The sequence below is a fragment of the Papaver somniferum genome, chromosome 8 (genome assembly GCF_003573695.1).
Source record: "Papaver somniferum cultivar HN1 chromosome 8, ASM357369v1, whole genome shotgun sequence".
Lineage (NCBI taxonomy): Eukaryota > Viridiplantae > Streptophyta > Magnoliopsida > Ranunculales > Papaveraceae > Papaver > Papaver somniferum.
The window spans coordinates 127,099,839-127,171,927 of NC_039365.1; the positions used below are offsets into that span (position 1 = coordinate 127,099,839).

The 72,089-nt window shown below is 37.7% G+C and overlaps 3 protein-coding genes and 1 pseudogene across 5 annotated transcripts; 1 reads left to right on the forward strand and 3 right to left on the reverse strand.

Moving 5' to 3' along the window:
* The first annotated feature begins 2,459 nt into the window (after nucleotides 1-2,459).
* On the forward strand, nucleotides 2,460-13,687 carry LOC113306016 (annotated as a pseudogene).
* Nucleotides 13,688-15,707: 2,020 nt separating this feature from the next.
* On the reverse strand, nucleotides 15,708-16,966 carry LOC113306017. Its single transcript, XM_026555006.1, has one exon. The coding sequence runs from the start codon at nucleotides 16,964-16,966 to the stop codon at nucleotides 16,484-16,486; it is 483 nt and encodes a 160-aa protein (XP_026410791.1). The 3' UTR covers nucleotides 15,708-16,483.
* A 785-nt stretch (nucleotides 16,967-17,751) lies between these two features.
* LOC113302970 (proline-rich receptor-like protein kinase PERK8) lies at nucleotides 17,752-23,017 on the reverse strand. 3 transcript variants are annotated; one of them, XM_026551947.1, is made up of 10 exons: nucleotides 22,860-23,017; nucleotides 22,656-22,712; nucleotides 21,224-22,476; nucleotides 20,434-20,853; nucleotides 20,255-20,338; nucleotides 19,789-19,859; nucleotides 19,615-19,691; nucleotides 19,340-19,487; nucleotides 18,460-18,621; nucleotides 17,752-18,335 (listed from the first exon to the last, which is right to left on the reverse strand). In XM_026551947.1, exons 3-10 carry the CDS (start codon nucleotides 22,173-22,175, stop codon nucleotides 18,156-18,158), a joined length of 2,094 nt encoding a protein of 697 aa, XP_026407732.1. In that variant the 5' UTR covers nucleotides 22,176-22,476; nucleotides 22,656-22,712; nucleotides 22,860-23,017; the 3' UTR covers nucleotides 17,752-18,155. The 3 variants fall into 3 exon arrangements, with proteins under 3 accessions (XP_026407732.1, XP_026407733.1, XP_026407731.1); XM_026551948.1 differs by lacking the exon at nucleotides 22,656-22,712 and having other exon boundaries at nucleotides 22,860-23,013; XM_026551946.1 differs by having other exon boundaries at nucleotides 22,656-23,011.
* Nucleotides 23,018-34,397: 11,380 nt separating this feature from the next.
* Nucleotides 34,398-39,950, reverse strand: LOC113302971 (HD domain-containing protein 2-like). Its single transcript, XM_026551949.1, has 8 exons — nucleotides 39,537-39,950; nucleotides 38,254-38,378; nucleotides 37,375-37,412; nucleotides 36,046-36,156; nucleotides 35,857-35,936; nucleotides 35,300-35,336; nucleotides 34,843-34,884; nucleotides 34,398-34,739 (listed from the first exon to the last, which is right to left on the reverse strand). The coding sequence occupies exons 1-8, from the start codon at nucleotides 39,840-39,842 to the stop codon at nucleotides 34,657-34,659; spliced, it is 822 nt and encodes a 273-aa protein (XP_026407734.1). The 5' UTR covers nucleotides 39,843-39,950; the 3' UTR covers nucleotides 34,398-34,656.
* Nucleotides 39,951-72,089: the final 32,139 nt, after the last annotated feature.

The window sequence follows — 72,089 nt, forward strand, 5'->3', positions numbered from 1 at the left end:
TATTTGAATAGATAAATTTGTCTCCCGCATAAATACCTACATGTTTTGTTCCGTCTTTTGATAAATCAAGGTGCACATGAACCAATTGATAAACCGGACTTATATTCCTGAAGAACAGCCTAGTATTATCAATCACCTCACAATAATCTTAATTGTATGGTAGCGAAGCAAGATATTATGGAATCACAAACGATGAGACGAAGATGCTTGTGACTACTTTTAATCTTACCTATCGGAGATAAATCTCAAGCAAATCTTAGCAAAGATAATACTCAATCACGATAGTAGAAGTAAGATTAGAACGCGCAACTACAGAGAAAATAGTTGGATTTGGCTTCACAATCCCAATGAAGTCTTCAAGTCGTTAACGTACAGGGTTTCCTGAAAAAACTAAGGTTAAAGGAGAATCGAATCTAGTCGCAACTAGTATCATACAGGAGGTGTGGGGATTAGGTTTCCCGGTTGCTAGAGTTCTCCTTTATATAGTTTTTAAATCAGGGTTTGCAATCTAAGTTACCTTGGTAACAAAGCATTCAATATTCACCGTTAGATGAAAACCTGATTAGATTCAAGATAATATCTTTCAACCGTTATATCGAACTTAGCTTGTTATACACAAATGAAATGTACCTTCATTTAGGTTTAAGTAATCGTACTTAAACTAGTTAAAGAATTGTTCAATTGTTATATTCTCATAGAAGTATACAAGAACACAATTGAAGCAGAATGATTCACTCGAATCAATTCATGAACATTATAGCCACGGTTTGCAAAGAATGTATTCCTTATTATATAAATGTATTTGTTCATGTCACAACCGATTTTAAAACTTTAACCTCTCAAGTATGCAAACGGGTACGTATACTTAAGTAGACGGACCAAGTTTGGTTTTCCCCAGTATGTGAACGGGTACGCATACCTCCAAACCCAGCAGAATTTCCCGGACATGAACCTTACGCCAGTACGTGTACGGGTACGTGTACTTAGGTTCCCGGACTTCTCTAACCAACAGGTATGCATACGGGTATGCATACTATGGTTCCTGGACATGGATCACATATATGCAAGAGTGCATAACATGTTTATAATCCAATGTTGGTTAAGTGTTATAAACTCTATTTCAATCATTGAAACTTTCTTAGAGGATGACAATAACGGTTTTCACACTATTAGCATCGAAAAAATTCAAGCTATTGAAATAATCATAAAGAAACATTTCAAGTCTATACCAAATGATTGTGTCACACAAACCATGTGAGATGTTACTCGGCGATTTTCACATGATCATCTTTTGACTTTCGTCAAGAATATAAGATAAACTTGGTTGAAGCGAAAGCTTACCAACACATATTTCGAGAAATATGTAAGCGAGTAGAAATATGTGTTGGTTAACACATAAACTCAGCTCGAAATCTCAAATGTGCATAATCGAATACTATATAGTAATACGACTTATGTCTTAATATAGGAGATAAAGTAGAAATAGACTTTCCAAGTGATAGATGAGTTTTAGTCTCCACATACCTTTTATTGATGAAGTTCCACAAGCTCTCCTTGGTAGTTCTTCGTCTTCGAATGATGAACGTCGTGAAGTCTAATGCTCAACTACACAATCTATCCTAGTCCGAGACATCACTATAAGTAGACTAGAAATTAATACTTATAGTTTTGATCACTAACATTAACAAACAAGCTTGAGATAGCAACACTTGCGAGTTCGACCGAGCAGTGCTCTAACACCAACTAAACTTGTCAAGAATATGATGAACATAGCTAAAGCAAAAAGCTTCCAACACATATTTCTAGAAATAGATAAACGATATAAAGTCGGCTCAAAATATCAAATGTGTATAATGTAAAAGTCTATATAGCTATCTCATTAGAAGATAAAATAGAATACATTTCTAAGTGATAAATAAGTTTTAGTATCCACATACCTTATGTTGATGAAGTTCGTCCAAACTCCTCAGTAGATCTTCGTCTTCAATTGGTGAACGCCGTGAAGTCTAAAGCTCAACTACACATTCTATCCTAACCCGAGACATAGATATAAGTAGATTAGAAATCAAGTATATAGTTTTGATCAACTAAACTTGACAAACAAGCTTGATATAGCAACCCTTTCGAGTTCGACCGAGCAGTGCTCTAACAATTACGGTTATAAAGTGATTTTATAACTGGACTTGGCACTCTCTAATCACCGAGGACAAGTGAAGGATCAATCGGCAAGCTAACAATTATAAAGCATTGTTGCAGTTAAGATAACTGCCTACAGACAAATGGTTGTTCATAGGCTGTGCAAGTCAGTTTCACACGGAGGCACCACATTTCCGTAGAGAGTGAGTTTTAATCTTATTTAAATGATAGCGGGTGCGTTGAATTGTTGGGTATATATGTCGAAAAATATGCGAGAGTTAGTCGAGTAATCGGATTTGTTCGACTGTGAGGACGGGAGGCTGATGACGAACAGTTCTTGCCTAAACCAAGATGATGATCATCCAAATACTTCTCCAGTCACAAATGGAAGGTAGGGTTGGTCTAGGGAGGGAAGCCTAAATATATGAGATTATAATTTATCAGTTGCAGAAATGTGCAAACGAAGAGATTCTAAGATAGAGAGAAAGATTTCAGAGAACTTGTTTTTGTTCAGTGTTATGTTATTTAGAATAACCAATAGTAGGTTTACTTATAGTTCTGCAAAACCTTAATCTCTAGTCGGTGTGATTACGATAAAGAGAGAAAGGATCATCACCTTCTCCTAAATCTCAGAAATAGATCAGGATAGACAACCGGTCTCTATCATAATCTGACTCCTTATGATCGACTATTATCTTTCTTTGTGGGTAAGTTGATACCCACACGTTGTCTTATACCGCCAAACCAAAATCCTAAGTTTATCCCCCTCCCCATTTGTGACGTGACCAGCCTTTGTATGCGATGTGTTGCGTGACGTGCTTAGCATTCTTCTGAGCTGTCATAACTTTACATGTGCTTGCACGTGGAGTCCTTTTGGAGTCAGATGAAGAGCTCCAGAAGCCTTGTTATAGATGTGTGTATCATGTGGAGAGCACAATCTTGGCTGAGGGCTACGTGCACCGGGGCTTTCCTCATTCCAGTGTGAAGCTCCTTTTCCTAGTGTGATCATGTCTAGAATCTGATTTTTAGTGGTAGACTGGTAGATATCATAAAGACGTTGGAATTGTTTGTTAACTAACAATCAATCAGATGTAGTGTTTCCATTAATCTTTTACTTGAATTCCTGATTCTCGTAGCCAGATTTTTTTATAGGGCATACCCGTAAGTGCTGGAAGTGTTTTAGTAGTTTCAATAAAAAACTGTTCAGTCTGGGTTTGTGAATTAGCTGCATTCTGGACGGGGGTGAAATCTAGGATTCTAGATCTGTCTTTCTTTACTATTTCTAATTTTCTAGAAAAACTTTTTTCCGTTGGTTTGTTGTGCTACCTTTGCAGCTTGTTGGTTTAATAGTTTACGTAAGCTATTAGTAAGAGTGTTAATTACAGTTAATTTATATGAACAGGACCCTGATCTCGTGGTTGAAGCGATGTCTTCTGGCAGTTCCTCTCAGTCATCGAAGTCTTCATCCACATCATCGCAACCTGCTTCTGAACAAGTACGGGGTCGAAGCACAGGTAGACAAAATAAAGCTCTGGTTCTGTAATAGTAGGTTTATACCAAAAGAATAACACGTAGTTGCCGTGAATGTTTTTTCACATTATTATTCACAGCTTAACCTCTTATAGTGCTCAGTAATCTAATGAAGATGAATTCTGTGGTTTAGGGGCAAGTACTAGAACATCTGCCACATCTGGAACTTCCACTACACCAGCTGCTAATCCAAGTTCTCTGCGTTTGGATCGACCAACCATACAATTTGCCGCCAATGCTTGGGTAAAAAAAGATACTCATTCCTATAATTCTACCTACATTTTGTAGTTACTAGCTAGCAAGCTGGTTTGGAACTATAGTAATAACGTAGCTTTAATAGCCTTTATAGTATAAATTGTTGCTCATCCTTGTTTATATTCTTAGGTTTTGAATAAATAAAAATTATTCTTAGGTTTTGAAAAATACTGTAGTTGCCTTCCTGAAGTTCTGGAATTTTATAAATTGCCAAATTACCGTCATTAAACACTTCTATTTCCTGAGAAATTATGCTTCTACGTTTTAAGTGAATTCATACTGCTGGTAGTGGGCCTGCACTTTCTGGAAAAGAGAGTATTCCGATTTATGGCTAGATTATAGTCCTTATAATAACCATGTGTTACTTAACCTTTCCTTTCTGTGACACCTCACAACTAGGCTATAGAACACCTAGCTCCTTAAACTTAAGCCAATCTCAAGCTAACCTCAAGCACTGGAGTAAACCTTGATCTCATCTGAAACCAGGTTAGTGACATGTCACAACAAGACTATAGGACACCTAGCTACTCAAAACTTTATGCATTTGATCAAACCTTAATCTGATTTATAACTAATGCATCTTAACTTAAGCTAATCAAGGATTTACATAAACTGAACTTGTGTTGTGTAAATCATAAAATGCAAATACTGGAAACATGTGGCATCTGTAACTATGTTTCTGAGTCATGAAATTGAAGCCTTCTCCTTTTGACTTCAGAAAAATATTAATTTGCAAGAAGTAAAGTCGCAAATAGTTTTATCCTGCAAAATTCTCCAGAGTATTGGACAAACTCAACTTCACGATTTTGTTCAATATCTCGCTGCTTCTCAGAATATTTGTTTAACTGGGGCGAATCTCTACACCATATATTGTATTCTAGTTTTATTTGTGGTTGTGTTTAAATGTATTCTAGTCCTCTGGTAAGTAAGAAGTAAAAGTAAGTATCTGCTTACATTCTAGAAAGGGAATCGGTTGTGTAAACGAAGATTTCTCTGCCTTACCATTGTTTGAAACCATTATTTTTTACAATCTTCAGAATTGGATGTTGAATTTATCTATAGTTTATAAGAGAATTGTTTGAATCTAGCATACAATATCTGCCACTAACAAATTAGAAAGGCAATTATGAACTGATGTGATGACTGTTTTTGTTTGGATCCGTGTCTTTTCCCCCAGTATCTGTCCTTTTTAATTACTAACATCAGTTCAATATGCTTGATCTCCTACAGGTGTTTATCGTGGCAGTGCTTGCAATCATTCCTCTCACACCTAAAAATCTTTCAATTAGAGCATATCGACTGTCTTTTATGGGAACCACATGTTCCTCTTGTTTTCGTTGTACGTAGTCTACGGGGTAAACATCCTAACAGAAAATTTTAACATGTATACCAGTTTCAAGCTCTTCCTAATGTTAAATGTTGCCACTTAATGTCTTGTTTCAGAAACCTAGGGCATGGAATCTACAAGCTGTCCAACTGTGGTTGCAATCACTACTTGCAACCAAGGATTTCATCTACTTCATTTACTGCCTTACTTTTGTCACCTCCAACCTTAACATGAAATGTAAGTGTTCCCTCTTAGTATCATAAATGTTAACTTCTTTTTCTGAATTCACTTTGAATTCCTCGCTTTTACACCTGTTAAATGCAGTTGCTTTAATACCTGTGCTCTGCCGATCGCTTGAACATGTGGCGAAGTTCCTAAGGCGCAATTTCAGTCACTCTTACTTGTATAGGTAATTACTTGCAGGCCAAGACGAATTTCCATATGTCATGTGTTAGTTTTGGATCACACCAGTAGTACTGTCATATAGGCTGTAGTCATTTTATGAAAGTTGTTGATTTTTAGGCACTGGGAGTTGGGACCATCTTAGTAAAGTTGCAATTCATATCTTCGAGATCGTTTTAGTTTATATCTCCTAGATAGTTGCAATCTGTTTGATTAACGTCGATTCGAGCTTCTCACAACATAAAGTAGAATTAGAAGCAAATAAGTCAACTGCCTCGTCCTTTATTTTATTTTTGTTATTTTTATTTCATTTAATATTTACATTTCGTGGCGGCAAAACATGTGGTTTGTTCATCCTGGATCTTGGTGCTGGAGACTTTGTATCTGCCCCAATAGTCCTTCTACAGAGATAGATAGCCAGCGTCTCAATCCTTGCTTACTTTCTCCTTTTAATTTTTGTTTTAGGATTCTACATTGTCATAGTTTCATATTATGTGTCTGCGATATTGATAGCCAGATAGGCTTAGAAAGACTGGCTTTACTCAATGATGCGTCCCACTTGTCTGATAATGTGCAAACAAGAGTGCTTTTTCATGTCTAGTATTGAGTTGTTCAATAATTGCATCTCTAAACGTTAAACACTGTCTTCATCCTTGAGTTCTGAGTGGCGGACCTTTTGTTGCATGAGTAATGCTCGAATTATTGTTTTGATAGGTGATAATGTAATCAATCTACATCTATTACGTTGTTCACCTCAGTTTTTAGTCAAATCAGTTAATCTAAAGTAGATCAGAAATATTGTCTTTCACTTTCTTCAATCCTAACTAGAAGTGACAAAATTATCTTTGAAAGATACAAATGTGGCTAGTTGGTGGGTTATCTTACACCTTACTTTCTATATTCCTTTCTGTATCAACCTACTAAGCACGAATATTTTGTGTATTTCTTTCTGTATCAACTTACTAAGCATGAATATCTTGTATATTCCTTCCTGTCCCAACCTACTAAGCACAAATTGTTGTCATTTGTTTTTTCGATTGACCTTCAAGTTTTTTGTTTTTTTCTTCACGTCACCTATCTCCATATGCTTGTTTTGTCTTCTTTGGTTCCTTCTGGTGATAGTTTTTTCTGAGCAGGAAGTACTTGGATGAGGCTTGTCTCTGGGTGGAATCAAACACAACTACACTTGGTATACTGACATCTCATGCAGAGATCGGAGTTGGATTTCTTTTCATCGTTTCACTATTCTCGTGAGTTTCCTGATAATTTTGTCTTTCTTGTCTATTCAATCTCTTAAACATGAACCTAAATTTTGAAATTCTGTGGATTCAGGTGGCAACGCAACATTATACAGACCTTCATGTATTGGCAGGTTTGTTTCATTTCTTTTTGTGTTTGGTCAAATTGCTCCGTAGTTTGTTTGATCTCCTGTTTCTTAGTTTGCAATATAAAAATTTTAAAAAGGAGAAGAAAAAGTATCAAGATCAGCATGTGAGCGTTTAGGTACAATATTTCTTATTCTAGCCTGTATAACCACCACATGCGACATGCCTACGTGCACCGGGGCTTTCCTCATTCCAGTGTGAAGTGTTGGAAAACGATTAATAAAAAAATAATTTTTCAAAGTTTTAATAAAAAATTATAATTTATTGTTTTATTTTGTGAATGAAACTTTTTAGTCCCACATCGTGGAGTTTCCAATTTTTAGTAGTTTTAAGAAACTATATAAAGCTTTTAGTCCCACATCGGGGAGTTTTTCTTCTTAAGTTGTATTTGTCAATTATATAAAGAAATTCACTACTTTTGTAAAATCTATGGGAAAGGGGTTGCTCTATATTTTAGAGGGACCCCTAAGGGAAAATATTTTATAGCGGTTTTTAAGCATTCGCGATTTTCCTTAACGGTTTTTTCGGAGTTGCCAAGCTCAAGTTGAGCATCTACTACATATGCTAGTAGTAGGTGTATTAGGGTGTTTTATCCTGGAGATATCCGTCCTGTGAGGGCTATAGCATCACTCTTGAGTGTAGCCGGGCGCTAATGTCTTAAGGACAGCGTGTTGAACACGTGACTCACTCTATTTTCCAAAGTTTTGCCTTGTTGCTGTTGCGGAGATACGGGGAGCTTGTTCGTTTTCGTCAAAGCAATCACTTCCATTATAAAGGAGCTAAGTATCAATAACTTTTGCTTATTTGATTTTTCTTTGTTTTTGATTATTGCACCCAACAATCTTAAGACATTATCATTTGTAATAATCGAAAACGATTGATTGGTTTGTGAATCATGGATGTTAATTGTGGAGTGAAAAAACAAAAACGAATTTCTGGTCAGCTGTAGAGTTTCAATTTTATCTTTTAATCTAGAAGGAATTTCGATGAACCCTTTTGACACAACGTAGTAGACATCCTGATAGTTACCCGCGTAAAATTTCAGAATTTTTGGAGTTGTAAAAGTATTTTTTGATATTTTACAAAACAGAAAAACGTTTCTGAAAAATTCTGACGAGCAGAAAATTGTTGTTAACTAAATTAATTTTTGTGGGGTAACCATGAGTTTTTTGAAACGCTGATTCAAACGAAGTTTGTATATATAGATGTTATCTTCAAAACTCATATTTTACTTTCTGATTTGGAATTGTGATTTGTGAATAAAGGTGTCATCTCCGAGGGACATGGCTAATAGCCGCATGTGGTTGGAAACAAATCTTCCAAAGATGGCAAAGGTGAGAACATCGAACGCAACTCTAAGCATGGTCTTCATGATAAAGGTATATTTCGTAAACCTGAATCCGGAATTACTTTAGTTAAGGGTGAGTGTTATGTTTGTAAAATTCTGGCCACGCGGCAGTAAATTGTAGACAACATAAAAACCTTAATAAGTAGAAAGTTAATGCTAATTTAGTTGAAACAAACTAGAACGAGTTTGGTGGCATGATGTCGGAAGTTATTTTAATAACCAATGTGAGAGACCAGTAGGTGGACTCTGGAGCCACCAAGAATGTTTGTTGAAACAGAGACCTGTTCACCTCCTATCATAGGATAGGGGATGTCGAGAAACTCTTATTGAGTAACTCATATGCAATAGAGGTTGCATAAAAGGAAAAGGTCGAGCAGAAGCTCATATCTGTAATATTCTCACATTGAATGAAGTTTTCATGTTCCGAGCATATGCGAAAATCTTGTATCTTGTTCTGTTGTAGATGGAAAAATATTTAAGATCTTAATTGAATCTGGAAAACTTGTTGTAACTAGGCAGTGATTTTTTAAGCAAGAGTTATAGGACTTTGGGTCTATATAAGCTTAACGGAAAAACTGATGATGTGAACGTAGTTGATTCTTGTGATATCTTTGTGTGATTGATTGTTTTACGTGGTAGACTTGGAACCGTAAACTTATAAGTCAATGCTTAACTGGCTAGCATAGGCTTCGTACCCAAATTTAGTTTGGATTTTGAACACAAAAGTGAAATCTGTGAAGAATCAAAATATGCTATAAAATCTTTTAGCACAAATGTTCAGAGTAATTCTAAGCCTTTAGAATTAATTCAGTTAGGCCTAGTTGACATGAGTTCAACCCAAAACCACTGTGGTAAAAGATGGTTATAACTTCCGTAGATGATTGTACGAGGTACTATCTTGTATACTTGCTTAGGATAAGGATGACGCCTTAGAAGCCTTAAGATGTATAAACTTGAAGTTGGAAACCAATTAGAAGCCTTGAACATAACAACCGTATCCTTAAGGAGATGATAATTTCCATGTTGATTAGTTCAGGATTACCTGCGGCCTTGTGGGGGGAGGCAGTCCTCTTAACTAGTATATCCTGAATAAAGTACCCTTTTAAGAATCAGATGAAACTCCATATGGTTTATGGAACGGTAGATGACCTTCTTATGAATGTGTCAAAGTGTGGGGGCGTTTGACTAAGATTGTAATTCCTCTTCCTAAAAGAACTAGATTGAAACCAAAAATGTTGATTGTGTTTTCGTATAGGGTATATTGAGTATACTTCTACAAATAGATTTTTGGTTGTGTGTTCTGATTTTTTCTGACATTGGTGTGAATATTATTACGGAATCTAGGGATGCTGAGTTCTTTGAACATGTTTATTCTAAACCTGTACCTCATTAGAGATGTGTTGTTGATCCCCTAGATTTATCTTCAAATAGTCAGAACTTATTTTAAAGGAAGATGAAGTTGATGTTGAGCCTAAGAGAAGTAAAATAATTAGACTTGAGACTTCTTATGAAACCGACTTCATAACATGCCTAGCTTAGTCTGAGCCACAGACTTGTAAAGAAGCCTTAATATCTACTGAAACCCCATTCTGGTAAGAAGCTTCATTTAGTGAAATGGACTCAGTCCGTTGGAACCAGACTTGGGAGCTTGCTAGTTTACCTCCAGGTTGTAAGACCATGGGATGTAAATGAGTCTTTAAGAGGAAACGATAGGTAGATGAAACTGTGGAAAAATATTAAGCTAAGTTGGTAGCTAAAGGCTATAAACTAAAAGAAGGTGTAGATTTCCTTGATTCTAATTCAATTGTGACGGAAATTACTTCCGTTGAGATACTAATTGTTATTGCTGCCATAAAGAACGTAGAGATACATCAGATGGATGTTAAGACAGCTTTTTCTAAAACCGTGAATTAGGTAAAGAAATTTACATAGATCAACCTGAAGACTTTGTAGTGAAAGGTTGTGAATACAAAGTTTGTAATTTGAAAAATCTTTGTATGGTTTTCAAATAAGCACGTAAACAGTGACATGGAAAATTTAATCATGTGATAATGGATAGTGGATTTAAATTAATGAATCTGACAAGTATGTCTACAAGTAACTTGTTAAGGATGTCTGTGTAATTGTATGCTTGTATGTTGATGATATGCTTGATACAAACATAGATGTGATCAATTCCACTAAAAACATGCACTGAATGAGAACATTGACTTGAAAGACTTGGGCCCTTTTGATGTAATCTTAGGGATGAGGATTAGAAGATAATCAAACATTTATAAGTCTTAGTCGTTCTCATTATGTTGAGTTGTGCTTAAGAGATACAATCAGTCTGATTGTAAACCTGCTTGTACTTCGTACGATTATTCTTGTAGTCTCAAGAAAAATAAGGGTAGTGGAGTATCTTAACTTGAATACTCAAAAGTTATAGGATGTCTGATGAATTTAATGAACTGTAAGAGTCCAGACATTGCCTATATTGTGAGTAAGTTAAGTGGATATAATTGTAGTCCAGAGCAAGAGAATTCAGATGCACTGAGTAGAGTATTATGGTACCTAAAATACTCTTTTGATTTATGAAAGGTATCTTGTTGTCCTTGGGACTTTATGATGCAAACTGGATAGTTGACTCAGAGGAGTCTAAGTCTACGAGTGGATATGGTTTCACTCTAACATGTGGGTTTGTTGTTGGAAGATTTCCAAACAAACATATCGCTCAATTCATTATGGAATCTGAGAGTATTGCGTTAGATAAAGCATGAGAGGGGGCCGAGTGCCTAAGATGATTTTTAGAAGACATTCCTCTTTGGCATAGGCCTGTGCCAGCTATATCTATACATTGTGTTAGCCAAGCTATAATAGTTAAAGCTAAGAAATAACTAATCTCAATCGGCGTTATTTCCATTGATTGGATAAAGTCCAAGGAGAATATCGCGCAATCTTTGACGAAAGGTTTGTACAAAGAGATAGTTAAAAATGCATCGAGGGGGTTGGGGCTTAAGCTCATATATTAAACTTGCCATGAAGGATACTCAACCTTGCTGACTGGAGATCCCATGATCAAGGTTTCGAATGAGACAACTAATTTGTGGTGGGTAAAGGTAAACACTATCAGAGATTTTCATTCTCTGTCCCTTCCCTATGGTGTAGACGTGATAGTGTGACTGCATGTGGAGGATGACTTTTTAATAAGTCTTAATGAGTTCTATAGTTTCAATTTAAGATTGAAGTGGGGTGTAGCAGTAACACTCTTTATGGAAACTCACCTATCTGAATGAGGAAGTGGGTCGCTTCCTGTGAGAATATGAGCTGATTCTCTAGAGCATTCTGAGAAACAGGATACGTCCAGGGCCAAAACGGACAAAACGGCACGAGCTTGGCAGCAATCTTGGAGATATCACCCGTGGTTGTTATCACGAATTACATCAAATGCTAGCAGTTCAAGACATAGTTCACTGTCTCTAGCAAGTAATTCTGGTAATATCTCACTAAGCAAAGGTTCAAGACCTCATGGACACCTCTGCCTAAAATGGTATTTCCTGCGTTTTTTATGTGATTTTCATTTTGATGGTTTTTGGTATTACTGGAACTTAGGACCTAAAGGTCACTAAGGGTTCACTAGTTCATGCTTTTTCACTTTGGTGAAAGATACCTATAGTCTCACCATGTGAGAATTAAATGAAAGCTCTCAATACTATTATGATTTATGCAATCCATAGTATGACCCTGGGGTCAACACACTTTTGTGTGAGGGAGAGGACGTAGAAATGACTAGTATGATTTCAACACTTGCACGATCAGTCTGTTTGGATCGTGAGGTTGGGATGTTATTTACCAAGATCTATCTGTGTTTTCATGTTTTATTGAGTTTTCATTCATGTGGGGGATTGTTGGAAAACGATTAAAAAAAATAATTTTTTAAAGTTTTAATAAAAAATTATAATTTATTGTTTTATTTTGTGAATGAAACTTTTTAGTCCCACATCGTGGAGTTTCCAATTTTTAGTAGTTTTAAGAAACTATATAAAGCTTTTAGTCCCACATCGGGGAGTTTTTCTTCTTAAGTTGTATTTGTCAATTATATAAAGAAATTCACTACTTTTGTAAAATCTATGGGAAAGGGGTTGCTCTATATTTTAGAGGGACCCCTAAGGGAAAATATTTTATAGCGGTTTTTAAGCATTCGCGATTTTCCTTAACGGTTTTTTCGGAGTTGTCAAGCTCAAGTTGAGCATCTACTACATATGCTAGTAGTAGGTGTATTAGGGTGTTTTATCCTGGAGATATCCGTCCTGTGAGGGCTATAGCATCACTCTTGAGTGTAGCCGGGCGCTAATGTCTTAAGGACAGCGTGTTGAACACGTGACTCACTCTATTTTCCAAAGTTTTGCCTTGTTGCTGTTGCGGAGATACGGGGAGCTTGTTCGTTTCGTCAAAGCAATCACTTCCATTATAAAGGAGCTAAGTATCAATAACTTTTGCTTATTTGATTTTTCTTTGTTTTTGATTATTGCACCCAACATGAATCTCCTTTCCCTAGTGTGATCATGTCTAGAATCTGATTTTTAGTAGTAGACTGGTAGATATCAGAAAGAAGTTGGAATTGTCTGTTAACTAGAATCAGCAGTAGCGTTTCCATTAAGCTTTTCTTATCCGCCCTGAGTAACTTGTTTTCCACCTTTCGCTTCAGTAGTTTTTGTACTCTAATACGTTAAGTAGTTTCACTAACAACAAGCCTCTTTTCCTACTTGAAAAACACCCATGCAGGTATTGAAGTTCATGTACCGTGCACCTGTAACCTCTGGGTATCATCAAAGTGCATGGGCTAAGATCGGTCGGACTATTAATCCTCTGGTCAATCGCTACGTCCCATTCTTGAACACTCCATCTCTGCTGCTCAGAGATGGTGTGGTTGAGGTAATAGAGCTCAAAATCCTTAGAGTTATGAGTTTTTCTCACCATTGTTACAAATAAATAAATATAAGGTTTTCTGGTTGTTTGGTTTTCAGGTTGTATGATCGTTCGATATTTGATACCACCATATAAGATTTCAAAAGTTGCATTAGAAATGATCAAGAATGAGGATATTACATACTTTTACAGTGACACATAATACAAAGGAGAAAAGAAGATAGATTATATTATAGATGGCAGGATAGGAAAATACAAAGGAACGAAGAAAAGAGGTTTCGTTAGAGATAACAGATAAGACATCACTAACATTCTTACATGACAGCTATACAATCAATACTAGCCACACAATATAGGCTACATGTTAGGTAATGACTGGACAACAATAACATTGAGCTTGACTGAAACTCTAGACACATCTGATGTGTCTAACAAATAAGATATCCTTTATTCTATTCTGATGTGATGTTTAATTTGAATTACAACATTTTTTCGGTTCGGTAATTCAGAAGATTTTCCTTTTTTATCTACTATTAGGGTTGTCCATGATTTGATTTTAAATCCAGACAGTACCTGGGTCCAAACCGACAAAAAACCCAGGTAAACAGAAATCGGAAAATCCAAAAATCGAGAAACCCAAAAACCGAAAAATCCATTCTAGGTCGTTGGTTTTGGTTCGACGTTACAAAAGAACCAAAAACCCAAAAAGACCAACCAAACATAAAAATCCAAGAACTAGTACCAAAAAAACCAAGAAGGTAAATAAAAACCATATACTCATAAATAAAGAAAGTCTAATTAAAAATTAAAGTTAATATTTAATCATACTCCCTCCTACGAAGCTATATAGACGGAGAAACCAAATCTCTTAGATTAAGAGAAACTATATAGATTTTATAAATAATCATCCTCTTTCTTGTTTTACACGTTACTTTTGCTTAAACTAGAAGTATTAAACTGACTTTATTTATAAATAGGGGCTCATTTGAAAAAAGTCCTCAAAGAAGTAGAACTATGCATATATAGATGAACAACCAAAACTAGTTCTCTGCCTATATAACTTGGACGGAGGGAGTATAACAAGAAGAATCCGTTGACAATATATTATTTTTATTGGTTACATGGTTTGCTTTAGTTGTTCTTTTTAATAGGGTTTTTTTGTTTATTAGTTCCTCTGTTTCTGGAAATGAAGTACTATCACTTTTCATTTAAGCCTAAAAGTAGGTGAAATTGAAAAAATGATACTAACTCTTTTCCAAAAAAGGGGGGAGTATAATAAATTGAGCTTCATAATTAAATTTTGAATTCTACTTAAAAATTAATGCTATAATAGAAATCGAAAAAAAAAACGAAAAAAGCAACCGACGGGACGATTTTGGTTTTGGTTTCTAATATTAGAAACCGGGTATCATTTGATTTTTGTTTTCTATAAGAGCAAGTACTATGGGACAGACTCTAAAACAGTTTATTCCTTTCAAAACGAAAAAAAGTCTAGCTGAAGGAATGTAAAATCAACCATGAAATAGAGGGATAATGAACAATACAACAAACTGTTTCCCCCTTTTTTTTCTAAAAAAAACAATTTTGATATCCTAAAGGAAAATTTATTTGTCTTTAGTTTTTCTTTTTAGTTTCATAAGGCAGACTGTTTGCCTTGTGTTTTTTTTTTTCATTTTAGTTTCAGAAGACATGCTATTTGCCGTTTTTCTTATTTTAGTTACATAAGGCAAATTATTTGAGGGTTTTTTTTTTTCATTTTAGTTTCATTAGGCAAACTGTTTGTTGTGTAATGAAGATTACTCACTCCTTTAAACAGACCTCATATTTTTCCTGATGGGTAGAATGGGAGGAAATCAATGGTTGATATAGGCGCCACATAGTGGTGTAAGATTGTGATCTATAAACCCGGTGTCCCCATAGCACTGTCGGCTAGAATAAATGAGATAAACCTCATGAGAAGCCAAGTATTCAAAGTAACTAAACAAATTAAGTTGTTAAGTTGCCGCTAGTTTTAGCATGAACCAAGTCTCCATGAATAGAAACTAAAAGGACTTTTTACAAAAATAGGCCTGTTTTTTTGATGCTTTTCAAATCTAGGCCACTTTTTTTATTTATTGCTAGACTAGGCAAGTTTTGACCCAAAGTGATGGATGGAAAGTTAGCACCGTTAGGTGTAACTAAAAAGACCTAAAAGTCATTTGTATCACTGATTTAATGTTATATCATTGATTTAACTCAGTTCCTCCTTTGAAGTCCTTTGAATCGATGATTTGAGTCCGTGTCACTGATTTAAATCGGGGAACGGTTTCAGTTCAACCCATGTATGTACTGTAATCACGACCATTTCCCTGTCATCATTCTCAGAAGCAAAGAGAACCCATCATTCTCAGTTCAACTCATCTATGTGTGTATATAATCCATCAAAAGCAGTATCTAATTGACGGCAAAGCTATCTCAGTTTAGGCTGAAACAAGAGTTGTGCGGTTCATGCATTTTAACAAGCACCTCGTGTGCGTTTTGCTGCTGCTTCAGAGATAAACTCCCTCTTGATTTCTAAGACCATATTATATCTCTTTCCCTGCAATATGATTCAATTCCACCAATACCTCCCATTTCCAATCATTCGAACCTATAAAATACACATTAATCTCTTCACCATTTGTTCTCCCAGCTACACCTAGCAACATCACTGCTAACACCTGCTCCCTGCAATTCCATCTCAGACTCATAGCACCATTTGTTCTCCCAGCTACACCTAGCAACACCACCTGCTACTACTTGTACATTGCAGCACTTCAACTGCTTCAGTTCTTTCGACCATCCCAGCACGATAATCTCTGTCTTCCTACTCAATTCAATAACACAAGACAACTATTCTCCACAGACTTTCCTGTAACAACAAAAGCCAATTCTTGCTTGTTCCATTTTCTTAGATCTGACATTCTCTGACGCAACACACAAACCCATTTACCACCAGTTGTGACTTCTCTGCAGCACAACTCCAACATCAACCAGCCTTTTAATATCAATTCCTGCAGCTGCAATATACCTGCAATTTTAGCTGAAATCAGTGATGCACACAGCAGCAACTCCTGCAGCACTGCATCAACAACTCCACCTGCTCATCCCTTCAGCCATCAAACTTACCCACCAATTCACTATAAACTGCACTCATTCAATTAACACAGTACCTCAACCACTCTGCAGTTCCACAAGTGCCTCCAGCTCCTCTGCAACAACCATTCTCTCTCTCAAATTGCAATACTGCACAACCTCTGCAAATTCCATTCTTTCCAAATCTGGTTGCAATCTTCTTGAGTCGTCTCTTCGACCCCAAAAGCTTCCAAATGCAAACTCTCCTTGCTGAGAGAATTCAGTTAAAGCCTTCTCAACTTCCTGCATAACCCATCCACAGTCATTGTAACTGTTTGAAGCAATTCTGGGAATTCTATCCTTTTCATCGGAAAATCGATCGTTTTCAATCACCATAATCTTCTTCTCATTCTTCTTCTTATTTTTTTTCTTGCGTAATCTCTTACGAACAAGCCTTTTAGACTTCTTAACCAGTTTCTTAGGTAGTCTAAGCAAGACGAAAACGATAAACTGTAAAATCAAACAAGGACAACAAAAACAAATGACAATCCCGTCGGCAGCCAACAAATTCAAATCTTCCATGAAAGAAGCGTTTGTTTGTTTTTTTTTCCAAAGAATCAATGGAAGAGAGAAATGGTGATGTCGAAAATGGAAGAAGAATAATGGGAAGCAATTCGTTGTTTAAGGAATAATATTCTTTCTCTTCTTGAGAGGATTTAGTAAGGGTGAAGCAACAAGGAATATGTTGTCGAAAGAGTAATGAAATGATGTGACTTGGATGGATTGGGTTACTTAATGCTGAAAACTGGTTTAACTTCTGATTGTAGTCATCAAAAATGTGTCAAGACTCAAGAGGCGCTATTTCTAACACCAAAGAATATCAGAATGCTAATGCAAATGGAGCCTGGAGGATCTCAAGGGGATGAAAATTCTGAAGGAAGAAGTTTTTATTAGTCCAGTTATGGAGACTGCGACTGCAAGATTACTTGCATTTTATTTCTTTCAAGTTTTTTGCATGTCTTTCAAGGAAGAACTTGACTTCCTTGTGAAAAATCAAGAGGATGATTAGTTAATTCCATATCAGTCACAGGCACGCACAAAATTGCAGGAGAAACTAATCCTAAAACATTTATATACTTTGCTATAAGGATAAAATAGAGCCATAGTATTTGACAATTCCGCGATATCTAAACCACTGGAAGTACCTCATGTTGTGTCAGTTAATTACACTTTGATCATCCGATCTGCCGGGTGATTTGTTTCTTTTATAAAGTTTGAATTGAAGAAAGTATGGCATGTTGCCATGTTCGGTGGGCTCATACTGGGAATCAAGATAACTTAAAGGACAGCTGTGGCGGCCAAAAAAATAAATAAACAAAAAGAATAACCATTTATTAAGAAGAACTCTGCAAAAAATATTGATAGCAAAGAAAATTTGCATAATAAAAATATATAAAAAAGGAGGGGGGAAAGAAAAATTATGTGGCAGTGGAGAGAAGTAGAGAACATGGTAACGTGATCTTACTCAGAGTTTCATACCCAGGGACCAGGTTTCCTAACCTATAAACAGATCTACAAATATTTGAGTCCTACTTGCAGCGTAACATGTACAACTAAATCGACAGATATACCATGGGTAACTTTTGTTTTTAAGAAATGGAGATTTACCTTCCGGTAATCCTACATCTCAGTTTGTTCCTTCAAAGATCTAGAAAGACCAGTCTCTCCGTCCCTCCCTCCCTCTCTATGATGATTGCCAATGACTGTACTATCAAGTATAGCTACCTCGACTAAAAAAATCAGTACTGTAATCCTGACCGCCAAATGCCATCCTTTGAAACAACCTGATCTCAGCAGACTGCTGTCTTGAATCAAACACCTCACTTTCGCCTGCCCTCATTCCATTGTTTATATCTGAATCATCATCTATACATTCTAAAGCCCTCACCACCTGAGACATAATTTTCCAGAATAAAGAAAATCATATTCTACCTCCTTCCTAGACTTTCCAAAAAAAAAGGGTTCAAAGAAAATGGGAGAATTGGGTCAGACAGGCAAGTTAAAGAGCTGAATACCTGACCCATACTAGGTCTCTTCGTAGCTGAATGCCGCGCACACGTTGCAGCTGCTTCAACCATCCGGAACATCTCAGTTGGTACATAGTTTCCTTTGAGCTTTGGGTCCACCAATCCATCAAAGTCTCTTTTGTCAAGTGCATCACTAAGTAATGGCCGAGCCTGCAGAAACAGGATCATTCTAATTAAGTGTATAGTCAGTAGAAACCTATTGTTTTGTGGGTTTCACAATTACTTCAAGCTCATATCTTGGCCTCGGAAATTGAACCACTTTGCAGAACAAAAAGGAGATGAAGCCAGTTTTATGACACTATGTCAAGAAGTAACACCAGGGAAATAATGGTAGCTTTAGTGACCAAAAGATCAATCATATTTGAAAGCAAATCAAACCTTGACAGAGATGAGGAACCAGCCAAATGGAAGAGAACGCAAAGCTATGGACATAGTACAATATCCGTGATCACAACTAACTCTAAAGGGGAAGATATCCACAAATCTGAAGTTCACTCTTACCAGATGAACCAGAGTTCTACACTAACTTCTGTCACCCTTTCACATCATCACATATACTCCTAATGACATTAGGCGACAAAGATTACACACTTTTTACACTTCAAAACTCCACGGAGAGAGAGCTTTCATGCCAATGTTTCCTTTATAACTTAGTTGCCCAGATACACTGCTCTGGTTTTCGCTTAAACTATCTTTTTGTAGAAAGAGAGAAGCAACATTGCTTGCACTATATAGCCTTTAATCCTCTGGATAATCAAAGTATACGTTGTTTTCACCTTTTTTACTAGATTAGAATCTAGAAAAGTATGTCCAGTAAACAAGTAAGAAGTATGGAACAACTTGCATTAAAGTGATAAAAAAAGCTTACCCATTCAACCAGGCTCTCATCTCCTAAAGGTTGAGATGCGTCCACAGGCTTGCGCCCGGAAATTAATTCTAGCAGCACAACCCCGAATGAGTACACATCAGACTTTTCAGTCAACTTCCCACTAGATGCGTATTCAGGAGCCAGGTATCTGAAAATTAGACAACAAACTTCTTCAGGTCTAGTTTGTATGGTCTATTAATTGATTTTCTTCCGATAACGTCCCTTGCGACCTAGTTTCTCTAGAGGATAGTGAGGTTAAGTAAAGGAGATTGTACCCAAAGGTTCCCATTACACGAGTGGAAACATGTGTATTTGCATCCAATGCCAACCTTGCAAGCCCAAAATCTGAAACCTGTAAAATGAGAAGGGCCCAAATGAAAGTAAGAAAGTAAACCACTGCAACAAGGAAAGATATACAAAAAAAAGGAGTTGAAACAAGGTGCGCATACCAAAGCATCAAAATTATTATCTAATAGAATGTTCGATGACTTGATATCCCTGTGTATTATCCGAGGATGACCTTAAAAAAACACAAATAGAGACAATTATCCATTAGTAAAAGAAGACAAAAGAAAACACCAGTATGAGTAGGAAATTTCACTTTGTCAATAAATTCCTAATCATGAAATTGTGTGTCCACTAGTTAATAAAGCTGTAGGAACTGTTTTTGGTAGTTTTCAAATATTTTTCTCCATAATGATAGTGTTCAATGCAGCACAACATATATTTCATATCTACTACCATAAACATTTTTTGCTTGAAAATATAATCAAATTACCAATTTCACTGATTACATTCCTTCGAACCCATAAGAATTATATTCAGATGTTTAACCAGGTTTAACTTCAGAAGCAAAGAGGCGAAGATGTTAGACATCCTTGCTTCGGAACCTACAAAGACAGGAAAGGTACTCACAATATTCGTGCAGGTAAGCTATTCCACGAGCTGCACCAGTGGCAACTCTAAGTCGAGTTGCCCAATCCATCGCTGTATTTTCCCCTACAAAATACAAGGATGAAAGGATTTAACAATTCCTAGCTTAGTAATCAACGTGGGACTTCTCCCTTATGTCCTTTCATGAAAGCACATCTTACCATGGAGATGAAAATATAGGGTATTGTTTGGAACAAAGTCGTAAATAAGCAGTCTTTGATTATCAGATATGCAATACCCTACAAGTGAAACCAAATGACGATGATGTACACGACTAATCGTCTCAACTTCAGCTCTGAATTCACGTTCTCCCTGCGAACCACCAATCTTTAATTGTTTTATAGCCACTTCTCTTCCATCAGCCAAATTTCCTTTGTAGACACAACCGAAACCGCCTTCTCCCAAAAGATTGCGATCTGAAAACCCATCTGTAACTTCCAACAGTTCTTCATATGTGAACAATGCCCTTGAGTTGCTTAATCCACCATGATCTGGTGGTGAATGTGCAAAATCACTAGCTGCACCACTTGGTCCACTTCCTATTAGAGGAACTGGAGACTGGGATTTAAACAAAGATAGATCTGAAAAGCAAATTAATGACTTGTTAATACAATCTCAATTGCTTTTGAGTTAGAAAGTATATATTTGATATGGTATTGCAGGTGACAAGCTCATTGGAGAGCATGATCACAAACTTGCATACTGTCTTTAAATACAGGTCCAATCAACAGTGAAAATTTTCACAATGTACTATCATTTTGACCTAATTCTTATCAAATATTATTGTGAATAATAGTTATCAACCTTTAGTGGCAAACTGAACCGAATGCCAAGTCCACCTAAGAAGGATTTTTAAATGTGAGTGCTTCATAAAATGGATGTTTACAATGGCAATAAGTTACGAAATAAATCCATGATCCGGTAAGAAAGGAAGTACTTTTAATGCATTACCCGACCGTGGGGAAGAATCGAAAGGAGAAGGCAAAACGTAGCCACCATGATATCCAGCATTTCTTTTCTTTCGTCTCCTCCAATACAGGAAAGCTAAGGAAAGGAGAACAACCGCTACAATGCATACTGTGACAGTGATAGCTATTATGGTAGTTGAATTACTTCCCTTATTACCTGCAGAAGCTTGTGGCGGTGAATCAGGAACTTTAGGACTTGGATTTGGATTTGGGAGTAATCCACCGCCTGTAGAATTTGAAGAAGGAGCAGGAGGAGATGGAGTAGGACGTGTTGGTTGTGAAAGTGGTGGAGGTGCTTTTGGAGGGGAATTTGTGGGGGGTGGAGATGCAGGATCAGATGGGGGAGGTGGACTATTCGTAGGAGGAGGAGGTGGTGAATTATCAGATGCTGGAGGTGAATTTCCAGGTGGATTAGCTGATGGCGGCGGAAAACTAGGGGGGGGAGAGGAAACATCAGGTGGTGGTGGAGAAGGGGAAATTGTTTGAGGGGGAGGTGTGGAGGGAGGTGGTGTGGAGGGAGGGTAAGGAGGAACTGTGGGAGGTGAACTTTCAGTGGGAGGTGGTGGTGATAGTACTGGAGGAGGTGGTGAGGGCACAACTGGAGGGGAAGATGGTGGAGGAGTGAGAACAGGTGGAGAAGTTGGAGGCAATGGATCGGGAGGTGGTGGTGATGTTGATGGTGGTGGAGGTGACAATGGTATGGGTGGAGGCGACAAGGGTAAAGGTGGAGGTGCACCAGGAATGGGTGGAGATGCACCAGGAATGGGAGTAGGAGGCAATTGAGGTGGTGGCGCTGAAGGTGTGGATGGAGTTGAAGGGGCTGGTGGATCAGATGTTGCATTTGGTTGAACTGTAGTGGGTGGTGGTGAATTTGTAGTAGGATCTGTAGGAGGAGGTGATGAAATAGGTGGAACCAAAGCAGGAGAAGAAGCCATTTTCAAGAACAAAGATATTAATTTGAAAGATTATACAAATCAATTGAGAAGAACTCCTGATAATATCTTCATCTTGAAAAATCTAGTCACAATCTTTCTCCTACATCTCAAGCTAAACACTTTCAGAACTTAGTACAATTACTCCAATATACTTCCATTAAAACTGCAAATCAACTCAAAATCACTTTTAGATACCAAATTAAACCTAGAAACTTCCAAGTCAACCAAGTTAGACCACCCAGAGATTCCAAATCTCCAACTCAATAACCACCAGCAGAGTTTCCAATTAGTAACCCTAGAACTGAAACAAAACCAGTAACAAAAATTGATTTCAACAATCCCCAAAAATAAAAGACCAATCTCAAAACCCCAGAACTTGAATAATGAACTCAAATCAACAATGTGAACAAAATAAAAATAAACAATTAAATTAGTGAAAATAAAACAAAATTAAAATGCCGAAATTTCCAGGAAGATTACCTAATAATAATACTAAAACCGAATGTAGGATTCTTCACTTTTCCAGAGGAAGCAATTCTGGTCGTCGAAACAATATTAAAGAGTTGAAGAAGAATACTCAGTACGAAATAAAGGAATAAGTCTAATTTGTACTCCCTAAAACGACGTGAGAAGGACTTGCGAATACGTTTCTTTATTAGAGTTCTAGTGAGTTATGAAACTAACCATATAAATCAACAACTGGATACTGCAAATCAAATCGATCCTCGTATGTGGTTCCCGAGTAAAGAGGGTAAACAGCTCCGCCACCGGCTTGACTCGAACCAATTTTTTACTCTTTTCACTCTGATTTCATTTGACTTTTTGATCTGTTCTGGTTAAAGGTTCCAAAACGACCGTTTTGCACGGTCATGGCCGTTTATATCACGCCGTCTATTCACCGAATCTAATCGATGTGGAGATATTTATTTACATTATACCCGGGTCTCGTGTGAACTCTCTCAAAGTCCCACACAAGTGACACAACCCAACAACAGTTTGTGGTGTACTTTTCTTTTCTTTTTTTGTTATTTGTTGCTGTTGGGAACGTGCTATTCCTTGAGATTTAAGTTTGTCAACCCCCATCCCCATATGGAACACAATAATTACAATAGCGTGAGTTTTTTTTTTTTTTTTTTTTTTTTTTTTTTGCTTCAAACAGTAGCGTGAGTGTGCTCTTCCACTTACCTTTATAACTTAAAAATTTACAAGGCTAGTTTGTGACGTATATCGAAAACAAAAATGGATCATTACGGAATAAAATCGAAAATCCTTTATTCAACTCTTTTTCTTAATTGTTAATTTTCCTGATTAATTATTGTTAATTCGGATAATTAATGGATATTTAATTTTGTTCACCTAGAAATCATTTAATGTTAAGTCATCAGAAAATAAAAAAAGAATGATTTTTTAGTAAAAACATAAACGGAGAATTGATGGATGATCATGCACTCGCAGATCGATTCCGGGTTCATGTTCTTCATTCACGAAGAACACCAAGAATCGGTGTATAAGACTTAGTACATAGACCGATTGTTCTTGATAAACAACAACATAAAATCGACATATGTTTTTTATTTTGAAGACCGATTGATCATAATCGGTTGACACAATCTTCAACAAGTGTCGATTGTAAAAATAAATAAATAATAATAATAATATCAACCAAAGCTTTGTTACAATGAAAGGAAAGTGGTGGGTGTGTTCATATCATTGAACAACTTTTAGCCGAGTCCGAAAAGAGTCAGCAAGCCAGCAACTCAAACAAGAAGAATAAGCATAACCTTAATGTGCAAGCCTGTAAGAAGAAAGTGAGCCATGGTCATTACACTGCCGCTATAAAGGTTTGATCTTCCAATGGTATAGCCCCGGACAATGCAGACACTTTACAAGAGCTTATCCATAAACATCCAAATGCTCCATCACCATCAATCCCCCCTGAGCCAGTTGAAGATGTTGCTTTTTCTGTTGATTCTAAAGCTGTCCTTGATGCTTTGAAGAGCTTTCCTAAAGGCACAGCATGCGACAGATGGGCTTAAGGCTCAACATCTCTTAGATGCTTTGAGTGGTGCTGCTGCTGCTGTGAGTGACGAATTTTTAACATTCATTACTGGCGTGGTAAATTTATTGTTGGATGGACAATGTCCATCTGCTTTAGGGGAGTACATTGCAAGTGCTCCCTTAACTCCTCTTCTCAAGCATGGAGGTGGGCTTAGGCCTATTGTTGTTGGTACAATATGGCGTAGATTATGTTCAAAGCTCGCTGCTAAATCATTTTGCAAGGACATGCCTTTATATCTAGGGGACCATCAGTTCGGGGTTGGGGTTTCATGTGGAGCAGAAGGTATCCTTCACACTGCAAACAGACTCTTGGAGATGAAAGGTGCTCAAAATACAATGTATATGCTTCTAATTGACTTCTCTAATGCTTTCAATATGGTTGAAGACCCACGTTAATTCAGGAATTTAGACTTAGATGTCATAGCATCTCCAGATGGGTGGAGTTTTGTTATGCTTCACCATCAAGACTCTACTATAATGAGGTTGTTCTTTCATCTGCTCTTGGGGTACAACAAGGGGATCCATTGGGTCCTCTATTATTTTCCTTGGTTCTTCACCCTCTAGTGAACATGATTTCAAGCCAGTGCAAACTAGATTTCCATGCATGGTACCTTGATGATGGTACTATTGCTGGTGACAGCATGGAAGTAGCTAAGGCACCCTCAATAATTCAGGCTGAAGACAGCATCCGTGGTCTACATCTTAATGTTAACAAGACTGAATTATTTTGGCCCTATGTTGATCCTAGAAGTCAACCTGATGGAGTTTTTCCGGCCAATATTAGTAGACCTACTCGTGGTGTAAAGCTGTTGGGAGGGCCGGTGAGTCTTAATCTGCAGTTTTGCAGTGATCTAGTGAAGACTAAAATTGATAAAACCTTACAACTCATGGAGTCGGTTAAGCAATTATGTGACCCGCAAAGTGAGTTATTACTATTACGAAGTTGCACAGGTGTTTCGAAGCTATATTTTAACCTGGGAACTACCAAACCTGATGCTCTTCAACAAATTATCTCTTGTTATGATCATCTCTTGGTACAGTTTCTGAGGCATATTGTTACAGCAGATGGTGCAAGGTTTGGGCTCCTCCAACAACGTATTGTTATGTTGCCAATGAAGGATGGGGGTTTGGGTGTTCACTCGATGGAAGATACGAGCAAATATTGTTTTCTTGTTTCTTGTTTTCAAACAAGAAATCTGGAGGATGTCATCCTTAATCTTCCACCTGAATCTGAACCAAGCGTTATTTTACAGCATGCTTTGTCACAGTTCATGCAGGTATGTGGTCTGTCTTCTTTCGATATCAATACTATTACCACTTGTCCTATGAAATCTTTGGCAATACAATATTTTGAGGTTGTTAAGAAAGACATGCCTTACAAATTTGTTATGTCGGAACGTGATAATATACTTTGGCAAAGCAACAGGCTTGGCCATGCTTCAGACTATCTCAAAGCTATACCAATATGTGGGCTTAACAGACACTTGGACCTCAACAGTTCAGGGAAGTTGTTTGTTACATACTTGGTATACCTATTTTTAACAATAGTGTGGTTTGTGCTTGTTGTAAAAGGAACATGGATGTCTATGGTGATCATGCAATTCATTGCGCAAGTGAGGTGGGCATAAAGTTTAGACATGATTTTGTTAGGGATGTTATCTCTGATATTTGTCACAATGTCGGAGTTGCAGCTAGAAAATAGGTAAATCTTGGGCTCTTAACTGACGACGCCAAGGCTTTAAAGCCCGCTGACATTCTTATCTATAATTGGGTTAACGGTCAAGATGTTTGTGTTTGATGCTACGGGTGTTTCACCTTTTTCTAGTAACAGTGGTCGGGCTTTCGTTCCGGGTGTCGCCATTTCTAATGTTATTGCACGCAAGAGGTCCAAATATTTGGATAAGTGTTCTGCTCATGGGTATGGTTTTGGTGTCCTTGATTTCTCCACTTTAGGCGAAATTGGTGAAGATATGGTGATTCTCTTGAAGAGATTGAGAAATTGCATAGCTAGTTATGACTTAAACTACAAAATAGGGAATTCTCTTTTTTATAGATTAGGTATTTCCATTCAAAAAGGTGTAGGGGGACAATTTATTGCTAGGTTGCCCTCCATCGACATTGTACCTATTTTATGATTTTTTAATAATATGCCCCTAGTGGCTCCCTTTTTTTTAATAATAATAATAATTTTTTGCATAAAAACACGTCCACAATTGATGGATATCCCCCGTGTACTGAGTGTAAAAACTAAAACTCAAGAGTTTTTCTGTATTTTTTTTTTCGAGAATCGGTTTACATAAATGCCTTTATCGACCGATTGTAAATCTGGGGACTTCTTTGATTGTTTTGCTCAAAACTTCTTCGTCCGATGTCGGAATGACCTCATTTTTTTTTGCGTTCAACTCGTATTTTCATGTTCTATGATATAGAGATAAAAAATTTTGGGTTTGTGAAAAAAAATGGTTTATGAATCGATTGATATAGGCATTAACGTATACCATTTGTTGTTGATGTTCATCAAATACGAAAAACATCAACCTAGAATCAGTTGATGTGGAGTGTACCTTATGCATTGATTCTGGACGATGTTCTTCGTGTTTGATGAACGTAAACAACAATTGGTATAAGTTAACGCCTATATCACCGATCTGGCTGAGTTTCCGAAAACTTTGATGAGGAAATTACAGAGTTTCATAGTTAAATCATTGATGAATCCCTCTTAAAAGGAACAAATTAAAGGGATTTAACTAAATCACTTGAATTGCTTGTCACTGAAAATTTTGTTTTAAAAAATAAATATACTCCCTCCGTCCCACTATTAGTTAACCTATTTACTCTTAGATTTTGTCACATAATAGATGACCTATATCACTAAACAAGGAGATATTTCTAAAATTATCATTTTAATTGATTATAAGAAATATGCATAATTTGATAGGCATGTTTAAATTCGTTACATAGGTGTTTTAAAATGCTTTTCAATGGTATGAAGTTTGTGAACATCCGTGGTGTAGTTCGAGAGATAAATCATTTCAAATTTCACTAGTTATTATCCATAAGTGTATAATTGTAATAAGTACTTAAAAGTACTATTTTCCCTTCCCTGCCTTAAGAATTGTGCAAACTTGAACTAAATCATCTAATAATGGGAAGGAGGGAGTAATAATAATTGAATTGGTCTTTGGGATTAGATTTAAGTTTTTGATTGTCATGGAAATTGAAAAAAAAAAATTGATTAAAGATTGTTGATTCAGTATTGCAACGGGACAAAGGTCGGAGTTGGTGATGCTGATGCGGTTCATGATACAAAAGGTTGGTAGACCTGCGTTGATTTCTTTCCACAAAAAAGTGTTAAGACAAAGGACGTATTTTGTACATATAATACAATACTCTAAATTATATGCAGTTCATGCCCGTTGTTGGGTACAGAGTTCAAGAATTCAAAACTTAAATGACATATACTTTTTTGTTACAGATGCAAACTTAGATATGCAAAATTTAAAATTTAAAATTTAAAATTGAGGAAGATATAAAACAATACCTGCTAGTATACCGAAGAAACACAGTTTAGAAACAACATCACGGTACTAATAGAGAGAGCAAATATGCTAAAATAGTAGAGAAAACATACACATTTAGTACCATGGTCCAACGCAACAATTTTTTTTTATCAAGTTTAAGAGTTTTAAAACCAAACAAGCACTTAATGATACATAAATGAGTAATACATATATGTATGACAACAAAATGGATTCAAAAGCACTACTGCAAACACCCAAGACCAGACCCATCGTACACAAACCAACGATTTTTCAGTTGGTATCAGAGCAAAGTTCCGATTTATTTGGATTGTGAGTTTTGGACTTGCTAGTTTTCGGACGCCGTGTATTTGTTTTTAAAGATAAATAATTACCATGTTTTTGTTTCCATCATCTGATTATTTATTTTTGGCTTTAATTACTTGAATATTTTACAATATTTATTGTGAGAATATTTGTTTTATCGATTTTCAATTGTTTTGGGGTTGGGGAAAGATGGAAGTGCGGGGGTACCAAATACACCACCAACTTTTTCATTTGGAAACTTGTATGGACAAAACCTAATACAATTGCAAGTAGACTAACTTAATGATCCTTGAAATCTATAGAGTTTAAATCTCTACCTCTTCCTGATCAGTATGTATAAGACAATAAGTCTGTGAACCTGATTGCTAAGAAGAGTACTTGGACGATCCCAAAGATCAATATCCAAGATCAATCTAGTCATATCCAAATAATCCAAACAGAATTCTGCCAAGTAATTAAGCTTGTTATCTATATTTCAAGATACGAATTCTACAAGAACGAGTCTCGTAATCGATCACAATTAGATGGACGTATCTACTTAGATTGAATACTTACAAATTGCGTAAATCCAATTATAAAGATAAAGAAATATAATGCGGAAAAGGAAAAACACAAGACACCAGTAAATTTTTTAACGAGGAAACTGCAACTGCAGAAAGACCCCAAGACCTCTTCTAGATTTGAACACCGAGTTGTATTAACCAACTACATATACTAGCCTACTATCAGACTTAACACTGGAATGTAGATGAGGCTGAATCAAATTTTAGTTGAACCTAGCCAACCGATTCAGTTACAAACACGCTCCTTATTTCACTTGAACCTCGCGAGGTTCTACGCACTTGATTCCCTTAGATGACGTCCTTTAAAGTCTAAGAGTTGCTTCATCCGCAGTAAAGATTTTTGATACCAATCTTCCTTTAACAGATAAGCTTGTTTGATTTTTCGTTTAGATCGAGAGATGAAGGTATGAAAATCTGTTTGCAATAGACAAGCTAGCAAACCTCACAAATCTGGAACTTACGACACCGTCCTGAAGAGCAGCCTAAATTCTTAACCACTATAAATAACAATCCTAAAAAGATCAAATTATATCTATTATCATATATCTATCATGAGAAATCACAAAGTCTGAGATGAAGAGAAGTTTGCGATTTCTATCTATTTTGCCCGGAAGAGATTACGAAAACCTCGATAACAGAAAAGCAAGATTAGGATTCATGAACTATCAAGGTAAAGATAGTCAGACCTGGATTCATGAACCCCCAAAGCGAAGTCTTTTAGTCGTAATCTAATTATGTTTTTGAAAGGAAACCTAGGTTCATATAGGACGACTCTAGATCAACTAGGACGCAAAGTGTAAGGGATTGAATTTCTCAGTTGAAAAAGCATATGTATTTATAGATTTTCAAAACCGAGGGTTACTTAGATTTCAAGTAAAGATAACTTGAGAATCAATCAAACACTTTAGGTCTTGAAAATATATAAGAATATACACAGTGGTCCGGTTCTGGAACCGTATAATGACTTGTTTGGTTTGGCATATATGCCATGTGAACAATAAGCAATGTGATGTTCATTAAAACACCTAAGAGTTTAATCATGGTGCACACACATAAGTGTTTAAGTGATCAACGAAGTCTTAAAAGTGTTTAAGAGAGACATAGCAATGCTAAACGTATTTAAAAAATAAGTCTTTGAGTATCTGCTAAGTTTACTAGGACAGTTGGTGAGACTATTTTCCAACTGTGAGGCTAGTTCATGAGTCCAAGACCTACAGTTCGTGAACCGGGGTCGCCAAATCCTTACTCGTCTCGAGCACTCTGATGGACACAGTTTGCCAACCGGGTTCGCCAACCTTAGCCTTTTATACCAACATACAAAAACTCAATTCACTGCGGTTTTCCGATCGGGTTCGTGAACTGTTCCCAACTGAACTTGAGGTTTGCGAACAAGTTCACCAACCTTCCTGTATTTTTGAAATCATATATATATATATATATCCATCCATATTGAATTGCGGATACATCAATGATAGAATCATTTCTGATTAAACCAAATGTAGGTCCTTCAATATAGAAAAAGGGGCTTTGCTAACGGAGTTGCCAACCTACTTTGAACATAAATGCCAGAAGTTCATGAAACTCTCGCTTATGATGTTTGAAACATTCCCAAATGATAAAATCAATTGTATGGGCTATTTTCAATTGATCCAAAAATTAATTCTCAAATAATAAATTGTTTCGAACTAATATTTTTAAGGAACTTTTGAACATCTATGCTACAATCATATTTCGAGATTTTTAACAAAACAAGCTTGACTTGAAATTTCTTCTTTGTAAATCGACTAGAAGTTACACGACATAATCTCAATAGGTAAAATGGTAGGATAGTGAGAAAAATAGATTGGTTCAGTCTTCACATACCTGATACAGACATTTTTCAAATGTCTTTGTCGATCTTCAGTCTTCGAGGGTAATGTCTGATACTCAACTACCAAATTCTAACCTAGTCCGGGACTTGAATTAGTAAACTAGAAATCAGAAAATAGTTTTGACCTGACATTCACAACAAGATTGAGATAGCAAAACTCGTGGGTTCAACTGAGCATTGCTCTGCAAAAACTATCTAGATTATATGACATACATATCTTTAGGTGTGTTAGTAATGTATATTACTAACCAGTTGTAAACTTATGCATGTTCTGTTTTGAAGATGTCGTTGTGTGCAAAATCTGTATCTACATGAGAAAAAGAACTTGAACAAGAAAACAGAACACCTGGAGAATAATAAAACATCTGGTAGGTTCGGTGTTGATTATTTCCCTCGTCGTAATGGACCGTAGGAAGTTGAGGTTTGTTGTAGACTTGAAGGATTTCAAGAAAGTTATGAAATGAAAGAAAGAGAAAATAAGCGGTTGTTGAGCATTGGGAGTTTGCAATTTCCGGAGGAAAACAAGGTATATATGGGAACCTACGTCTTCGAGGGAGAAGACGAGTATTATAGGTGGTCTATCAAGCATATGAACAATGCGGAAAACATGTGTTGTGTACAGTTTGGGGAGTTAATTCTCGGTATGTATTTTCCGTTAACATCTAGGACATCGACATCTTAGTGTGATGAATTTTCTACGTTGAAGTAAGGCAATATTAACGGTTACTCATCTAGTTAAGAACTTCAGTAAAAACGCGTGTTATGGACCATCTTGTCGCAACAGAGGAATTGAGAGCCTGCAAACTGGAAGATGCATGGAAGCCAAGTATGCATCACAAGGTTGTTCGTCTACAACACACGACTTATGACAAGGTTTCGGGGGTTGCACTAGAAATTGAGGCCATCGTGCTTAAAACACAAAAGAAGGGATAAGAGTGAGCCTAAAAAAAAGGGACAGAAACAACTCGTCATCCGAAAAACGTTCTTGTAATAACTATTCTCGCTCTGGATTGATCACCAACAAAGAGGAAGGTTGTTAGCGATCTGGAAGAGCTCACTTTATGAGAGATAGTCCAACACCAGCACCAAAGACGCTAGATGTTTAAAATCAACCTCCACTATCCAATCCGCAAAAACAAAACTTCTGCGGCAAATAACCTGACGAACCGCGTAACAACGCACCACCATCTAAAGTAAGGCACCCAAATGTTAAAGGGAAGCTTAATAACATTGTAGGGGTAAAGAGGAAGTGGAGAATGACGCAATCAAGGGAAATTTTCTAATTTATAAAGTTGCACACTAAAATTTCGTGACATGGAAACTAGTTGAATGTAACCTCCATATCTTTTTCGTTTATTTTTGAATTTAGGGATATAGATAGTAATGGTGTAACAACCAAAACTTTCTCCAGGATTTTGAGCCTTAGCCCAACCAAATATGGATATTTTTAAGTAGTGTTAAAGAGGATGATTAGTGAATGTCCTCGAAGACTACAGAGAAATTTAAGGATCCTTTCCATGTGACAGACATGAGCAGCCTGTGAGATTCATTTTCTCTCTCTTTTACGAAACAAACTCATATTTACTGTCTATAATTAACAACACTTACTAAATTAAGAGTCTAAGAGTTCCAACAAGTTAAATTTTTGGTGGACATGTTAAGGTCCGCAAAAACTTGGTGACTGCGAGAAGGTTTGGATGGGAGTGGTCATGGTTTAAAAAGGCGTTTGTGGGGCGCGCTTTAAGGCGCTTTTTTGCGCTTCAAGTCCTAGGCGCTTCTAGAGCACCGCTTTACGAATTGGTTTATATTAGAAAGTGAAAAGTCGGCCTTTGAAGCCAAGTAGGGCATGTTTCACGTTTTCTAACTAAATACTAATAAACCTAATTTATAGGGCATGGTGATCATGATGACGATGACTATCTACATGATGATATGAATGATGCAGACCTTCGTGGCTAGTATATTTAAATAGCTCTTGGGTAGAATATGCAATATCAGTATGCCATATGCTTAGTTAGTATAATTGTCCCTTTCATTATGTCTGAACTTCGTAGTTTTCTTTTACTAGGTTGATAACTTCTTATTTTTATATAGTATTATATATTTCAAAAAGATCGTTTTCGCTTTACGCTTTCGCAGCGCTTTACGCTTTGGTATGAGAGCGCTTCGCCCCACACTTTCGCTTTTTAAAACCTTGAGAGTGGTTAATTTCTTTTGTTAGCCGTTTGTAACCAGTAACATTGGTGATTTCGAATGTGACGAGATGGTTGTGTCCGGGGGAATATAATTTTCTTTTTATGCCTCAAAAAAATTGCAGCCCGAAGTCGCACTTCTGGATACTTCGGCTCGGGGCAAAATGGTTAGAACATTAAAGGGGAAACACCCTAAGTCGAAGTAGACTGCCAAGTATCATGGTCTAATCATGTAAGCGTAGACCCAAGGCGGTCGACCCAACGACGCGTAGCAAGGGATGCGTGAGTAAAGAAATTTCTGTCTTGGAAAAACATTGAAAGTTCATACGGAAACACATTTTTTATACTCCATCCGTCCCTTATATATAGGTGGAAAAGTGAAATTCTCTTAGAATAACAAAATTTGTAGTTTTCATAAATTTTCCTAATTGTACCTGGTTTACCCTCACCAATTCCAATACATTTGTCTATGAAATATGGAAAATATTAATTTATTAAATAATTTATCCACTAAAATATTTAAAAATATAATTGGTCTTGGAAATTACCAAAGACATTAACTAAATTTGTGAATATCATATTTTTTAATAAGGGTATATAAGGAAGAAATCACATTGAAAATACATGTCCGCCTATATATAAGGACTACATTTTTTACCTTCTCCACCTATATAATAGTGAGGGAGGGAGGGAGTATATGAATATCATTGATTGGAAAATTACTGAACAAAGAGTTTAATGTTTTTTATTGGATCGATCCGCAGGCGCATCGCAGACAGAGTTACTTGCATCTAGACTAGTGAATTTAAAGAAAATAATGAATACTCCCTCCGCATAATGCCCGACTCCGAAAACCTCTTAACTAAACTTACACCTGATAGCCGCCCTTCTTTCATTTTCTCAGCATCTTTATGTTTCTCTTAAAGCAAGTTCAGCAAAACTTTATAATGAATTTCAAGTTTTACCAGCTGGAGGGCATTCAGAAATTCAGTCATTTTGCCCTCTGGTTAACCTTTTACCTGCTCAGAGACGGTTATTTTTCGGCCATCAACTAGTCAGGGCCATCAACCAGTCAGGAGTAACTCGGTCAAAGTCAGTATGACTCTTGCTTAGTTCCCACTCCAAGCAGCTTTAGAGCTTCTCCAATTGAATGTGTGCGGAGGAAAAAGTCTTCATCCACATAGGATACACAACTATTTTTGTGAAAAATCATCTCCAATGTGAGGATGATGTGGCAAAAAAAAAAGTTAGACATCCTCTAGATGAACCTCTAGTTTTAGACATTCACTTAGAGGATGTCTTCCCATCCTAGTCACACTTTATTAATAAAAATCATTAAAAACAAAAATGGAAATAATTTTAACTAATTATATACCTACAAATAAGTAAAAGAAGGATACAACACTTAACGGGTTGAAGATAAAATTTATTTTTTCCTAGTATTTAGGATTTTATACCTAGAAGATGTCTTAAAAATGATGCCACATAGGAAACATCCACATTGACCATTGGAGAATCCCTTAGCATCTGAATCTAAAAAAATGCTACGTAAAAGGATGGGTTTCCCTACTGTGTTTACTGTTTACTGGTCCAGTCAAATGACACAGGCTTTCCCAGTTGTGGAGGAGATCCCGTCCTTATTGATACCAGCCACATCACACACCCCACAGGAAAAAGAAACAAAGAAAAAGAGAGAAGAAAATCGAAGGCACTAAAGTTGGTTTTCTATACCTCAAAGGGGAATCATGTAACGTAGGGGTTGGGTACCACTCCAAGAAAATTACATGGTTAGCACTTGGTACACCATTGATTGTAAACCGATGTATATTTGACAAATTCAAGAGCATCTAGAAATGTTCTGTCGGGTGAGGTTCAGCTAAAACTGGTTATGCAAAAATGATAGCTTAACCGGTTGAGAACAAGAGAACAAGCACTTGAATTGAGAGTTCACTATCAAACATTTTTTCCCGACCTCGAGTTTCTTCTAGAAATGATCTCAGCTGCCCAACTCTTCCCAATTTCTGTCTGAAACTTGCCTGCAATGTATTGAAAAACATATATAGTATATCCTAATTGCAAGATTGATTTGAAAACAGAAGGAAAGCAGGACAATGTAATGAAATAAAGCTGTCCACTTACCTGCCGTGGACAGAAAAAACTCATCAAGGACCTTCCCATGTTCTGCCGGAATAAGAAATGAAAAGGCAAAAGATAGCAATAAGTAGACAATCAATGGTGGAAACTTGGGTAATACTCCCTCCGTTTTTGGAAAAGAGATACTTTCACTTTTTCATTTTAGCCTAAAAATAGGCCAAATTGAAAAAGTGATAGTATCTCTTTTCCAAAAACGGAGGTAGCATGTAATAGGACTATAGGAAGTGAAATCAAGGGAAAAAATGAAGCACTTAGTTCACTTTTGACATGTCCACTGGCAGTGGGATCAATCAAACTCCAATCAAATACTTTAGCACTTAGTTCGTTTTGTAAGGCCTTATTACTTCTTTCAGCGTGAGCAGCATAAGCCAGAAAAAAGGCTATGACAATATAGAAATTTCGGCACAAGGACATGGCCATGGATGTATCACAAAAAACTTACCCATTTCATACTCCAAGGCTTGCAGAATCATCTCAACCTGAACGTGATACAAACAAAAGTTTAGCCTTCGGGCACATTGATAATATATGAGAGCAACTTTCTACTGTAATATTACAACATTAGAAGCACTCCACAAGAATATATCGAGGTCAGTACCTAAAAACAAGACAATCACCTCCACGTGGTGTGTGAAACAATCTATTCATAGATGAGAAAATAAACACCTCTTCTACTCAATATTATGTCCAAAAGACTTGTTACCAAGTAATTTGCAAAGAGAAGCTTTCTGATATTGCCGTCGCTGAATTCTTTTACCTTTTCATTTAACTGTCAAACTAGGTTTTTTCACATATAGACAAAGGTGAAATTTAGACGGCTTCATGAATGAAGCTTGAAAGCTAACACACTTAAGAAAGTTGCTCTCATATATAATTCACTTGGATAGGCTTTTAACAAAAACTTAAGGGTCATAAGTCAGTAACCACTAACCGTGTCAAGAACAAGAAAGCATCACAAAACTGGCAACTGGCTTTCCCTAAAGGAAGGAAAAAAAATACCTTATCAAAATCTTTCACAAGATTGGCCTCTATAGAAGCGTTGTTCTCGTACTCCGTCCATAGTTCTTGTATCTCATCAGCTAAACATCCAACATATTCTACCGTAAGAGCTATGAAATTTATTAAAAAATAATATTTTTGCAACGTGCAAATATTCAATGCAGTTTAAGATACATCATCCAACAACACCTCTAAGTCCCCCTCCGAGAAGTACACACATTTCATTTAACGCTGCTTGCTCCCGCCTGCTTTTCTCTGCTTTAGGAATACCATCCGAGGGTGTTATATCTCCAACAATAGCTGCAAAACCAAGGATGCATGTCAAAGTCCAATAACCATAAAAGAGACTACGACTCCTTTTTGTAATATAAAATTTGATAGAATTCACATAATTTAATTAGAAAACAAATAGGAAAGTTCACATCTGACATGCCTATCATTGCTCTTTGTTTTAACCAATTTTGAGCCCATCTGTATGGTTGCTTCTTTGTTCTATACACTCTCACACAACACGATATACTTCATAGCAAAGCATCCATAATTATTCCTTGTTGCACTTCTCTTCTCCTAACCAATATGTGTCAAACTGTCGGTATTGTTATACACCATTCAAGCTTTCTCATCAGGGATGATGTTGCTTAATGTGCAAGAGCTCACTTCATCAACAACTATAATATTATTCCTAGTTAGTAGAACATCAACACGGCAGGAGAAGAACTACAGCGCTAACAGAAAATAAGAAAGCAGAAAGAGGTAAACTAAGAAAACTTAAGATGCAATGTTTTAGGTACCAAACATATCTACGTTGGAGAGGGAAATGGCATTTCTTCCATGTCTCATCCAATGTTTTTGGAGATAGTGCGTGTTCTGTGATTGTCTGGCACAAACTATCCCCTTAACGTCTCAATTGAGTTACAGCTAGTTATTATATGTATGGTCAATGACCTACACTATCTGTAGTATGAAACAATATCTTTCTTCACAAAGAATAAAACTTAATTCCACTGGATGAAGAGGATGGGCGGACTTCAAAAATCCACATAGAACATTCCAACACCAGCAAACCCTAACACTAACTTCAACAATGCTTTTCATTTTCATTATTTAATTCCAAATGTTTAGAAACTTTCATTTATCATGTTTTGGTAATTAGGTAAAGTCTAAATCCTAAAAAATCAAAATAAGCTATCTTCACAACTTCACCTAAATAGTAAGAGATCTATAAGTAATTCAAAAGCAAGCAGAGGGATTGAAAAAAAATGGACGAGCATCCGTGAAAATGCAGTAACATGTGTACAAAACATTGGTGCAGGCATTAATAAATAATACAACCCCAACTGTATTATTTTGAAGAATTTGATGGAACTCAAAGTCCAACCCCAACAGTATGATTTTGAATTAAAAAAGAAAATCTTTATCCCATGTCTCTAACAGACAAGTAAAGTCTTGAGTATCAAATATTAGGTACATCCGTACATGCCAAATGAAATAAGAAAAGAATGCCAGAGATATGATTACCTTCTGCAATATCATGCACAATTGCTATCTTGATACACCTACAACAACCGAGAAATAAAATTGGTAAACAGCATTATAAATACAAAACATAAAATATTTATGAGATGCTAGTATATATTTAATAATTATAATGCTCATGATTCATGAAGCAGGTATCAAGTTGATATTATTCCATGAGAGCAGTGCTCAAACTTAACTACAGGAGATACAACACAAAGCTATCCAACTTGATATCCAACGTGGCATATGTTAGTTTATTCTGAGACAGATGATGAAAAAAATGATACCATTTTCATAGCAAATAGCTCTTGACTCGCTTTATGTGGGCCATCATCCTAGACATTGTCAAATCTTGACCAATAGACACAAGGTCCGCTATCGACCTTCACAAACTTAAAAGGCTAAGCATATCGCCATAAAATGAGTATTCTAAAGAGAATGGCCAGCTTAATAGTCATGTTTTAGCATTATCCTCGCATCCTGGTCGACATCTCATAAAACCACATAACAATTTACTATACCATCAAATTAAAGTGGAAACTTCTTTCTGAGAAATGTTACGCATCAAAAACTACAATTTCCACCAGCTAAACCATTCTTTACTAATTTCACGTGCATTTGAATTATGCAATTCTACTCATTTTTAGCCTCAAATACTGTTTTGAGCACTTTCAAAGAAGATACCAATGGAAGTGCTCAAATGGACCGATCTTAAAATAGTAGAAGCTGAGAACGCATATCATGTCAAATTTCCATAACCACGGCCCAACAAATCTTGCTTCAATGTTCTAAAGATAAGTACCGCATATTGCCTTACAATTCACTGTTCAATAACATATTCCTTTAGTGCACGTCCTCCCTCAGTATGACAGATCTCACCTTTCCCTGTTTACACCAGGTAGGTCGCCAGCAATCAAGGCCATTATTGCCATGCGGTACATGTGATCAGCAATTGATTCGGGACCCTTTATCCCATGATTGACCCATCCCTTCCTTTTGGTGGTCTGGAAAAGGGAAAAAAGAAACGCTTCAAGTAAACCAACATATACCAATGAACGTTAATGAGTTCTGACTGTTAAGTCTAAAGATCATTATGTAACTCAACACATAACTATGCTATTTCTAACGTCTAAAGAACTACAAAATGAAACTAACTCATGCAGATAAGTTTAAAATAAAAAGGATGATTTTAATTGGCCAACATAATTAACTTGCCGCAAGAAACTAACAGCCACAGATGGCTGGTCGCTTAAGTTCCATGCATTAAACATATACAATCAGGCCAATAACAATTAAAGCACGGGGAATAACTTAATCATTTATAATATCCACTCATTGCTGCATGATGTCAGCTGCATTTTGAAAAATTATAATCATTATTATAGCATTTTCCTAAAGAGTAATGTACTGGTAGCTGGAATTAGATGACAGATTTTAAGGGGGGTAGAAATACTAAGATATTAGAAAACTTGGTGAAGAATATTGTTCCTCCAGATTTCATTGCCTTCTAAATGAAAAAGAAGCAGAAATGTGTCAATGCCAGACACATGTATAGACCATATGTAAAGGATCCTACTAAAACTTAGTTGGTTTACTTAATCATTACAATAGATTATAAGAATCCTGCTGAAGAAACTCTTACATATTTCATATGCAAAAGGTTCTGAAGTATAAGACACGTATCCAGTAACCAATTAAACACAGGGCAACAAGAGTGCTGCATTATTTTGTATGCCCGATACTCCATACTTTCAAAGTTAGACAATGTTACGGACTAAGATAAAGCATCAATTCGTAAGTACGGTATTTGCACAAAATTGAAACTTACGGAACTAGGTTCAGTCATTTTTTACTGTAAATGTATTCACGATTACAAATACATCTGTGCATTCATAATATAATCAGAATGAAACTTTTGCCAATATGAAGGTTTTTCCCATTGATGTATACTTAGATGAGTTACATGAGAAAAAAATCACATAATACCAGTAGGGGGTGAAATCTGCGCTCATAAGGTTTAGAGAAAGAGGGAATTCATTTTTATATAATTGATCTAATAGCTTAAAAATCAAAGACTGTGATTTGAAAACAAACATGGGTTTAATTAAATTGAATTAATCATTTAAAATTAAGTATATATATATGACAAACATCGTCACTACCTTCAGACGGTGACATAAAGTGAGAAAATCGATTGCAGAAGAAGAAGATGACGATGAAACCGAAGATGATTTCTTTGATCCAACACCATCGTCACCTGTAAATGAAGCACTTATAGAATCTGAATTACGGTTTTGACAACAACGAATTGCAAGGATTTTAGGCGCATCTTTGTATAGATCAAGTTTTAGGGAGGAGATACGAGAAAGGAAAGACGGTGATGAAGAAGAACGAGTTTGGAAATTTGGAGTTACAGTGAAGGAGGATGAAGAGGTAAAGTGATTAGTTGCCATTGTTGTTAATCCCATGAAGATTTAGAGAAATCGAAGATGGCAGAGAAAATGAGAGACTGAGTTAGGTTCGAGCTGGAGACAGTTTTGCCCCTTTCTGATCGATCAAATAAAAATGTATTCGGAATTCCCGGGTTCATTATGAAGCGTCCAAAAAGAAGTTTTAATGGATGATATTTAACGGCCTCCAAATTCTAAGTTTCCAAGGCCAATTCCTACGGGTATTGCAAAATTTGCCAAATTGCCTAGCCAAGTGCATGTGCTTCTTCAGAGTCGTGGCAAATTTGCCATATTGCCTAACCAAGTGGATAGGCAAATGTGTTTGTTCAATGTAGTAAAGGCCGAGTCAAACAGACAAGTAAAAGCCACCAGCGGATTAGACTTGTCCATCAGCGGTCACGAGTCAACCTCTAAGTATAGATTCATACATCCTACAACTTTTCTTCAAATCCCAACGACCTCATTTCCTCCGGTGGTATTTGGGAACCGGGATATCGCAACCTAGATTGGGTTATCACAAAAAAGCGGTTGAAAAATGTTTGTTTACATCTTATTCCATGTTGGGATAAGGATAGCTAATCCATCCTTGATTTTCAGAGGCTAAAAAGTCAGGTTTATGGTATTCTTCCAAAACATATTCTTCCCATTTCCCAATTTAGGATATGGCCACAAATTCCCCAGTTTAAAACTTTTTAAGAATATTTTGACATTTACTGCTACTATTTTACCTAGATATTTGATATACTTGCACAAGTTGGATTAAAACAGGTCAATTTCAAGGTTAATCTACTTCGTGAATGGAGTGTTAAACAAGAATATTTTTTTGATGAGGGCAAATTTGGATGGGGGCGTGAGGGACCAACAAGAAGACGACATTTGTCCTTCTTAATTTTGACGGGTTTAACAAATTTATGTTCGGTTTTAAACAACCAAATTATCAATTTCCAAATCAAAACAAATACAGTATCTTTATCTATCCAAAAATAACTAACTACGGATAAATAAAAAAAAGGAGTAAATCTTAATAAAAATTTTTTTTTTTGAAGGAAATAAACATTTTATTTATATTAATCCTCATAAATTCTGAGACGTTGCATAATACAAATTGGGATTTCATCATGAAACCACCGTTTGTTTAAAAAGTTTGGAATTGCAAACTGAACTAAATCATGTGCAATTGAATTTGCGTCTCTTGGAACAACTGTGAAACTAACTTCACTAAAGTCCTTGACGCTATCTTGAATCGAGAGAACAGTGGATCTAATACTCCATGGAATATCATTCATGTTCCCTATAATAGCTTTGGGTATTTCTTCAGCATCCCCTTCAATTATAATCTTCGAAGCTTGTAGCTTGCGTCCCAACTGAATGCCCAGGCCGTAAGCTTTGGCTTCTGCTTCCACAGAAGAGAACTAGTCGAAACAAATAGCTCCACTTCCCAAATAATTCCCTGTGGAATCTCTAGCTACCGCTGCTGCTGCTGCTCCTTTACCATCCAAGTAAGCAGTATCCACATTGGTTTTGATGTAGAAGGGAGGAGGAAGTTCCCACTGAGCTGTAATTTGATGATGCAGATTTATTGAAGAACAAAAGTTTAACGCATGATGTAAATCAAACATCTTAAAATCCTAAAGATCTTTGTGAATACATACGGGAACTGACTGTTGAGTATTGCTGAAGACCTTGTCATTCCTCATTTTCCAAATATTCCATAAAATACACGCTCCCAAGTTTAAAGAAATTCCATTATCATTCTTGTTTAACCAAATATGAATGATTTCCATAACGTTTATACCATCAAGCACTTCAATTGGTAATGGGATCGCTTGAAATACTGCCTTCGAGAATTGACACGGGAACAGTAAGTATATAACAAATTCTTCTGCTGAATTACAAAGAGAGCAAACATTCGGAATATTGTTGCTGAATCTTGATAGATTACTATAAACTGCCAGAACGTTATGAATTACTTTCTAGATGAACGTATGGATTTTTGGTTGAATCTTCAATTTTTTTCCAAAACTGTTTCCAAGGAAAAGAAGAAATAGTTGAGGTTGTTGCGACATTATCAGCCACCAGTTTATAACAAGATTTAGTCGTGAAGTCCCCTTTCTTTGTTTTCAACCAAATAAGTTTATCCTTCACCGAAGTATCCTGAGGAATATATATACTGGATATTATTTCAACCTGGTCCACCGGAAATATCTGCATTAAGATCTTCATATTCCAAGTCTTCAAACCTTGAAAAAATAAGTCTGATACTCTTTCCACCTGAATAGAAGATTGAGGCAATCTCGTTGGTCTAAATCCCGGAATATTTGGGATCCAAAGATCATTCCAAATATTTATAGAATCCCCAGAGCCAATAAACCAGCAGCAGTTATTAATGAAAATCTCCCTTACTGACAACATATCTTTCCAGGTTTTAGAGTCCCCTACTTTAAGGTTACAATCCCAGAATGAGATAGACTGTAGGTACTTGTTCTTGTACATTTGCACCCAAATTGCATCAGCATTAGTTAGAAATTTCCAAATCAATTTTGTGATCAGAGATATATTAACTTGCTCCATGTTTCTAAAACCCAGACCACCATCCTCCTTTGCCCTAGCCATTTTCTCCCAATTGATAAAGTGGCACCTTCTTGTGTTTACATCATGACCCCACCAGAATGCTCGTTGTATTTGAGCAATCTGATTAATTACACCTTTTGGTAACTTACTTGTACGAGTACATTTTTTGATAACACCGTTCTTCCAGCTGAGTTTACATAGAAAGATCTATAACCCGAAAGTTTGTTTTCGAATTTTGAAACCAAAGGTTCATGAGATTCGATGTTGTAATCTGATTTCAGCGGGTATGAACCTAGATACTTTTCACTAATCTCCATTTCTCGAACTCCAAAAAACTAAATGGTTCTCCATCTATTAAAAGGAGAGCAACCATTATTAAAGTGAATGGAAGATTTCGAGTAATTTATTATCTGACCTGAAAACATAGAGTATGTCTCCAAAATCTATTTCAGTTGAAGAGCATTTAATTCCGAGTTGCTTCCAAAGAAAAATAGGTCGTATGCAAACATGAGATGATTCATTGTTGGACCCCTGTTGTTGAATTTATAACCACTGTAAAGATTTAATCTTTCATATCGTTCCATGAGCAAAGATAAACCTTGTGAGCAGATTATGAATAAAGACGATGATAAAGGATATCCTTGACGTAATCCTCGACCACTTTTAAAGTTCCCATAATGAGCCCCATTTAAATTAATTGAGAATGTACAAGTTGTTACACAATTCATTATCATCTTGTGAGAGTTACCATGAATACCCATTTGGTGAAGCATAAAACTGAGAAAAGACCATGAAACTCGGTCATATGCTTTAGACATATCTAGTTTTAAAGCAAAATAACTCTGATTTGATCTGGATTTATGCATTGAATGAAATATTTCCTTTGTTATGACTATATTGTCAGTAATCTGTCTGTTTTTCAAAAATGCATTCTGAGACCAAGAGATAAATTTATCCAGATAAGAACTTAACCTATTAGATATAATATTTGTAACAAACTTATAAAGTGCATTACACAAAGACATAGGTCTAAATTCCATAGCAGACTCCGGGTTCTTCACTTTTGGGATTAAACTGATATTTGTGTGGTTTAACTTACTTGGTAATTCCCCCGTTTTGAAAATCTCTTGGATGAACTCAGTCGTATCCTCTCCCACAATCGACCAACATTTTTTATAAAAGATCACTGGGAATCCGTCTGGACCCGGAGATCCAAAAGAATTCATATCTTTGACCACCTTCCTTATAGGTTCAGCTGACGGAAAAGAAGAGATTGAAATATTTTGAGTTTCATCCAAGGAGAAAGAAGAATCCAGTAGCTCAGATGGTTGCTGGATATGTAAATCTTTAGTGAATAAATTTTTGAAGAAGGATATTAACTCGTCAGCTATTGCACTTGGATTGGTAAGCCAAATTCCATCTGCATTCTTTAAACTAGAGATGTTGTTCTTCCTTATTCTTTGCTGGACAGACAGATGAAATTGTTTTGAGTTACGATCACCAGTTTTCAGCCATGTATGTTTCATTCTCTTCTCCCAGTAAGCAGCTTCCATAATGATATATTCATTCAATTGATATGAAGTGATTTTCTCTTGTTGCAAAGTCGATATGGTAGGATTAAGACCTTGTAGGTGTAAAAGCTTCTTTTTTAATCTGCAGATTTTGTTTTTAATACAACCCATTTTATTTTTGCTCCAACACTGAAGAAAACCGCCGAGAGACTTCAATTTCCCAATTAAATCAACAGTCAGGTTAATATTCCAACTTTCCAATACTACTTTGAGAAAATCTGGGTGAGAGCACCAATAAGCTTCAAATTTATACGAAGGAGGATTCCTATGGATATTTCTACAGGTATTGAGAACGATAGGCGCGTGATCACTTGAAATTATAGGTAGATGAAGAACCCATGAGTTTTCAAACATTAAACACCAATCCGGACACTTTGAAAACAGGGTAGTACTAGGTTATTAGAAATATAGTTGAGATCTGTATTAATTTGTTAACAGTAACCCAAGTTCTGTTCAGAAAATCACTGATAACAGTTTTGATTTTGATTGTTATTAAACTCCCGATGACTTAGCTAATTTAACTTTGATAATTGAACTGCTTAATCTTGTACATTCTTGGAGCTTCAATTAGTTTTCTCAATCTTTCTATTTTTACCTATTACAGTTGCATCATTGGCAACAAAACCTTCTTAACAAGTATTTGTTTTCGAATCGCCTTGAATTTGCATTATGTCAGGTGGTTGTTTGCGTCAACTTCTTCTCCCTCGAAGCTATGAAACCATAATTGATAATTCTGAAAGTATCTCTTGGAAAACCCAATATATTTCTTCCCTTATACAATCTGTTTGTGCGTTAATTTAGGATTGTCATTATTTTTGGATATCTAAAGATATTTGTTCTAACTTGGAAAAGAATAATTTGGGTGTCTATAATCGAGCACACATTTGTTAAAACTGTCAAATTAAGAAGGACAAATGTCGTCTTCTTGTTGGTCCCCCATGCCCCCATCAAAAAATTTCTCGTAAAATAAATACAAGTTAAGTTAATCCAATAATGGATAAAATAACAAACAAACAACGCTAAAACTGATCAATCTTAAGGTTATCATAAATTAGCCTAGGATACACTATCTTAGGGTGTGTTATCCCAGTTCCAAGTGTAGTTACCTAAAATCTGAGAGAGGTTGGAAATGGGAGTCTAGGGTTTCTAAAAGTGAGTTACGGGAGGTTGAGCACGAATAGTCTTCGCCTAAACCACGCATAGTGGCTGTTCAAAGGCTGCTTCAGTCACAGGGAAGAAGGATTAGGGCTAGTCTACGGGAGGGAAGCAAATGAAGAGAAATACCAGAGAACAAGTAATTTCTCTGAGAGGTTATGAGAAAGATTCTGTCTTAGCTTGGAGAAATAAATGACCTATTTATAGTTGAATTCTCTAATCTCAGGTCGGTGAAGATATGGATTGTTTGTCATGCCGTGTGGAGCACTTCTCCCGTCTCTTCAGGAATAGATAAAGATAAACTAGGTTGAGTTTATATCATTATTCCACCGCCTTTACTCTCTTCTGCGGTGATAAATAAGTCGTATATTTCTCACACGTGCCGTAGACCGGCATACCAAAACCCTAATTGTTATACCCCTATTTGTGTGAAACTGAGTCAGCCTCTGTGATGACGTGTTAAGAGAGAAAAATATTCTCTTTAGCCGAGTTGGCCAATATAGAGAGAGATATTCTATGATTTGTGAGAATGACTAGGTTGAGTCACGTGAAAAGGCATGGAATTCCTTAGGAATCGTGTGCAGAGCGTGAGAGGAGTTGAGGTTGAGATCCCTCTCTTTATGTCCGATCATATATGTCATGTGGATACCATATTATTGCTTGTGGGTCCCTTTGTTGAGCATGCGGAGCTCAAGAGAGCTTATCCACGTTTTGGATAAACATGTATAGTTCAGGATCAATTTACTAGCCGTGACTGTGTTTGAGAAACTGAGAAATAGGCTTGAGACCTAGGTAAAGCGTGTGCCTATCATGGGGAATATTCGGACCTGTCTGATATTTCCCGAGATTTTGCAGAGAGATTTGAATCTCGCCGAGATTTTTCCGAGAGATTTGAATCTCTTCGAGATTTTGCAGAGAGATATGAATCTCTCCGAGATTTCGCAGAGAGATTTGAATCTCTCAGAGATTTTGCAGAGAGATATGAATCTCTCCGAGATTTTACAGGCGGATCAAAATATCTACGAAGATTTTCTTAACGGATCCGAATCTCTTTGTGGTCAGCTGGGACTCGTCCTGGAGAGATAGAAAAGGCTTTGTACACCTGATTAATGCCTCCACGAGACTTTGGCTCACTTGTATTTGACCAGCATATCTTACAGAGATGTGCTAGGTTTCAACCGTGTGTCCATATAAAGGGCCAACAAGACCAGTGTATCTCGAAAGGATGTTATAGAAGTCTGTCGAAATGGCCCAGAGGTAGAATAACCAGCGTATCTCGCAGGGATGTCCTAAGAGTTATTCGTAAATCTCATTAAGTCGAGTCAGAGCCTAGAGCAGACATGACTAGTGTATCTCGCGATGATGTACCAGGAATCAGTCCTTGATATCAAATAGGGTAAGTCATGCTTACAGGAGACATGCGTATCTCTGCTCTGGGTCATAAGTCCGCCGAGTACGTCTTTAAGCATCTACAGAGCCTATATGACCAGCAGTATCTCATCGAGGATGTACACTAGGAATCATGGCAGCACAATCAGCTACGTCTCGCGAGGACATGCTGGAATTGTGGTTGTTCTGGTCCATAAGTCTGGCGGGGACGTTTTACGCTATACAGAACCTATATGACCAGCAGTATCTCGTCGAGGATGTATACTAGAAGTCACGGCATCACGACCAGCAGTGTCTCTCGGGGACGTATACTTGAAATCATGTCTATTGGTGCCTTGAGGACCAAGGGATTAATCTCTCCCATGAGAGTTGAGTTTCGTCTATGGTATTGAAATGACGCTTTTGTCCCTTATCCAAATTTCACCATCTACACCAAGATCCCAAACAGACCCAATGTAAATAGATTTTTATAAAAAATTTGTAGTCAAATAAAAAAAAAACAAAAAAAGTTGCTCAATCATCAGGCAACCCTCCAAATGGGAAGAGTTGGACTCAAAATCGAGATCAGTAATATTAAACAACTAGCTGGAAAAGGTGTCGTGATCATATACAGTATCTCAAGATGAAGCGCGAGATCGCTATATCAAGAGGTGGGTGGTTAGAAATGTCGGATGTGTATGAGTTATGATGATGTTAAAGAACAAGTTCGAAGATGTCATTAGTGGTGTTTATTATATAATAATTCATAATAACCTTGTGCTATATGTTCTCAAATAGGATTAGATATTTAATGGGGCTCTACAAATACATTATATTTTAAGGATTTCGAATGTGGTAAGTCTCTTGCTTCTTTAATTCAATTTTGGATTTTAATTTACATTTTGTATACATTTTAGAATGCTCAAAAAATTATATCATGAATTGTAAATTATATATATGAGTCACACTGTTAAATAAAGTAAAATCCCCATTTTGTATCTCATGTCTAACTCCTTCTCAAAAACCTAAAAACCTCTTCACCACCATTGACCTTTGTTGCTCAGACCTGGTCCATACAAGGTTGGATCTGAGCAGATTTTTTTCGTTTTTCTTGTTTTCTTAATTAGTTAGTAATCTAGGTTAGGTTAGATTAAGTTTTTGCTTCAATCTCCATTGTTTTTAGGAGATTTCATATTTTTAAAGGAGAACTCTAGCAGTTGAAAACTATATAAAGGAGAACTCTAGCAACTGGGAAATGTAATCCCCACACCTTCTGTGTTACTAGTTGCATAACTAGAGTCGATTCTCCTTTAACCTTAGGTTTCTTCTCGAGACCCTGTAGGTTAACGACTTGAAGACTTCATTGGGATTGTGAAGCCTTATCCAACTATTATCTTTGTAGTTGCGCGATCTGATTTTGTTGTTTCTACCATGTTGAGTGCAATTGAAATAATTGGCTCGAGATTTTATATCTCCGATAGGCAAGTGTTTGAGGGTGAAAACTGTTTCTGCCGGTTTTGGTAATTTTGGGTGTGTGGATGAGAAACAAGTCTAGACCCTAAACAATGCACTGCATGGGAGTACTTTTGATTCGAGAGATCAATCTGTACAATCCTGGCCTAAAACAAGAAATGGTCGTTCCATGCTTGCTTCGGTCACAAAGTGAAGGAGAAGGGTTGGTCTTAGGGAGGGAAGCGAAGAAAGTGTTGAGACCAGAATTATTAATTCTGAAGGTGTGGTTGTTTACGACTCGTATCGGAAAGTAGAACTGTCTAGCAGAATGGAAAGCTATCAGGTGATTTCTGGATACTGTATTGTTCTCCGACCCTAAAAATTGTTGTTTGGTGGAAATATGTGAGACCTATTTATACAAGTCGCAACAAAACGTACCCTGGTCTCGTAGGTAGTGGAAACGGTTGAGTGGTGGAGGAGTAACGTGTAACGCCAGAAATTTATATTTCCATAATGAAGGATCCTTTTACACCATTACTTCTTGCCATTACTAACCGCCCTGCTTCATGACACTTTCTTGTAACAGGCGTATTGCACGTCGCATACTGTAAACCGCCAGACCAATACCCTGATGAGTATCCCCCAGTTTGTGACATGTTTGATGTCTCGAGTGTTTTCGTGGAAAACATGTAGCACTTTGCTACGTATGGCAAATTAAGATTGAGAGGCTTGCCGCAGGAAAATAACATGTGATGCTATTGGCTGGCCGCCTGAAACTTTCCACAAGCCTGCCAGCTTGGTGGCGAACTTTGATGGCTGAGATCGCATCTCATGAGGAAGGGTAGCCGTTGATTGTGGATATCTTGTGTTGGCGCCTGATAATGGCGATGTGGCGTCTTTAGAGCATGCTAGTGGCGTTGCGGCATGGCTGGCATAGTTTGTGCATGCCAGCGGCACGATGGTGCAAGTGGCGCCTGGCGTAGCCATGGCCACGGGATTTAGGCGGTTGGTCACCTTAAAGTTGCCACAAGTCTGTTAGTTTGGTAGCAAACTTGGATGGTTGAGATTGCATCTCATGGGAAAGGGTAGTCGTTGATTGTGGCTACCTTCCATTAGCGCCTTTAGTGCATGCTAGTGGCGTTGCGGCATGGCTGGTGCAAGTGGCGCCTGGCGTAGCCATGGCCGCTGGATTTTTGGCACGTTGGTGTTAGATTCAAACGTGGTGTGGCAACATCAGTTTTAATGGCCACATTGATCCTCATGTTCTGTGGAGCATTGTTTGGCTCGGTTGGCGCGACAACTTTGCCTAAATTAGGGTTTGGCATGTCGAAACCCTAATTAGCGTATATAGCATGTAGTATGCGGTAGGTGGCACGTTTGGCATGTGCATTTGGCATGCATGTTTGGCGTGTGCGATTTGCATGCTTGGAATGCCGCTTGGCATGTGCGCCTGGCATGCGCGTTTGGCATGCAGTTTGGCATGTGCGCCTGGCATGTTTGTTTTTGGCATGTTTGACATGCCGTTAGCATGTTGGCATGGTTTTGGGAAGACAACTTGGTAGGGTAACCTTTTGACATAATTTCCACCCTTTTTAAATCTGTGGCAGGTTTAGAGCAACCTGATTGGTTAATGAAAGCAGGGAGCCGGCCAAGCATGGGGGTGGCCAACCTTTTGGTGCGCGTGGCAGGTTTAGTGTGACCTGATTGGTCGATGGGAAATAGGGCCGGCAAGTATGGTCCCAGCAACAACTTATGTGCGTGTGGCGAGTTTAAGGTGACCTGATTGGTCGAGGGAAATAGGGACGGTTTAGGATGGGGAACGACCAATGGCAAATGGCGCCGGTTGGCTTAAGACATGGCCACGCCTCTCTTTGTTGCTGCTCCTATCCTGCGGATCCTTGTTTTCTGATTCTGGGCAAGATTTTGCATCTGCTAATCCATGGCGGATTAATTACCTAGTTTTCCTAAGCTTAATTTCGACAAGCAAGGTCTGATATACTGCGCAAGACGCAAAACCCTAACTTTTGCAAGTTAGTCAGGATAATTGATTAAATTCTATGTGTTGACACAGAGTTCTTTTAAGTTCGTTGCCAGAGAGCAGCATGCTTTCTGATTGAATACCTTATGCAAAGACCTTATCATTGATATTTGGAAATTCGTGCTACTCTGCTGCGGGTGAACAAAAATTGTCATGCCATATCAACATTAAGGGTTCATCCGGGGAACATAGCACAGAAAGCATTCAAAGAAACTTATATTAATTGAGTGTAGGCAAGGTGCCAAAATTTACAGAATGCCTTGGATTGTTGCTACATGCACCATTCTGGGTCAATTTCATAAGAAAATATTGAGTTGCTCAATAAATGTTCCAGTGAAGAGGTTGACACTCATGGATCTGTTTCCTTACAGAGTGACGTCACATCAGATGTAAGGTTTTACAATTCTAACCCTAAGCTAAAAACCATCATCAACATTAAGTCCCCTGCTTAGCTCGTAATAGTGGCATTGTTATGGGGTAAGCATGAGATGGTGACAAACAAGGATAAAATCAAAACGGCAAGTCATGAAGAGATTGTCAAGAAAGTTTGGCTAACCTTTGCCAGGAGGTATGAAGAATCTGTGATCTTTGCATTGGCGGCTTTGCGTAACTCTGGCTTGGACATAGGGTGTTGGCGTCAGCGCTGAAACTTTGGCTACTGATTGGCAGAGATGGCACTGCGATTTGGTCCGTGGAGCAGGCGTTGGCTAGCTTGCTCACGGAACGTGCGGAGATGACGCTTGGCTTGGAATGGTGGAGATGGCGCTGCTTTGGCTGGTGAAGATGGCGCTGCTTTGGCTGGTGAAGATGGCACTCCAATCTTGACCGTGCAGAGATGGCGTTGCTGACCTTGGAATGGTGGATGACGCTGCGTTGGATGGGACGCGGAACGACAGAGATGGTTGCTGACTTGGTCGTGGATTGTTGGCGTTGTTGGCTTGGAATGATGGATGGCGCTGCTTGCTTGGTTACATCCATAGAATGGTGCTCTGGATAGATTCGTGGATCAGGTGGAGATGGCGCTGCTTCGAGCGGTGAAGGTGGCGCTCCTTTGGCTATCTAACCATTTTCTCTCGATCCCCATTAGGGTTTCGCCAAGAGACTTCATCTGGTTGAGGCTGATTTTCCGGCCATCATGTAAACTCATTGTGTTTGCTCAGCATCCATTTCTCTTTAGGGTTTCTACAGTATATATGCTGGTGCAATTAGGTTGTCCTTCTTAGTTCGAAAAAAAGACTTTCTCTGTCGAAATTTCCTTCATCATGTCGAGCAGAAGCGAATCATCTTCGAGTCAGCTAGATTCTTCAGTCAAACATAGGCGGCTTGTATCCAGAGTATGTCTTTAACCATCTCTTGATTTCCGAAATGATGAATCTTCTTTTCCCATAACATTCCTTCTCTCTTCTTTTCTCAGTGTGGACAAATACCTGATTCTGGCGACAACTCCCCCCTCTAGGTCATCCGAGTTAAGAAGATCATACCGATACGTTTTTATTGACCAATAGATATTTGTTTGTTACTATCAGTGAGCGAGAAAGAGAGAGTTTCTTTTGTGCAGAGATATTCATATGGAACATGTGTGACCGTTATCGATGATGATGATCTGACCACCCCCTTCCTTCGAATCCGAGCACACCAAATGTTGCAGATCTGGAAAATGTTGATTTGGGTATTTCTTGCCATGAATATCCCAATGCAGGTTTGTCATTCGAAATCCACATGAGGTATTTATCTTCTAGCTACCGAAACGTTGGTAAATTCCTAGTGCGAAAGGAATTCGTGACTCTGTACACGAAAATATGGAGAACATATAGCCATATTGCCACCAGGATCGTGGTGATGTATTGCTCGTCTGCTTTGGTTACCACAGTGAACTGTCTCCTGCCTATAATTGTTGAAATGGAAACCACATCCATCCGCGACGTCACGTAGTCAACTATTGAAAAGTGGGAAAACATGGTATTTACCTGTGAATCCCTTGAGTTTGACGTAAGTTGGCTGCGGCATCGCCTTGACATTGTGAAGGTTGATAGATCTGGTATCCTTGCCAACGTCGTTTCTGCCACAAATGCCATTTTGGAAGAGGAGAAGGCTCTGACCGTGGAATCCCAAAAGGTGGAAAAGGCAATCCAGAACTTGAAGAGTAGGACTGAAAGATATCAAAACAGGTTGAAGATGATGCTTTCAAGGAACTACAATCTATTGGATGGGCTTTTCTGAGTCATGTAGTTGTGAGACACCTGGTTTTACTTCTGGGTATCGAATATATATATATATATATATATATATATATATATATATATATATATATATATATATATATATATATATATATTTTGTGTGTATTGGTTTTGAAGCAATAAGATAATTTTCATTAATGTGCTTTAACTGAATGAAATTTGATAACTGAGATGTGAAGGAAACGGAAAAATGCCTGGCTAGCCGTGCTAAGAGACGGCGAGGGGCGGGGTAATGGTAGGCGTAGTATGCCTTGAGCCATTTTCCATTGATGAATGTTTCCAGCTTGCTTCCATCTTTCTTGATGACCTTGTAGTATCCACTGTTATACGGTTTGGTGACCTCATAAGGCCCTTCCCATTTTGGGGAGAATTTTGGTGCGGACATATCTTGTTGGATGTGTTTGGCGGTCTTCAACACCAGATCCCCTACTTGAAAAACTCTAGGTTTCACAACTTTGTCATATGCTCGGGAAATTCTATTTCTGTATGCTTGCGCGTGATCTTCCGCTTTAGCTCTTCTAGAATCCAAAGTGTCTAGCTCCGCTACCCTGGCATTCGATGGGATTTTAATGTACGCTGGGAGAATGGCGTCTGCACCGTAGACGAGGGAATAGGGAGAGGCGCCAGTAGAGATCCTTGGCGATGTCTGATATTCCCAAAGAGCCATTGGCAGTTGTTCGTTCCATGTCTGAGGGTTTTTGTGCATTGTCCGACTGAGGATTCGAATTAGAGTCTTGTTGGTGCTTTCGGCCTGCTCATTCCCTTGGGGGTAGTAAGTGGTTGAGAAGACTTGTTTAATTCCATATTCTTCAAGTAACTCTCGTACTTTCTTGTTGGCGAAAGGAGTGCCGTTGTTGGTGATGATGTGTTTAGGCACGCCGAAACGACAAATGATATATTCCTTAATGAACGCTGCAATTGTGGCTCCAGTGGTCCCTCATAGAGGGATGGCTTCGACCCATTTGGTAAAATACTCCGTTGCGGTTATTATATACTCATGCTGCTTCGAAGAGGGCGGGTTGATCTTCCCAATGATGTCGAGTCCCCAGCTATAAAACGGCCACGGACTGCTTACCGAATGCAGGGGAATAGAGGGTGCGTGGATAAGATTTCCATGGGTTTGACATTTGTGGCATCTTTGAACAAAAGAAGCCGCATCGTCCTTCATTGTCGGCCAGTAATACCGCTCATGTATCTGGAGAAACAACTTCTTTCTTCCTTGGTGCACGCCTTCGTGCATTTCTTTCAGCATTGTTGGGATTTCTGCCTCGCCCAGGCATCGTAATAAATCTCCTCCAAAACGTTTTTGATACAGGATTCCTTCATGGAGTATGAATCTCTTGGATCTTTGCTTCACCTTGGTTGTGTCGTTCTTGCTGGTAGGGAGTACGCCGTCGCGAAGATAACTGATGTAAGGCTTTTGCCAGTCCCCAGCGTGGTCAACATTGAAAACTTCCAATTGATGCGGCAGTGCCTGGAAATTGGAGCAAGATCCTTGGAGCAAACAAGATTTAACCTCTATTTCTGGCCGGTAGTAGCCCAGGCATTGTAGACGACGATAAAGTGTTACCACCAACGTTTGCCCGCAAATTTCGCTATGAATATGGTTAAGTTGTTGTGCCTCTTCATCTCCGAGGCATATTGACAGGGAACCATCTAGGTTCCGATGGAACAACATCCCATGAAGCATGAAAAAGTTTTGTAAGGTTTTGAGACTGACCTTTCCTTGATAAAGGGAGCTGTTAAGTTCTTGAATAATCGTTGTTCTCCAGTCGCTGGTTTCAGTCTCCTTAGATTGTGAAAGCCATGTTGACGCCATGGTTTGTCTTTTCACCGTCAGGGTTTCTTCCAAACTTTCGAACTGCAACTTCGATGATAAAGTGGCTACGCAATCAGCATGTCTGTTGTTGCTACGGCCAACATATGTTATGGTTGCATCAGCGAAGTAATTTAGCAGCTTTTGCGCCTCGGATCTATACGGGGCCAGTGTCACCTCTTTTAGTGTGTATACGCCATTCATCTGGTTAACCAGTAATTTAGAATCACCCCTTATTTACAATCCTATGAGAAAGGCTTCATATTCTGCTGAATTATTGGTGCAATGAAAGTACAACTTGAAGGAATACGAAAAAACTTCACCGGTTGGAGATACTAGAACCACGCCTGCCCCTCCGATATTATTACTAGGGGTGGTAGAGCCATCGAAAAATAGTAGCCACGCTCCTTCTTTGACATAAAGATATTTCCATAAAATCTCCAGGAAGGTCTTCGTGCAGTGATGTGGTACCCTCTCCTGGGAAAGCTGTTAGTAAATCCGCGACCGTTTGTTCTTTGATAGCTCTTGGTGAAGCACATGTTATATCAAACTCTGACATTTGGAGGAGCCATTTGGCTGGCCTTCCTATCAGGGCCGACTTTGAAAGCATGAAATTCACAGGATCAGACTTAGATATCAGCACCACTTTATTTGAGAGCAGATAATGCCTAAATTTCTGGATGGAGTGAATCAGGGCTAGGCACGCTTTTTCTGCTTTGGGATATCTGAGTTCGACATCCCTCAAAGTCCGACTGAAGTAGTATATAGGGTGCTCAATTCCATCATCATCTTCTTGGGTGAGAAGAGCTCCAATAACAGTATCACTAAAAGCATTGTAGAGATACAACGGTCTTCCTTGTACAGGGGATTTCATGACGGATGGGGATGACAGTATTTGTTGAATCTTCCTGAACGCCTCTTGTTGTAGCGTCGTCCAAATAAAACTTGCTCCCTTCTTCAGCAAAGGGGTGAATGAAGCAACAATCTGAGCTAAACCCAGTATAAAACGCCGAATGTAGTTTACCTTACCCATGAAGCTCTGGAGTTCTTTCACAGTTTATGGAAGCAGCATCGTGAGGATGGCTTGGGTTTTGGCTGGGTCGACTTTGATTCCCTCGGCGGTCACCTGAAAACCTAGAAATTTGACCGAAGAGATGCCAAAGGCACACTTCAAACGATTCATCTTTAGTTTGTATTCATGACACCTTTAGAACACCTGTCACAGAACCTCTCTATGGGCCTCCCGGGTTCTTGATTTAACCACTATGTCATCTACGTAATCTTCAACTTGCTTATGCATCATATCATGGAAGATTGCAGTCATGGCACGTTGGTAAGCGGCGCCAGCATTCTTCAAACCGAAAGGCATCACGGTATAGTAAAAGTTTCCAAGAGGAGTTCGAAAACCTGTCTTACTTGCGTCATGCTCGTACATCTTTATTTGATTGTAGCCGTTGTACCCGTCCATGAAATAGAACATACCGTGTCCACTGGTGGCGTCTACCAGCATATCAATGTTAGAAAGAGGAAAATCGTCCTTGAGGAGCATTTGTTCAGATCCCTAAAATCAACACAACACCTGATTTGGCTGCTCTTCTTCTTTACTGGAACCACATTAGCCAACCAGGTGGGATGGTGAATGGGTTTGATGAAACCAGCGGCTAGTAATTTTTGAATCTCCATCTTGATATGTTCTTCCACATCGTGTCTGAATTGTCTCGGATATTGTTTGACCGGTTTGGATCCGGGTATTATTTGTAGATAATGAGTGACCAGTCTCTCATCCAAGCCAAGCATTTCCTCGTACGTCCACGCGAACACATCTTGATATTTCTTAAGAAGGTCCACAAGTTTTGCACGTTCGTCGGTACATAGAGTTGAGCTGATGGAGACAGGCTGTGGAGATTACTCGCTTCCGATGTTGATAACTTCGAGTTCATCTGTGGTGGAGTTGGTTCCGTCATGCAGTTTTCGTGGTGCATCCGGCACCTCCTCCTGTGGCTCGTTGCTGTAATTGCATTCCGTTGGGCGGAGAGATTGGGTGGTAGTCTCCCCTGCTAATTGCTAACAGCGGCGCCGATATACGGTTTTCCCCTTTTTGTCACGACTTGCAATAAAAGCCCGCCCCTGATTGGTATGAGTATGAGCCACACTTCCGTTTGATGAGAGGAAATAGGCGTGTTTTTCCTTTAGAGGGATGGCGCGAGATTGTGGCTCTTTATGCAGCGATGCGAGCCTGTTCTCTTCTTTGATTGATGTCCATGTCGGAAGTGGAGTGCAGCGAAATTTTCCTGACAAGTGCCGCGAATTTTCCTTTGGTTCGAACATCTTCATACCACAGATTGGTACATAAGGAGATAATGACGCGGGAATGCGAATAACTTCTTCATTCAACATGGTTTTTAGGCACTGGTGATATTTTGAAGGAATGATATTGTTATCATGGCCACGATCTTCCCAGTATCATATGGTAGTATGGATCCTTTTCGACTACCTCAAACTTTACCTTCGACTGGATTGGTCCTACTGACAGATTCAGGTTGATGTATCCATACGTGCTGGTTTGGTTGCCTTCGAAATATGTCATCATGGTAGGCTGCCATATAATTTTGCTTGGCCGCATCTTGGTTTTCCTGAGCGTTCTGAGAGTAATAACATTGGAGGACTCCCTCATGTCGATGAGGGCCCTTTTCAACTCTGAATCCTTGATGCGAGCAGTGACGTGTAGGGACCGGTTATGTCCTTCTCCTGCCATCATGTCGTCTTCAGTAAATGTAACATTGTTGACGGAAATCTCTGACATTCTTGAAGTCTCCGAGCGTAAAGGAGCCAAACACGCGTCTAGGTCTATTTGATTAATCGCAGTAAATGTCTCCGCTCGCTGGTCCTTTGAAAGGTCCAGACGTTCACATAAACTTTCCACCAACGCGACTGCTTCCTGGTTCACCGGTTTCTGATTGGTGGTGAAGCTGTTGACCTGAAAACGATCATCCGGGACGTCAGTCCCCAGCGCTGGAATTTTCGGGGCGGGTGAACCGCTCAAATCTGATGTAAATCTGACAAGAAAGTTGAGTATGTTGTTTATTATCTCCTTCATCAGGTTCATGTTCCTTGTGTGGATCTCCTGAACCCGTGCCAATTCGGACAACCTTGGAATTTCTTCATTGGCTGCGCCATTGAGTGCCGTGTTGGGAGAAGAGATATCGCCATTCGCCAGAGTCGAAGTAGAATTTGGGATCACGGACTCAGTTCTAAGACCGACTATCTTCTGTAAATTGGAGTTGCAACCGAGAGATTTAATCTCCCACTGTGGTCGCCAATTGTTTGTGGTTGAAAGCTATTTCTGCCGATTTTGGTAATTTTGGGTGTGTGGATGAGAAACGAGTCTGGACCCTAAACAATGCACGGCACGGGAGTACTTTTGATTCGAGAGATCAATCTGTACAATCCTGGCCTAAACCAAGAAATGTCCGTTCCAGACTTGCTTCTGTCACAAAGTGAAGGAGAAGGATTGGTCTTAGGAAGGGAAGTGAAGAAAGTGTTGAGACCAGAATTGTTGATTATGAAGGTGTGGTTGTTTGTGACTCGTATCAGAAAGTAGAACTGGCTAGCAAAATGGAAATCTATCAGGTGATATCTGGATATTGTGTTGTTCTCCGACCCCAAAACTTGTTGTTTGGTGGAAATAGGTGAGACCTATTTATATAAGTCGCAACAAAATGTACCCTGGTCTCGTAGGTAGTGGAAACAGTTGAGTGGTGGAAGAGTGGAGTAACGTGTAACGCCAGGAATTTATGTTTCCATAATGAAGGATTCGTTTACACCATTACTTCCTGCCATTACTAACCGCCCTGCTTTATGACACTTTCTTGTAACAGGCGTATTGCACGCCGCACGCTGTAAACCGCCAAACCAATACCCTGATGAGTATCCCCCAGTTTGTGACATGTTTGATGTCTCGAGTGTTTTCGTGGAAAACATGTAGCACTTTGCTACGTGTGGCAAATTAAGATTGAGAGGCTTGCCGCGGGAAAATAGCATGTGATGTTATTGGCTGGCCGGCTGAAACTTGCCACGAGCCTGCCAGCTCGGTGGCGAACTTTGATGGCTGAGATTGCATCTCATGAGGAAAGGTATCAGTTGATTGTGGCTATCTTGTGTTGGCGCCTGATAATGGCGCAGTGGCGTCTTTAGTGCATGCTAGTGGTGTTGCGGCATAGCTGACATAGTTTATGCATGCCAGCGGCACGATGGTGCAAGTGGCGCCTGGCGTAGCCATGGCCACGGTATTTAGGCGGCTGGTCGCCTAAAAGTTGGCACAAGTCTGTTAGTTTGGTAGCAAACTTGGATGGCTGAAATTGCATCTCATGGGGAAGGGTAGTCGTTGATTGTGGCTACCTTCCGTTGGCTCCTGGCAATGGCACAGTGGCGCCTTTAGTGCATTAGTGGCGGTGCGGCATGGCTGGCATAGTTTGTGCATGCCAGCGGCACGATGGTGCAAGTGGCGCCTGGCATAGCCATGACCGCTGAATATTTGGCACGTTGGTGTTAGATTCAAATGTTATATGCCAACATCAGTTTTAATGGCCACATTGATCCCCATGTTCTGTGGAGCATTGTTTGGCTCGGTTGGCGCGAGAACTTTTCCTAAATTAGGGTTGGCATGTCGAAACCCTAATTAGCTTATATAGCATGTAGTATGTGGTAGGTGGCACGTTTGGCATGTGCACTTGGCATGCATGTTTGGCGTGTGCGATTGGCATGCTTGGCATGTGCGCCTGGCATGCGCGTTTGGCATGTGCGCCTGGCATGTTTGACATGCCGTTAGCATGTTCGCATGGTTTTGGGAAGCTAACTTGGTAGGGTAACCTCTTGACATAATTTCCACCCTTTTTAAGTTGTGGCAGGTTTAAAGCAATCTGATTGGTCAATGAAAGCAGGGATCCGGCCAAGCATGGGCGTGACCACCCTTTTGGTGCGCGTGGCAGGTTTAGTGCGACCTAATTGGTCGATGGGAAATAGGGACGGAAAGTATGGGCCCATCCACAACTTATGTGCGTGTGGCGAGTTTAACGCGACCTGATTGGTCGAGGAAATAGGGCCAGTTTTGGATGGGGCGTGGTCAATGGAAAATGGCGCCGGTTGGCCTAAGGCATGGCCATGCCTCTCTTTATTGCTACTCCTATCGTGCGGCTCTTTGTTTTCTGATTCTGGGAAAGATTTTGCATCTGCTAATCCATGGCGGATTAATTACCTAGTTTTCCTAGGCTTAGTTTCGACAAGAAAGGTCTGATATACTGTGCAAGGCGCAAAACCCTAACTTTTGCAAGTTAGTCAGGATAATTGATTGAATTCTATGTGTTGAGACAAAGTTCTTTTAAGTTCGTTTCCAGAGAGCATCATGCTTTCTGATTGAATACCTTATGCAAAGACCTTATCCTTGATATTTGGAAATTCGTGCTACTCTGCTGCGATTGAACACAAATTGTCATGCCATATCAAAATTAAGGGTTCAGCCGGGGAACATAGCACAGAAAGCATTCAAAGAAACTTATACTAATTGAGTGTAGGCAAGGTCCCAAAATTTACAAAATGCCTGGGATTGTTGCTACATGCACCATTCTGGGTAAATTTCATAAGAAAATATTGAGTTGCTCAATAAATGTGCCAGTGAAGAGGTTGACACTCATGGCTCCGTTTTCTTACAGAGTGACGTCACATCAGATGTAAGGTTTTACAATTCTAACCCTAAGCTAAAAACCACCATCAACAGCAAGATAGAAAGGTAATCACAAACAAATTTTGTCTCATCGTTTGTGATTCCACAATAACTTGTTTCGCTAGTCGATTAAGTTTATTGTGAGGTGATTGATAATACTAGGCTGTTCTTCTGGAATATAATTCCGGTTTATGAATTGGTTCCCGTTCACCTTGATTTATCAAAATACAGAACAAAAACTCTTGGGTATTTCTGTGGGAGACAGATTTATTCAATCCTACAGACTTTTCTGTGTGAGACAGATTTGTATATCAAGTCTTAGACTTTGGGTCGTAGCAATTCTTAGTTGTGGGTGAGATCAACTAAGGGAATCAAGTGCATAGTATCCTGCTGGGATCAGAGACGTAAGGAGCACAACTGTATCTTGAATCAGTATGAGATTGATTAGGGTTCAACTAGAGTCCAGTCCGAAGTTAATTGGTAGTAGGATAGTGTCTGTAGCGGCTTAATACAGTATGGTGTTCAATCTCGACTAGGTTCCGAAGTTTTTTTGCATTTGCAGTTTCCTCGTTAACAAATTTCTGGTGTCTGTGTTATTTATTTTCTGCATTATATTTTGTTATATAATTGAAATATCACAGGTTATGCGTTAAGATCAATCAATTAGAATATCCAACCTTTGGTTGTTGATTTACATTGATTGACACTTGAACATTGGTCTTTGGTACCGTTCAAGTAACTCCTCTTACATTCAATCAGGCTCGCAGATTTCTATTTGTTGATTGCAGATTGAATTAAGAGTTAGAGATATTAAACTCTTTGATATCCTTTAATCTAGATTGAGTCTGACTGTCTAGTTGATTCTCTAGAAAGTGTATTGGAGAAAGTTCTCTCATATTGCCAAACGAATTGTTGGGAGCCCCGCATTTTCAATTTTTATCAGAGCAGGCAAACACATTAAAGACCTCATAAGTCTATGTTTGTACCGATATGATATGGACAAAGGTGTTATCTCTATTAATGTAACACCAGTCTTCGATAGCTCTAATTACTTATGGTGGAAAATTTCTATGTGTGCCTTTCTTCAAGCGCCTGATTTTCAATCATGGGTTTATGTAGTTAATGGCTATGATGCTCCCATTGTGGCAGTAGGGAATGTGAACGTTCCAAATAACATTGGTGAATACAATGCTGCTGAGATACTTGCTGCAAAGCAAAACTCGTACGGTTTGAATGCCATCATACATGCCATTACCCCAGATCTTGAGCACCATGTGACTACGTGCACTAGGTCTAAAGATGCTTGGGATATCTTATAAACCGTATTCGAAGGTAATACTAGTGAAAAGGAATCTAGGCTTCAAAAACTTAATTCTGATTGGGAAAACCTTCGTATGGCAGATAAAGATTCATTTGATAAGTTTAATCACAAAGTGTCTGAAATTGTTAATGCATCTTTTGCATTGGGTAAGACTTTTCCTGAAAAGGACATTGTGATGAAAATTCTCAGATCGCTACCATCTAGATACGATTCTAAGAAGCATGCCATAGTTGAAGGAAATAACCTTGATGCTCTTTCCAGAAACACGTTGGTTGGAAAGCTAAAGATCTTTGATCATGAGCACACATCCAAAATCGGAAAGGATGTTGCCTTCAAAGCATAAAAGAACACTAAATTACTTGACAAAAGTAAAAGTGTTTGTGTCTCTGAGGATGATCTTTCCGAGACTGATTCATCAGATGAAGATCTTGACAAATCAGTCTATATGATCACAAGACAGTTTAGGGATCTTCTATTGAAGAGAAGTAAACGGTTTTCAATAGACAAATCTAGGTCGTCAGTTAAACCTCACAATCGCGTTCCTCCTAAAAACAGGGATGTTGACGAGGCTGATGACGAGGATATGCCACAATGCTTTAAGTGTAAAGGTTTTGGTCATTTTTCAAATGAGTGTCCAAATCGTAGAAAATACACTGGAAACAAAGGTCTTGCTGCAACTCTTGAAGAAATGTCTGATCACTATGATTCCAATGAAGACGAAAAATCAAGTGTTGCACTTCTTTGTGAAGATATCGATTTTGATAACTGTAGCAATACATACATCAATCTTGATATTGTTCCAGAAAGAAACTCAACCAATCTGGAAGAAGAAATTAACCTTTCTGTTGGAAACTCTCTATCTGATTTTTCAGGTTCCACTTTGTGCCTAGTAGCTTGCACATCTCGGGCGTCTGAATCAGCTTATCCATTGACATGCTCTTACTGTTCACTCAAGGGTCATGAACTTTCAAAGTGTTTCAAGTATAAACACAAGATGAGACATTTCAAGAGACTTCAACGAAGAGCAAATCTCCTAGCAACCAAGCTTAAACTTGTTCAAAAAACCGTTGAAGTATGTAAGATTTTATCCTCTTCAAATAAGTTAGTTTCTAGAGAGAGGTCAAGACCACTAGAGAAAAGAGTATGGTCTAAACACTCTGATAGACAGAGATCTATGAATTCCTTTCAAAAGGGTCATGGTGGAAAAATTGTTGTTCACCACATCACAACTTAATTATGTTATTTTTGTGCATCTTGTCTCATGTGCCTGTTTAAAAGAGACAAGAATGTGCACACCTCAGGCTTAAAAAAAAAAACTTTTTGTTTTGCTTTTCTTAGATTTGTTGTATGATTTGGAATTCTTTCATATCTAATTGATATTGGAAGGAACCTCCATGTTTATCAAAAGAGGGTTATTCTCGACTATTCCATTCTCTTTAGGGTCGTGAATCGAGCGTGCGTGAACCTGTGCGGTTAAAAGGTTCCATAACCCTACGTTCCTTTTTACTTCTCTGAAACTCTTTTCATCTTAAGACTGCCTGTTGAGTTTAAACTGTGATTTCCTCTCACAAACCCATACACGTATGGAGATTCCAAGCATCAATGTGTTCTGATGGAAAAGATGTTAATATGATTGTTAAGCCATCAATCATAAGGGAAAAAGAAAAATCTATTTTTCCTCCGACTTTGAAAATAAAAAGAAGGAATGTGAGGAAGCCAAGAGTTGTTCCTTCAAATTCTCAGAAGTTTTCTGATGTTCTTGGAGAGTTGAAGGAAGCAAGGAAGGAGATTCAGCAAATAAAGGCTTTTATTGTAAGAACTCTCGAAATTCAGAAGGCCTTGGTTCGACATCATCAGCCTAGAAGGTTCTTTGGAATCGACTCCTTTCTCCATGAACCCTATGTACCTATGGTTGTTGACGACAAGGAGTTCGGGGACGATAAAGAAATTTTCAGAGGTCTCAATGTATAGTAAATCTTCTTTTTGTGTTTTTAGAAGAATAACTAGGGTTTGGAATAGCCATTATTGTGAGTACACATAGCTATGTCCAACGATTTTCATCTTCATTGTTTTTAGATTTATTTATTTAAATTCTAAAGTATTTTTTGGAAGATGATTTTTGCAATTTTAATCTTTATGATTTTATATATTGCAAATTGTTATGGGATATGTTGTTTACGTCCGTGAACCTGTGATTGTCCCATTCTTGTTCAAAAGTTATCTCTATTATGTCGGTATGAATATATTGATGGAAGATAGAATGAACTTTTGACATTACAAAAGTTAATGCCTTTTATGTCATATTTTGATGGAAGAAAGGATAAAACTTTTTTTTACAAGGGTTAAGTCTATTATATGTCATTGTGCAAATAGTGATGGAAAGTAGAATGAATCCTTGTCTATTCCGTAGTATTCGTCGATCTCCGATCTACAATCTTTGTGCATGTAGTGTGTTGTTCCATAAGGTTTCTTATGTTGAGCACAATTGACTGAGTTGATTAACTTAGTTGTTGCTCCGTAAGGTTCCCTATGTCGAACATGATCAACTAAACTAACTATTCTCTTTTGATCATTTTAGTTGTTGCTCCGTAAGTTTTTCTTATGTTGAGCATGACCAATTAAATTGATCGCTTTTTGTGGTTAATTTGGTTGTGTATTCCAATTGAATTAATCATGGGTTCTCTTGTAATTAATTTGGTTGTTATTTTTCGATTGAACTAACTATGGGTTCTCTTGTGGTTATTTCAATTGAATTTTGTGGATATAAATTCATGTTTTCATGTGATTTGGTTGTCAAAACAAATCCTTCTTTTCTTGTGAAAGTAAGGTCGCCTTTGTTTCTCCTTCGGGGATGACATTTTATGGGTGAGAGTTCATTTTGAACTTGTGCTTAATTGCCAAATCTTTGTGGGGAGTGCGACTGTGGAATTTTTAGGGGTTATCTTGTATGTTTATTAACTCCTTGATGAATGCATTTAGCTTTGGCTTTATGATTGCATCTAAATTTGTTGGTATGTTAATACACCTTTTGGTCATGATGTATCTCCGTGGAAATTTCATTAGGATCCCACTAATTTTCGTACCTTTGCCAATTTTTTTGACAAAAAGGGGGAGAATTAATGTGTAGTTCACATTACAAATACATATGGTTTACGGATCATTATGTAAGGGGAGTGGTTTTCATGTTGAGATATGTATTGACTAAAGGGGAGTGATGCATATCACCATAGTGTTATTGTCAAAGTTGTGATACAATTGAACTTTCATGTCGTGTAATAATACTATGACACTGTATAACAATGATTGAGAGCATTTTGTTTTCTCATTGTTATAGCTACGGATCTTCAACAACTGTGATGCTGAACTTACAACCTTTAGGATCATGGAGTACTTGGAAGTAACGAAGATTTCGAGTCGCGTTGAAGATGTCATGGAGATCAAGCATGTGGATAAGAAGCTACATTTTTTTTATCTTTTTTTGTAATCCATATGTATTGATAGTTTTGTCACTAAAATTGACAAAGGGGGAGATTGTTAGAGCATTGCTCGGTCTAACTCGCATGCGTTTCTATCTCAAGCATGTTTGTAAATGTTAGTGATAAAAACTATAAGTCTTGATTTCTAGCCTATTTGTAGATGTCTCGGACTAGGACATAGATAGTGTAGTTGAGCTTAAATCTCTCGACGTTCATCTCTTGAAGACGAAGAACTACTAAGGGGAGCTTGTGGAACTTCTTTGACAAAAGGTATGTGGAGACTTGAACTTATCTATCACTTGGAAAGTCTATTTCTACTATCTCCTATATTGAGACATAAGTCGTGTTACGATATAATTTTCTTTATACACATTTGAGATTTCGAGCTGAGTATATCTCGCTTACATATTTCTCGAAATATGTGTTGGTAAGCTTTCGCTTCGACCAAGTTCATCTTATATCATGATAAAATTTCTGAGTAACATATTACATGGTTTGTGTGATACAATCATTTGATGTAGGCCTTGAATGTTTCGACAATGATTATTTCAATATCTTGAAAATTGCTTTGATGCTAATAGTGTGTGAAAACGGCTATTGTCATTATAGAAGAATATTTCAATGATTGAAATAAAGAGTTGATGATGTAACCATCTTTGGATATAAGGATATAGAGTGTTCGCACATTAGTGTATGTCCATAAACCGGGAGCCACGAGTATGCATATATGTGTATACGAAATTGGTGAAGGAGACAGGTTAAGTATGCGTACCCGTACGCATTTTGGCGGAAGTTCTCGAACCGAGAATTTCTGCTGAGTTTGGTTTTGGCAAAACTCTTAACTAGTCACCTTAAGTATGCGTACCCGTACGCATACTGACGGAAGTTTTTGAACCGAAAATTTCTGCTGAGTTTGGAAACTTAACAAACTCAAAATCGGTTGCTTAAGTACGCATACCCGTATGCATACTTAAGCTGGTTACTTTATCAAGTCGGTCAGTTCATGGACTTAAACTTTAAATCATAAGGAATGCAATCTTCGCAAACCGTGGCTATAATGTTCATGATTGATTCAAGTGAATCAAACCGATTTTATTTCAATTGTATTTTCTAAACAATTGAACAACTCTTAACTAGTTTCATTTGAGTCATTTGAACTAGTTATGATTAAGATGAATAAGGTTGATATGAGAGTAATCATATGGCTAACCTCGGTTAACTATTTGTGAACCAACATGGTGTACACGTTTAGGTACGGTTACATAAACCTAAATGAGGGTACATTTCATTTGTATGTAACAAGCTAAGTTCGATGTAACGGTTGAAAGATATTATCTTGGTTGAATCAGGTTTTTTATCTAACGATGATTATTGAATGCTTTGTTACCAAGGTAACTTGGATTGCAAACCCTGATTTTAAAACTATATAAAGGAGAACTCTAGCAACTGGGAAAGGTAATCCCCACGCCTTCTGTGTGTTACTAGTTTCATAACTAGAGTCGATTCTCCTTTAACCTTAGATTTTTCTCGAGACCCTGTAGGTTAACGACTTGAAGACTTCGTTGGGATTGTGAAGCCAGACCCAAATATTATCTTTGTAGTTGCGTGATCTGATCTTGTTGTTTCTATCGTGTTGAATGCAATTGAAATAATTGGCTCGAGATTTTATATCTCCGATAGGCAAGATAGAAAAGTAATCACAAAAAAACTTCGTCTCATCGTTTGTGATTCCACGATAACTTGTTTTGCTAGTCGATTAAGTTTATTTTGAGGTGATTGATAATACTAGGCTGTCTTCTAGAATATAAGTCTGATTTATCAATTGGTTCCTCTTCACCTTGATTTATCAAAAGACGGAATAAAAACTCTTGGGTATTTCTGTGGGACACAGATTTATTCAATCCTATAGACTTTTCTGTGTGAGACAAATTTGTCTATCAATTCTTCGACTTTGGGTCGTAGCAACTCTTAATTGTGGGTGAGATAATCTAAGGGAATCAAGTGCGTAGAGTCCTTCTGGGATTCAGAGGCGTAAGAAACACGATTGTACCTTAATCATTGTGAGATTGGTTAGGGATTAACTACATTTCCAGTCCGAAGTTAACTGGTAGTAGGCTAGAGTCTGTAGCGAGTTAATACAGTGTGGTGTTCAAAACTGGACTAGGTCTTAGGGTTTTTCTGTATTAGTGGTTTCCCCGTTAACAAAATTTCTGGTTTCTGTGTTATTTATTTTTCGCATTATATTTGTTATATAATTTAAATATCACAGGTTCTGCTTAGTTCAATCAATTGGTAAATCAAACCTTTGGTTGTTGATTGAAATTGATTGACACTTGAACATTGGTCTTTGGTACCCTTCAAGTTGTTGCTCATAATAATCAGGCTCATGGATTCTATCTGTTTGATTTGCTGATTACGTTGAGAAACATAGATATAACTCTTAGATATATTTTTCTTGATTGAGTCTGACTGTCTAGTTGATTCTATTGAATTATATTGGGATTTGTCCATACAGATTGCGTAACGAAATATTGGGTATGGTTGTTAGAACCCCGCTTTTTCAATTGGTATATGAGCAGGCAAACACGTTAAAGACCTCATAAGTCTCTGTTTTTAGCAATCTGACGCTATAGACAGATGTACCATCTCAAACAATGCATCACCACTTCGAAAACGTTCTGACTTGGTCCAAAGCTTTGCTTCTCCTAAGAAATCTATCATATCTTCTCAATTGTCTAAAACTGTCTATAACTGAGAAACACGCCTAGATGAACAGTTGGATGATCTTTCATATGAAAGTGATTCATACGATGGATACGTTGTTGATGAGGAAGTCTCGCAATACATCAAGCTTTTTGACCATCTCATAAAGAAAAGGAAGTCAACATCTTGCTTGGCTAAGTTTCTGACTCATCTCTGTCTAGAAAACAAGAAAATGAGAAAACTCTTTAAAGGTTACGATTGTGGATATAATCTCTTATAATCCCTTCTTAAAGATCGTGAAGAAGATGTGCATTCAAAGAATTCTGAATGTGAAAATCTTCATCAAAATCTATTTTTGTTGAAGGAAGAACTTGCTGAATCTGAAAGCTAGATGTAGCTTTCAACAATGTTGTTTTAAAGATAGAGAAAACGTTTTTCTCTCACGAGAGAAATAATTGGAGGCCTATCTTTCTGTTGTTCAGAACAAGGTAAATATGCTGGAAGAAAACTTGAAGAAGTTTAATCTTAGTTCAACAAAACTACCCACTATGCTGGGAGCTTGTAAGAAACATCGTGATACACGAGGTTTGGGCTGTGAAGGAATAGACGCTCCAAGTAGCAAGATTGATTTTGTTTGTACTAATAGCAATTTCCTGCAAAATAATTTCACTAATGGCAAAAGTGGGAAAATACCTTATGTGGCAGAAGCGTCAATGAACAAAGGAAGTCATCCTCCTACTCATATGAGAAAGGTTGATAACATTCCTTTCAGATGTTATTATTTCGGAAACAAAGGTCATCTTAAGAAGAGATATCGTTTTCGCTTGTGGAATGAAAAACTTCATAACATTCTTATCTGGATGTCTAAGGAAGTAATCAAACCTGTTTCTCATATTACTGGTTTTAAATGTCCAACTCTCAGACAAGAAAAGTGTTGTGATGAGCCAAATCTTGCCCGTAAAGGTAATACAAAGGCTTTATACAATTGTAAAAATAATTGTGTTATAAGCACAAATGACTGCTTTGTTGATCCAATGAGTAAGGAAAATTCTACAAACTCTTCTTTCGTGGCTAAAGGAAGTGTTGGATTAAAAGTGTTAATCATTCCTGAATATGTTCATATCAATAATCGTGTTTTGGAACTCAAGACCAATATAAATAGACTCAAGCGTAGCATTAATAAGGTAAGGAAGACAGCAGCTTCAGGTATCCCTTGTTCTCCTCTTGTTAATTCTCTTGTGACTAACTCTTTTGGCTTCCCTGATGATATTCAAGAAAGAAAAGGGGAAAATGTCAATACACTTGATGAGCTATATGCTCGTCAAATTACAACTGGACTGCTTACAAATGTGCATCCTCTTTGAGACCATGTGAGGATGCTTATAATTCTCAAGAAGCTATCTTTTTCTTGACAAAGTGATCTTTGTTGTATCTGTTGTTGTTTTTTTTTTTTTTTCTTTTAATGATCATCTTACCGCTGAGCCCTGCTCTGGTTAATTATTACACGATGTGATATAAATGATCATTAACTCTTGAAAAAATTCTCTTTGTTGTTCACTTTGCAAATCTTCGTTCTGTTTTTCCTTAATGACAGTTGATTTGTTGACTATCAACAATTACCTTATGCTCTTTTTCTGAGCTAAGATGTTTTGTCATATTTTTAGAACTTTTTTTTTATGTTATCAAAACATACTTATAAAAATAGGCTCCATTGGTTCCTTGGTTTTGAATTTGGTTCGTAACCATGAACGTACCTGCACCAGACCCTTTAACGAACATAAACGAGTAACCCTAGGATTCCCCTATGAAAATCTCCTAGATATATATGTATGTCATGGATTCGTTCTTTTGATACGTAACATCAAGATATATCTTGTGATATTATGGAGTGCACAATGGATAGATACAAAAAGGAAGAAAAAGTTGAAGAGAGCAAAGTCATTGAGTTTCATGAGAACCCTGTTTTCATAACCTGCTATCATGCAGTCGACCATGAAAATAATTTTCCAGTTTAAATTTCATCTCAATTTGTTGGAAATCTTCTTCGAGATTTTGAGGTTGTTCATGGTCAACTTGAAATTGCAACAAAGAATCTTGAGTTTCTGAAGAACTGAAGAAGAACTTGTTTTTGTTCGATCCTTGGTTGTTGGTTATGTCTAAAGTTTTTTTAGTTCTTGTTTTATCTAGGAAACTTCTTATGAGAATTTATTATTGTGTTTTAAGAAGGATAACTAGGGTTGGGAATAACATATATTGTGATTACACATAACTATTCCCAACGATTTTCATCTTGCAATGTTTTAGATTTATTTATTTAAATTCTAAGTTAGTTGGAAGATGATTTTGCAGTATTAATCTTTATTAGTTTTATATATTGCAAAAAACTTATGGGATATGTGTGTTGACGTCCGTGAACTATGATTGTCCCATATATGTCAATAGTTATGTCTATTATGTCATTATGCAAATATTGATAAAAGATAGAATGAACTTTTGTATATTCCACAGTATTGATCTTTCCCTGATGCACTTCTATGTGAAAGCATTGTATGGCTCCGTAAGTTTGTCTTATATTGAGAATTTCCGATTAAATTAATCATAAAGGTTCCCTTGTGGTTAATTTAATTGAGCTTTATGTATACAAATTCATGTTTCATGTGATTTGTTAATATCCAAAGAAATCTTTCTTTTCTTGTAAAAGTAAGGTCGCTCTTGTTGTTCTTTCGGGAATGACATTTTATGGGGGAGAGTTCTTAATTGAACTTGTGCTTAATTGTCAAATCTTTGTGGGGAGTGCGGCTGTGGAATATTGTAGGAGTTTTCTTGTATCTTTATAAACTCCTTGATGAATACACTAAGTTTCGACTATGTGAAATCATCGAAACAAAGTTGATATGTTCTCTTTTAGTCATGAATAATCTCTTTGAGAATTTCATTATGATCCCGCTAGTTTTCGTACCTTTGCCAATTTATATTGACAAAAAGGGGGAGAATTATTTTGTATTTCACACTACATACATATGGTTTATGGATCATTATGTAAGGGGGAGTGGTTTTCATTGTGAGATAAAGTATTGACTAAGGGGGAGTGATACATATCACTGTAGTATTATTGTCAAAGTTGTGATACAATTGAACTTTGATTTGTGTAATAATATTATGAAATTGTATAACAATAATTGAGAACATATGTTTTCTTATTTTTATGGATACGGATTTTCAACAACTATGAGGTTGAATTGAACACGTTCAGAATCACTGGAGTACTTGGAGTGACGAAGAATTAAAGGAATGTTGAAGAACCAAGGAAACCAAGCATTTGGGTGAGAAGCTACAACTTTATTTATTTTGTAATCCATATGTATTGATAGTTTTGTCACTAAAATTGACAAAGGGGGAGATCGTTAGAGCATTGCTCAGTCGAACTCGCAAGAGTTGCTATCTCAAGCTTGTTTTTCAAGTTTAGTTGTCAAAACTATAAGTCTTGATTTCTAGTCTACTTATAGCTATGTCTGAGGTTATGATAGAATGTGTAGTTGAGCTTTAGACTTCACGGCGTTCATCGATTGAAGACAAAGATCTACTAAGGGGAGCTTGGAGTAACTTCATCAACAAAAGGTATGTGGAGACTTGAACTCATCTATCACTCAGAAGTATATTCTATTTTATCTCTTATTGAGACTAAGTAGTATAACTATATAGACGTTACATTATAAACATTTGATATTTCGAGCTGAGTTTAACTCCTTTATATCTTTCTCGAAATATGTGTTGCAAAGATTTTTGCTTTAACTACGTTCATCATTGTTGAAAAGACGAGGGTACCCAAATATACCACAATCTTAAACTTATCCACCTATAAGGCCTCTTACCGAAAGTGATTGTCTATTGACTGAGTCGAGACATTACAACGAATCGGTATTCACACTTTGTGTGATCATATATGGATACGAGATCGAGACAATACAACAATCAAAGTGTGATTACTTGATAATAGGTTCGGACTTAACCAAACTCTATAGGATCACTATCAAGTAATACGGAGTTAACGTTTGTGTAATTTACTTTAAATTATAATAACAACAATTATAATTGCGGAAACAAAAGTAAATGACACAGCAAGATTTTATTAACGAGCAAACCGCAAATGCATAAAAACCCCGAGACCTAGTCCATAATTGAATACTCTCATAATTAAGTCGCTATACAAAATCAAACCAACTTCGTATAGTTGATACCAAACAACAAAACTTATAGTTCACCTAGTTTCTTCAGTATCCCTGCGCTTCCGACATTCAATAAGTGCACGCACTGGAACAATTCCTTTGGTTCGTATTCCGAACAGTTAGGAACAAAAAATATGTTCGATAACAACTCTATACAATCTCAGTGATATGAGTTAGATAAAGGATCTTCCGTTTAATCCAATAAACTCCTTTGTCGGGTTTAGATCTATCTATCCAACAACTGCCAAAGTATCAGAGTTTAGATTTTACAATCAAATATAGAATCTACCAAGATGTTATTTAGTGATGCCGATTTACGCAACTAATCAATCAAATCTATCAAGGACAAACCGATTATAGTTGGATCCCAGCCGATCAAGTTTTGTGCACACCAAAGATTATGAAACCAATAAGAAATCTTCTTTGTTTTCAAATCTTCTTAAATCTTCAATAAACACCTGCACACCACAACTTGAATCTCTTGTGATCAATCACGCATAAAACAGAGTCTGTTAACAATGGATTATCACAAGACGTCTTTAGATCTACAAACAGTTCTAAAGATTCCGTCAACACTTCGATCTAGTTTGAGTGAATCTTATATCAAAA

Excerpts from the sequence above, each read along its gene's own strand:
- LOC113302971 (XM_026551949.1), bottom strand. The coding sequence starts at position 39,842 with ATGGGATTAACAACAATGGCAACTAATCACTTTACCTCTTCATCCTCC. Across the intron at positions 36,157-37,374 it reads TGTGCATGATATTGCAGAAG|CTATTGTTGGAGATATAACA; the intron begins GTAATCATATCT and ends TTGGTTTTGCAG. Across the intron at positions 35,337-35,856 it reads TTGTGAAAGATTTTGATAAG|GTTGAGATGATTCTGCAAGC; the intron begins GTATTTTTTTTC and ends TATCACGTTCAG.
- LOC113302970 (XM_026551947.1), bottom strand. The coding sequence starts at position 22,175 with ATGGCTTCTTCTCCTGCTTTGGTTCCACCTATTTCATCACCTCCTCCT. Across the intron at positions 19,860-20,254 it reads AGCTTACCTGCACGAATATT|GTCATCCTCGGATAATACAC; the intron begins GTGAGTACCTTT and ends TGTTTTTTTAAG. Across the intron at positions 18,622-19,339 it reads ATGAGAGCCTGGTTGAATGG|GCTCGGCCATTACTTAGTGA; the intron begins GTAAGCTTTTTT and ends CTGTTTCTGCAG.
- LOC113306017 (XM_026555006.1), bottom strand. The coding sequence starts at position 16,966 with ATGGAAGATTTGAATTTGTTGGCTGCCGACGGGATTGTCATTTGTTTT.